Genomic DNA, 72,089 nt, shown 5'->3' with positions numbered 1-72,089 from the left:
GACCTAGGTCTTTGTGATATGAACTTTCTTGTCTCTAGTGGATCTCCTTGAATGTGGACTAAGACCTAGGTCTTTGTGATATGAACTTTCTTGTCTCTAGTGGATCTCCTTGACTGTGGGGCTAAGACCTAGCTCTTTGTGATATGAACTTTCTTGTCTCTAGTGGATCTCCTTGACTGTGGACTAAGACCTAGGTCTTTGTGATATGAACTTTCTTGTCTCTAGTGGATCTCCTTGACTGTGGGACTAAGACCTATGTCTTTGTGATATGAACTTTCTTGTCTCTAGTGGATCTCCTTGACTGTGGGACTAAGACCTATGTCTTTGTGATATGAACTTTCTTGTCTCTAGTGGATCTCCTTGACTGTGGGACTAAGACCTATGTCTTTGTGATATGAACTTTCTTGTCTCTAGTGGATCTCCTTGACTGTGGACTAAGACCTAGGTCTTTGTGATATGAACTTTCTTGTCTCTAGTGGATCTCCTTGACTGTGGGACTAAGACCTAGGTCTTTGTGATATGAACTTTCTGCCCTCTTGTGTTGTTGGTTTGTGTACCTGATCAAATGTATCAAGGTCGCAGAACTTACACAAAATGTTTTACTGCACATTTGATTCTAGGCGCGTCGTGTCTTTTTTAAAAAAAAAAGACTAAATATATTGCTATTAGGGAAGGTAATTAAAAGAGTATAATAAATTTGACCTTAAGCTATAATTTTCCATCACTAGCTAGTTTCCACTCTAGCGTCAGTGTCAAGTATAAGGATGACAAGCATATTTTAGGGCGGCCCATGATCTATAATCAGGGCGGCTCAGTACATAAAATCAGGGCGGCCCATGACCTATAATTAGGGCGTCCATGACCTATAATCAGGGCAGTTCATTACATGTTAAATATATTCATGATGAAACAGATGATAATATCTATGCAGTAAATTTCAATATTCAATTATGGAACGTATTCATTCAGACACAGAAAGATAGGAATGCATACATTATAATACATGAATATATTATATATTATAATCATGACAAACATGTAAAACAAAATCCACCTTGTTTAGATCTTACCTACACTGTACAACGGACGTCAGTTGATAAAGTAGCATCAGAGTCAACAGTGATACTATACTGAGGGACCGTCTGTCAAAACTCATTTTCTCTCTAATATATGTATGTGTCATGCTAAATGTACCCAAGTCCTGGACAATACCATAATGACACATACAACGACAAAATAAGATTCAGAATGCCACTTTACCGACATAGAACATGTTTAATTACATTATTTGCACTATAATACAGAAAAATAGTTAGAGTCTACACTTAGACTATATATATCCAAAAAAGTCCAACTGTCCTGGACTATGAACAAAAAAACACACTCCCTTTATCATGGGTTACATTATGTTCAACAAAACATCTCAGCAAATAAAAACAACCCAAAACAATAACAGTTTTGAAATCAACAACCTGAATTGCCCCCCTTCTCCTCTACAGTAAACAGGAGACCCAGGCTGACCAGAACTCAGTCCTGACACCGTCGGCATGGCAACCAAAAGAAAGATGAGACGAAGTCCAACAACTCATACAAGTTATACTTAAGTAATACACTCATAGAGCAGGTCAATGTCTCTCGAAAAAAAGCTTAATAGATCCATACATAACATTGATATATACTACTTTAAATAAAATAATGTACCAGTAATAGATAGATCATTACTCGTCTAGCTGACGAACATCTCGTACTTTAGATTCTGTGCTTGGTGTCTCGTCTATGCAGCCGGGTATTTAAAGGTTGGTTGGATAAACTTCTCATTAATTAATGTAAGTAGGCCCTACTAGAGTCACAAGTTTCTAGTAAAAAAAATGATGCATTGTCTATTTCCTTTGTTGTTTTACCTTTCCGTTGATGTGGCCCGCAACACGAAGGTCGGAAATTAAAATGGCCCGCCGACCGTTTCTCTGTTGTTTTACTGCCTCTTCAGCTTTGACTCCTACCCCTTGTCTTTATTCTCTTCACTCCTTGTTCATTTTCAGGACGCAACCGCTGCCTCTCTCTATTTTCACAGCCACTTCACTTGTGTACTTAATGTGTAGTAGGCCTATATCAGCTTGTGTTGTGACTCAAGTACCCTCTAAGGGAGAGGTCAGTAACGGACATGGGCTCTAGTGGTCACTTGCTTTAAACCTTGCTGGGCACATCAGACAGAATTATCAGTTGTCTGAAGCTAAACATAGCGGCTGGGGAGGGAGGGAGGGAGGGACATAATGTCAGACATTTCCTCCCCCTCCCTTTTTTTTAAAATAAATGCTTAAAAAACAAAACGACAACGGTAAAATGTCACCCAGATCTCCAAATTCTTTCTCTCTACCCCCCCACCCATTTTTCAACCTGTGTAGATAAATGATTGGATCACAGCGTATTGAGAAAGCTAAAAGCATGAAATAATGCATAACAAAAACAATGGGTAAAAATATTTCGAATCGCAGAATTATTGCTGTTGGTCTACATCTATAACAAATTTAATTACACGACTGATCCAAACTAATTGATACAGCTACACTTCGTATTAGCTTTGTTTTTTTTTAAGTATTTATATGTTTTTTAGAGACCCTCGAAGTTTTATTTGTGTGTGGTCTGTCTGTCCGTCCGTCCGTCCCGTTAAGATCTGGTAAACTAGAAAAGATATTGAAAATCTGACATCATGATTTTTTAGACCATTCAAAGTTCTGCTGCAACGGCTACTTTTTTCTTTTCTGAAAGCAAAAAAATATAATTTTTAACATTAACTATGCAAGCAGTTTTTTTTATAAAAATACACCATTTTTACAACTATTCACTATCAATAGTAACAAACACGGGAGGCTATTTAGTAAAAAAGGTGACCATTTAGGCCTACCATATTTTAAACATATTTATTCAAAAGATTTTAGATTTTTTGTCAATATTTTTTTTTACACTTTCATTGCGAAGTTATATAACTTCTGTCATACTAACTACTACTATTACCAAAAAAAAAATATTTTTATTTTTAAAGAGAAAAAATCTATTTAGTATACATGTAAGTGGAACATAATTTGAAACAACAATTAATAAGTAGTTTTTCATACTATCATTTGAAATGCACTCGTGGGATTCAAGGGCAGTACACTGAACTAAAGAAAAGGGAAATTTTTTTGCTTTTTTTTTTACGAAAATGTGTTGTTGTTTTTCTAAATAAGATATTGACCCTTACAGAAAAATTAAATCAATTAAATAATTATTGTATGACATCAGTTAGGCCAGGTTCACATCGAACTTCTCCTTCACTTTATCCTATCTTTTGGTCTGCTGGACCGTTGGAGCACAACACAAAATATGTCTACCTTCTTTCTCCATTCTTCTCTGTCATTTGCATACGATATAATTTCATTCTGATATTCCTTCTGAAAATATTGAAGCCTGCCTTTTTACCTGCCTGGGTGGACCACTTCGGGGGGCCGATTTTGAGTTTGTGTTTCCACACAAAATATCTTTGTAAACTTGTTCTTGTTTTTAATTGATTCATGTGTTGTTAGGTAAAAAGTTTCAACCTGATCCGAGAATGCGAAGTGGGATAAATAATGTGTACAAAATTTGTACCAGAAAGACAGACTGACAGACGGAAATAGTTGATATAAGCTTTGCTAAATAAGAAACGAAGATTTGAGGTAATCAACTCTTTAGAACATAAAAATTTGGACATTGGTCTTATGTTACATTTAGTCCACAGACGAAACATTTCGGATTTCCTACAAACACATTTTAGTTTCAGCAAATGAGACTATGTATACAAATAAACTAGTTGAGTTACTCTTTTAACTCTTTCTCTCCTAACTGACGATACCAACGTTGATTTGACCCCATTAAATGAAATTAATTTTTGGTTTTATAAACTTTAATTTTTGTTTTATAAAAAGAGCATGCATTCTTCTATAATTATATAATTAATATAACATTTTCTGATTACATACAAAAAAAGTTATTGAAGTTTAATCATAACACAAATGAGCAAAATGAATCATTCCATTGGAACGTGCCAAATAATTACGGAGAGAAAGAGTTAAACTATAACCGCCTCGGGCTCTAACTGCTTGTAGATAAACATCATGCTAGCTCAAGGCGCCTCGTGGCAAGTGGTGAATTTATTACACTTGATTCGCAGAAACTGGGTAGAAACTTACATCAGAAACTCCTATCAAAACACGCAGTCATATATTTTGCTTTAAAAACAACTTTACTTAAACGCACACTCGGAATAAAAACATAATATTATCTCTTTTATACAGCCCTAACTTATATCTACAGGGATGTGTATAGTACCTCAAGTATATTATATTATCTTTTTTACGGTCCATAACTTATATCTACAGGGATGTGTGTAGTACCTTAACTATATAATACTTCTCAGAGGCTCTGAACTAAACCCAAACAAACAACGTCCTTGACATAGCTATCATAAAAACTTTCGAGATATCAGCACTAAGCTATTGAGTACTAGAGAGTTTTATCAAACAGTTGCAGTATTTACAATTAGACTAAAGGAGAAAGAGGGTTCTGGGTTCTTCTGTACCCGGAAAATGTTTGCACGAAGAGAAACTTGATTCTGTCGAGCATTGATTGAAGCCTTTGACGACAATTAAAAATAATGCAGGTAGTCCTCGTCTAACGACTGGTCCTGCCTAACGGCTGGTTCCGCCTAACGACTGGTCCTGCCTAACGGCAACTGGAAGTTATGACTGACCACTATTTTGGTTGTACTACGCGCTTGCGTGGCCGACTGACCAATATTTTCGACGCACGCGGAGATGAGCAGTGGCAGTGGCATCACATTTGTAATTTGTCTGCATATTAAGTTTGTCTGACACAACTGGCAGCACAGCCTCCACCATTAGAGTTGAGACCAGGTCTCTTGAAGCTGTAGACTAATGGAAGCTCCACAGACCTGAAATAAAAGCAGTCTTTCGGTGAGAAAATGATCCAGTCTCATAAAAATGTGTTTACATAACATCGATCTAAGACACCAGACGCGAGGCTGAAGGCCGAGCACCACTGGTAGACCCTCTCATTTTCGTTCTCTTTATCACATCAGTTAAGCTGATGTCCATCATGGAAAGGCCCCCTTGAGGAACGGTGTGTGGATTGTAATAATGATTTTTCCATCCTCGCACGAGCAATGAACTTGGTTCCATTTTGGCACCCCAATTGGGGTTCTATTTAAATTTCCTATTTGCCTATTCATCTTCCCTAACACACGTTTCCACCCGCTTCGCCAGGTCAAAGCATTTACCAAATCACTTCTTGACATCGAGCTCAATCTTTTGTGTTGAGTTCATAGTTACAGAAGTTCTTCTTTTTCTTTTTTGCTCTAGCCTTCAGCTCATACATTTATTTTTCAACACTGATCTCACTCATTTTCTAATTGAATAGTTATATTTATTTATTTTTTGCTGTTTGTTTAGTAAATAGAATCTTAACCTATTATCAATAATGATACTTCTGGATAATTTGACAAGACAGAATAGAAGACAGAATAGACTCTGATCCATTTGAAAAAGGTTTTATATGCCGGTACCTTGCAAGCTTGGAAGTAGAAATGTACACAGCATGAAGGCATAAAAGTCATTTTGTAAACAAACATTTTTCCGAAAATTAAGTTTTTTCGGTCAAGTTTCAACATTTTATATTCATAACTTGAACAAAAATTGTTCTCTAGCTTTAAATTGTCCATATTCATTCCGTATCAGTGGAGGCTCTTAGCACATTTATAGCAATATCTGAAAATATACATTTTTTAAATTTATGTTAAAGTATATTATCACGAAGAGAATATCTATTGTTTTGTGCATTAGCTAACTTTGTGAAAACGTATAACACATTGGTTATTATTATAGTCTTTAAAACTCTTCTAAGGGACTTAAAGTTTTCCATTTGAATCTTTTACTGAAATTTAACATTCAATTAGAAACTGTGTAATTAGTGTTCATAAATGTAGTCTGCTTTCAATATTGAGGTGGCCGAATGGAGCCCTAATTTTCACATTTTGATGCAAAAGCTTATTTCAAGTTCCCTTTGGCGCATTTATACAGTACTAAATAATGTATTCAATAAATATTAGGGTCCCAGTGGTGTTTACTACACTACGAACAAGGAAGGAAGGGTGACGAAGATTTCTGTGGGCTGCAATGTTGTAACTATCAGGCAGCGTAAGAGTAGTAGTAGTAATTGCATACCTAATACTTCAGTACGTGCATTATAGGCTGCGATAAATAGGAAGTCATATATCAAGACTCAACGACGGAATTGTTCTAAGGGGTGGAGGGGGGCAACTGTGAAAAATGTCAACTACGTGACAAGGGCAATCAGATTGTTAGAGTAGTCTCCCTATATAACTAACTGAGTTTGTTTTAGTAACAATATTTTGAAAGGATTTTTAGTGGCCCCCAAAGGAGGAAAAGATGATATTAGTTTTGTGTGGAATGTCTGTCCGTCCGTCCCGTTTAGATCTCGTAAACTAGAAAAGATAGTGAAAATGTGACACCATAATATTTTAGACCATTCAAAGTTCTGATGCAACGGCTACTTTTTTCTTTTCCTTTCTGCGGAACTTAGTTTGGAAATCACTGATGTAATGTACATTGGCGTCTACGTATTGGATTTAGGCCTACTCCAACATGACTGTGTGTGCAATGGGCAGTAAGATATTTGTAGTAACTCATGAATAAAGAACAATAATCTGAACAGAGATACCCGGATAAAAATGAAATAAAACCAATCGATAGATTGTCAGAATGAGAAAGGTTTACATTCAGGACTTACAGAAGCAGGACGACTAATGACTAATTTGTTATTCATCAAAGTGAGGTCAAGTCATGACTTGCGGTCAAGACATACAATGACTAATATTTTGCACGGATGTGAGTACTGTCCTTATGAGTGTTAAGTCCGTCTCATTGACCCAGTGACACTGGCCAGTTATAAATAGACCATGTAAACACATAGTTATTACATCTTCACTCTGGCCACTTAGAACTAGAGTGTGAGATTGGTGCAGGCTATTTTAAACTGAAACAATGGAAAGAGAGCGTGGAACCCTTGATGACATAATTTATTCGCAGGGATCAACAGGATCAAATTTAAAGAGTCGATGACAAATTAAAATAACAAAATATTAATAACTTAAGTGCTAAGACACTCATCAATTAGTCAACCGTAGTAGAAAAAAGAACAAATCAATGTCCTTTATTTTAGTTTAGATCACGCTACCACTGTCGTGCAGAATTATTATATACATAGACTCTTCTAAGTCATTCGTTTTTTATGAATCATTCAGGTAACCTATTTAATCGTGTGATGGCACCAGAGAAGAAGGAGCACTTGTATGAATTTGTCCTAGCATATGGAATAAGAAATGCGCCTTTAACCATGGTCTAGATATCCATATAGTTTTGATTTGTTATGATTAGTTCTATTTCGTAGTGACTCATCGAGGAGATCTAGTGCGTTGTGTCATGGCTAAAGTGTGTATATATCAGAAGGTGAAAAAGGGGAAACCACAAACTACTAGACGAACTGGGCGTCAATCCTGTGACTTTTGCGTGCCACAATGACACCAGATGCTCATTTCACATGGACTGCAGTGTGACTTACTCCCCCTAGTGTGTCAAGCCGTCTGTTGTCATCCGCTGGGGCAAAGGTGTGTGTGTCTTACATCCGGGAGTATCTCCTTAAAGTTACACCTGAGATTTGGTTGACCTGTAAGTCGTTGAAAACAAACCTGAGAGACGTCATTTTGGAAAACAAAAAAATCAAAATATGTGTGGCCGGGGGGGGGGGGGGGGGATACTTCTAAGCATTAAAATGTTCGTCGTAAACAATCAACGGACAACACTAATTGGAGCTGATATAAATAACACAAAAACACACACACACAAATTACTATGATACTTTGTTATAGTTTATTAACTAACCCCAGCAATGAGCATAAGATTTTTTAAAGATGTAAATGACAAATGTGCTGAGTATGTACTTGACATCTAAATGACATATCTAAATGACAGATCTAAATGACAATATAATATTACAATATTATTCAATTTAAAATATCTTGTCTTTTCATATTCGATGTTTGTAACAAACAAGCCCATACAAATGTCATTTGTATGGTAGGCATATAGCCATGGGAAGAGGGCAAACAGGCCCCCTTTACGCTTTTTTTTGTATGTATCTTTTATAGGTATTGACGCTTTTTTATATGCATCTTTTATAGGTATTGACGCTTTTTTATATGCATCTTTTATAGGTATTGACGCTTTTTTATATGCATCTTGTATAGGTATTGACGTTTGACATAGTTGTGTGAGGGGGGAGGTAGAAGACACACGCTTATCCAGTTGTCCGAAGCCAAATATTTTGGTATTGCAAGCATATACGATTATTTTCTGGCCAAAAAAAAAAAAAAAAAGCATAGGGTTCTCATAAGCTCATAAAGGAAACTTTAACAAAAGGCATCTGAGATCTTAAAGATTCTCTTCTAAAATTATAATTATCAGAATTTAAAGTATTTAGATCAGACATCCCGTGGCAACCATTAACCTCAATCAAGTTACACAACTCTTTATTTTCATTAACTAAGAAATTTTATTTCCATGATATAATCTGAAAGGCCAAACTTGCTCAACACCGTTTCATACAGTTAGTAATTACTTAACAATGTGTCCAGGTAAAGTGTAAGAGAAATGTACACCTTCAGAGTCTAACGAATCCTACGCAGGAGGACAGGTGATGCTGCCAATTTAGTCATTTTCTAGAGGACTTAAAACGCAGTGAAATGTTTCCTGACATTAGATTTTTCAATTCATTTGGGCGGTGTCATAGTTATAGTGGGGGATTGGGGTAGAATTTGAATATACTCCCCGGTCCCCACTTGAGAGGAGCCCCCAAATGAATGTTCGAATTTTTTTTTTTACATAAAATATTAAATATCAACCATTATCTCATGTCGTGATGTCAAATGTGAAAATGCAGGGGCCCCTCAAGAGGTAAAGTTTCCGGACCCCAAATGATGACAAAACAGATGGAACCATATATATATATAAATCAGCTTTGAAAGATCCTTTGGGGAATTGAGTATTGATAGATTTTAAGAGTAAAACGGGAGACTCAAAACAAAACTTGATTTTAACTAAAATAAAACAGAGAAAAAAATACATAACTGAGACCCTACAAGAATATATATAACTAATACATTGTCCGCCAAAAATAGTTTCTAACTTCTTCAGTTTTTTAGAGAACTGTTCAAGTGTTTGCTATTTGGCTCCCCCCCCCTCCCCCTTTTCACTTATTACATCTCACTACAAGTTAGCTGCAGTTTCAAAGCTTGTACTATGATCATTCAGACGTGCTATAAACAGCATGGAATGTGCATGATAGAGGCGTCATTGTCCAGAAGATCTATAGAGAAACCAAACTGTTAGAAATATATTATAATCTCTTACGTAATATATTTAAAAACGTATCGGTAGGAGAAGGAATCAAAAGTAAAAGAATTCAAGGGATGGATTCGAATCTTTACTGGCCCCCTCCCTGCAAGGCAAATCTTTAAGCTGTTATGAGATTTTAGTCTTTTTAGTAATTGTCCTAAGAGTCAAATCTCTCCTCTATCGGCCTGTCTGAACAACGGTTCTGTTTAGGAGGGATGTGCATTTGTTAAATCACTTTTACCGATGGCCAAGACGCTCGTATTAGACTTGAGGCCGAAGTCCGAGTACACCGGGGAAACTCATATTCCTTCTCTGTACCACTCTTCCATCCCTGCGAGTGCAACGGACTCGGTCCTTAGGCACATCAAAAGGAATTCAGTTTTGTTTCTCTGATAGCCTAATTATTCCCTCATCCATCTATTTAGAATACCCGGTCACAGGACTCACTAGGGTTGGTGTGACCCGGTCACAGGACTCACTAGGGTTGGTGTGACCCGGTCACAGGACTCACCAGGGTTGGTGTGACCCGGTGCTATGGTGTCTCTTCCCTCCCTCTGTTTGTCTTTCCAAAATAATCTTTGGAAATAGAATCTTTCATTTATTGCTTTTCCCGAAGCATAATGCAATATCTACTAGAGTCTTTAATTAGTACACATTAGCAAAATGTGCTTCTGTTTCCTTTTATTTAGTTTCTTCAAACATTTTATCAGTGGTGCCCCCTTCCCTGATGAGGGCTGCCCGGAGCGATCGGCAACCCTAGCACCCATCTAGCGACGACAGGGGGATTCTGGGATTTAGAAACTCGTGAGTCCACCCAGCCTTATATTAGTTAGTAGGGGGTGGGGGGGGGGAAGCAGTTGGTCGTTGTGCTGGCCTCGTGCTATCCTCGTTGACCACTAAGCCCTAGAAAAAGAAGAGCACGACATTATCTGCCACATAGATCGTACGGGCCTGAATGAAATGTACTAATTATTAGTTAGGGCCCTCTTGTTCCTTACCGGGTTACCATGCAGTGTCTATGTTTTTAAGACGTCACATCTTGAAGTTGGCAAACCTACCTATAGTTTTGTTTAACAATTCCAAATATAGAGACAGAGTGCGGGGTGCGGGGGAAGAAAGGTTGGGGGGAGGTGTAGTAGGAAAGAAAAACATGTGAGGGCGGGTGAGGGATGTCCTGGTTGGTAGAGCAGGATAAAAGTTTTAGTTTTCATTATAATTACAAATGTCGAATTACCGGACTTAGAACTGATCGCTTGTATAAAAAGCTTCTGAAAGAATTTAATGATAGATTTATGTTCGCTAGGAAATTATAGAGAAAATCAGCTTGAGAGTTTCGTGTAGCATGTAAGTAGTAACCTGAAATGTATCTTGCCTTGTCCAGTGTGGATATAGTTCTAAGGGATACTAATGAAAGATAAGTGTAAGAGCAGGGATAGAGTGTTTGGTTAACGAGTGGTTCGAATCCGGATCAAGGGAATTCTTGTTTTAGCCTAAAATTTAAGAGTGTCGTGCGAAACCAGCTGGCTGAAATGTGTTCATGATACTCCTAAAAGAATGTTAGGCCTAATGTTGGTCAGTCCAGGTCAGCCCTCTTGCACCCTCGTTAGCTGATGTCTTTATATATCGTATGTCGCACCCCATATTCCTCGGTCTAGCAGATCTTTAGTAGGAAGTAAACTAGAGATTTAAATTTTCATGACTACTATGCTATATATTATCTAATAATATTTAATACCATTTTTATTATTATTATATGTTTCGATCAGAATATAGATTTTTTAAAAAAATTAAGTTTTTTTTTTATAATTACACTGAAATGAAGTTGTACATAGAAGTTGTACATGGAAGTTGTACAAAGAAGAAATGTAACCATTTATTCTATTTTAGGCATAAAAAATTTATTTAAAGCTTTATTTCTAAGTTACAAATGTAGTCATATTAGAAATTTTTTGAAATATAATGTAGGCTCAAGGTGCTAGATACAACAGTTGTACACCTGAGAGTTAACAATGACAAACAAATAAAAAAAAGTTGTGTTTTTTTTTATATTATTATTTTGGCGCACTTATCATGTGTTGGCTTTTGAGTAAGTGCAAATCACAAATCTGAAAGGATTTGAAATATCCAGAAATTATTGAAATGATCCGAAATGACCAAAACAAAACTAATTAAATATTAAATTATAAAAATACATTTTTAAAGCAAATTTACAACTATGTCTCAATAATGTAGAATTTATTTCCCTTTTTCGATATGAAAAAAAATGAATACACTAATTGGTTGACTTTTAAATTGATTCATATTTGTTTCCATATAATAAATAGTTGTGTACAAGTTTCAACTTGATCCGAAAATGGGTGTGGGAGAAATAACGTGTTCAAAATTTGTACCAGACAGACAAAGTGAGTTGATATAAGCTTTGTAAAAAAAAAAGATCTGAAATGACCAGCTGTCAACAACATATTTCAAATGTCCTGTTTATCAAAACGTTATCTTACCCTACGGACCACTATGTCAGATGCCTGAAGGTTATCTCGTGGTCACTGCGATCGCTGTACAAGCCTCGCGGAATAAATTGATTTTCGTTTTGGTTTGAATCCTAGTTAGCCTGTTACTAACAGATAGACTAGCTAGATAGACTTATTATAGAGGTTCACTCGAGGCAATTAGCCAGCTACTAGTAGCTAGATAGATAGACTTATTAGAGAGGTTCACTCGAGGCAATCAGCCAGCTACTTATAGCTAGCTAGATAGACTTATTATAGAGGTTCACTCGAGGCAATTAGCCAGCTACTAGTAGCTAGATAGATAGACTTATTAGAGAGGTTCAATCGAGGCAATTAGCCAGCTACTTATATCTAGCTAGATTGACTTATTAGAGAGGTTCACTCGAGGCAATTAGCCAGCTACTTATAGCTAGATAGATAGACTTATTATATTGATCACTAGAGACTAGAGGTCTGTGTCTTGTCATGAAGTATTTTTTTAACCGCATCTTTTGATGTAAAGTTGTACTTTTTTTTGTTCAGATTGGTCTTATGAAGAGAAGCGATGTTTGTTAGTTGTTAAATCTAAATGATGTCAAGTTTCTTTTTATTCAGTTTTTTCCTTGAGTTCTTTATTTCTCTTCCTCTCATTCTGTTTTTCGCTCGCTTTTTCTGTCTGTCAGTGAGTGTCGATTTAAGTACACTGGCTTCCTGGTCGAGTGGTCAGCGCTGTGGATTGTGCCGATAGTCCCGGGTTCGAACCCTCCCAGTCGTTATCTCCCGCAGTCCTGCGGAAGGTTTTTGCTAGATGTAATAAACTTAAATTGTTAAATAGTATGATACATGTAAATCAAACAAAAGAGCTTTACCCTGTGTACACTGTGACGTATTCTGAATTTAAGTTTAAATTTATATACACAAAATAATGCAAAATGCCGGGTAAATAACTATATGAATAATTTACAGTATCTGTGAACATGACCAAACCAGCCAAGGCGTCTGTTGCTGATAACAGCGCGTATGTCCTAGCACCCTGCTCTTGACAGCAATTCCTCATTGGTTATTTTACTTTGCCACCTTTTTTTAAAATCCGCCTTAAGCATCTGGGGTTAAAAATATTCAGCTTTTTTTTCCCTGCCAAGAGTAGGTTGACCATCTTTCACTACAATATAAAGTAGAGTGCTATCACAAAGGTGTCCGCAGTATTGGTATTGTCTCGCACTCTTTTATGCAGACGTGACATCGTGCCCTTTGCCTTGGCTATCTTGTTGTTGATTTCTTAATCCAGGAGCACATCCTTGAAAATGTCGTTGGAATTTTCCATGCAAATCACGTAGAAATATAGGCTTTATAATTTAATAATAATATAATACAAATAAGCTTAGAATGTATTACCTAACTTAAATATCTACAATCATTTTTTGGGGCGTCCGGGGGCGTCGTGTCCCCTTGCCTTTCTTCACTACGCCACCGCCCTGGTCGCTCACTTTGAAGGTATACTGATGTATGCTCTCGCGACATGAAGCTCTTCAAAATCGACATCAAAAGTTAGGGAAAAAAAGGCACCGGATAGATCCACATGGAGTGCAAACATAAAGGAAGGTTCCTGGATTGCCGCAGAGTTACTGTTACTGATTACAATAAAGTTAGAAACTTTTACAGAAAAACGTACTAACTTGTTTGCTGGGTGAGATCGTTCCAACCATAGCTAATGCCCATGGATTCATCTCGCCTCCGTGAAATTCATTGCCGTATCGCGATTTGAGGAGGCCATTATATTATTATACTGTTAATACAACGACTAGTTTATTGCAAGCAAAACATTTTGTATTGAAATCAATAGATCGATAAAAGTGTTCCTCACTTAGTGATGGGTGGGTTTAAATGCCACGATTGCTTTAATGTCATAATGCTAGTTATGTCAACATTATTGACTAGCTGCTTGACCATGTTGTAGCTCCTTGATCTGACATCCAAATTGTCAATCGTTATTGACTTAAGGAAATTTAAATTATTGCTTTGATGAAATTTTTTTTTTAAAATGTCTGAAAAATATAAAAGAAAAATGAAAACAACACAGAAATGTGTGTGTCACAGTCTATGTGTGTGTGTGTTTATATTCATTAAAATATTTTTTAATTCTCTGTTCTGTGGAACTTTAATCCGCGTTACGTTGGCCTACAACAACATTTATAAGGATCCATAATATTTTTTTTTCAACATAATTCGAAAGGACAATTATTTTGTGTGATCAAAGGTTCAGCAACTTTTTTTTTTAGCTAGATACGAAATCAATCTGGATTAAGACCTACAACTTGTCTGATGTTATAGACGCTGATTTCAGTGTATTTTTATAACTGCGTCCTTGACTTTTGTGGACAGCCATGTCGGTGAAGATGACATCATATAACCTCTGGCCTGACGGTCATGTAGCAGGCTTTCCGAGCACTGCTAAGAACGGGGTAAGTCGTACTCAGTTAATGCTGGTGCTTAATTAAAGATAGATGAGTTTGAAATATAGAAATGAGAATATTTGACTTCAAATGAACATAGCTAGGTGACTGTTAGGTCATGTTGTGAACACTTTATATTGAGAACAAAATAAAAGCAGGAGGGACTGTTCTGTCGTAATGAAAACACACACTTAATAATGGGAACACAATAAGACGGCATTTCTTAAATCTACCACAGCAACTTTGTAAGTAAAGTTCCCCTTTCAGACCTTGCGATCTATGGGGCAGATGTTTCTGTGGCCAACGGTTAACGAGGCCAGCACAATGACCAACCGCCTTTATTTTTTTTCCTAACTAATGTCAGGTACCCATTAGAGCTGGGTGGACTCAGAGGTACCCAAAGATCCCGTACTTAAAAAATCCCAGTCTTCACCAGGATTCAAACACGGGACCCCCGGTTTGGAAGTCAAGCGCTTTACCTCTCAGCCACCGCGCCTCTAACTTTATAAGAGTGGTGAATAATGGTGCAGTCAACACATTGGTAAAAGTATTACTTTGTAGAGATTTGTATTCAAAGCATTCTAGCTATTTCTTCACTCTTGGGATTGACTGGGTACAGAAAAGTCACTCATGTAATATAACTATAGATATACAATTCTATTCAACTATTTCATGATGAATGCCATAATGTGTATACTAAAAAGTAACCTGTTAAACACCATCACAAAGTTTCGATTTTTTCATTACATTTCATTATCTTATGTGTTATTAATAAATATATTCAAACCAAATTTTGAAAAAAGGAGTATGAATGTTCTAATGTGTTATTATCCTTGCATTAACGAAATGCATTTTAAAAAAGAGGGTAGAAATCTCCACAAAGATCCTGCCCAGGGACTCTCCCTGCTTAAATCCGACCCCGCTGTGAAAAACTGCATAAGTCCTACATGTCTATGGTCGAATTGTTTGAAGAATAAACATTTAAGAATGCATAAACTTATTTAATGTGTTTTATCCTTGTTGAAAGTAATGGTGAAAAAATCTAGGGGTCTAGAAAATCCTTTCCTAGCTGGAGTATTGTATCATAGTATCATAAAGGGGGGGGGGGGAAGAGTAGAACAGCCTCTGACAAATGACCTTCTGGACAGTGAATAGATGTGACAGACACAGCTGTCATCAATCACGTGGTATATAGGGCCAGGACGAGAGATGGATCTAGGAATGTTAGTGACACCATTTATTATCAATGTGACTTAAGTCATACTCTTATTTCAGAGACGTGTTGAGATGCAGGGGATAGTGGGGGTAATATGAGAGAGTGGGCAATATGGGCATTTGTGGCATTTTTTTTCATAGGTCGGTATTATATAAAATTTGGCGAAACGGAAACGAGGCTTAGGCTAAGAAACAACATTCGCAATTTTAATTCACATTGTGGATTGTAATATTAGTCAAATAAAATGTGGTTATCTTTACATTACATCACATTTTTTTTAAGGTTGTCTAAATGCTTAAAAATGGCCGAGTTATGTGCGTGTTTAAGAATTGAGTTTGTAGCTTGTCAACCCTATCTCTTCTTCCCACTTATTATAAATATTACGCCATAACACGGCCATTTTCATCACGTTGATAGGGCCCTTCTACCTTTTCTCATAGTTTTTTTTTTTAAATTTGCAAGTAGGAAGATAATATATATATATATATATATATATATATATATATATATATATATATATGTGTGTGTGTGTGTCAAAAAAGCGTGTTTTATATATATATATATATATATATATATATATAAAGTTAAATATGTATATTTTTAAAAGCTTCTATGATGAGATGTCGCTGATTCCATACATAATATTTTATAATTTCGGATACTATACCGCGGAAAACATCGCCAATATTTTTATACTTAAAAAAAAAGTAAACAAGTTAAAGATGGCAATTAACTTTAAAAAATGCTTGCTCAAATTGAGAACAAAACCAGCAAAAAAAAAAAGCTTATATCAAATAGTTTGGATCAGTCATGTAATTTAAATTGTAATAAGCCTCAGACGACATTCTATAAAGTGTATTAATTCAGCTTGTACCACAACTTCAGTCAAGTAATATTTATTTCCCTTGGAAAGGCTATTAATTCAGTTTATACCACCACTTCAGTCAAATACTATTTATTTCCATTGTTTGAGATACCAAACAAAGTAATGTATTAATTGATTATTTTTTAAAAATAGTATCTTGTAATGTCAGGTAAAAGAAATAATGTTTCTCTAACACCCAATCTCGGTTCAAGCTGAAATGTGCACAATTATTTCTTTTACCTTGTACTACATCATTATGTCCCCTTTTCTAACCTCATACTTTTCACTGTGTCTTCTAACGGTCACCTCCCCTGGGTAGGATTGAATAAAACCGCCATGGAGATAGACTAGTAGGTTGGGACTCGATGGCTTATGCACATGTTGTGTTTTGTCTTTGTCCTGTGTATCCTGTTGAATGTTTATCTCTGTACAAAACAGGCTAACCTACATTTAAAACTGACAGAATCTCACTATAAACATAAGGACAGTATCCTAAATATATTCAATGATTTACTAGGCCAGACTTCTCTGAGACTGCGTCATTTCTTTAAGCATATCACATCTGTCTATTCGAGTAGGGTCTTGCTACACAACAAAACCGTTCAGTCACTCCTATATGTCTCAGACAAAATATGTTTTTTTTCCTCTCACTGTCCATGTCAATATCCGGGTATCTCGGAAAATTACCCAGGTCCAAAGTAGGTCAGCGATTTGTCATTAAAAAAATTTCACGTCCAATATAGCGAAGGTGAAACTTGAGTTTAAACATATTTGTTCTATGGTCTTAAATCCCTTGACGAATACACACTCTTTGATAGCTGCGTTCTATCATAACAATATACTTTTTATATAGAGTGTAATATGTATAGTTAGACCTTATTAATCATATATATATATATATACAGACAGATACAGACAGACAGACAGACAGACAGATAGATAGATAGATAGATAGATAGATAGATAGATAGATAGATAGATAGATAGATAGATAGATAGATAGATAGATAGATGAATAAATAGATTGTTCTTCTTCTAGACAGCATTTTGCTCCTGAGCTGTGAACTCTTTTGCAGTCAGATATAATGAGAATATAATGAGATATATTGAATTTTTTAAATGAGTATATAATGAGTAGGCCTATATAATGAGTATATACCATTTATGTCAATTTATCTCTTTGCCCATCTTTATTTCTTCGTCTATTACATGTCTATCTTATTCATAGCCATTATCAACTCATTTTAAAACTTTATATACGCTTTTTTGCTTTTTTTTTTAATCCGTAAAAAAACAACACTTTATGTTTTGATTACATACACTTAACCAGACTTGAATACAAACGATACCAACCATGACAAACAATTGAAGCCAAGAGACAGATAAAATTACCCAATAAAAAAGCACTCACTGCGAGCTATAAAGTAAAAGTGCCCTAATCCTGCATACCGTAATCTGTCATTAAAGAGTCCTTCAAGACTGAACAAAAAGGATCCTTGTTGAACATCTCTGTCTGTGTACTGGAAGATATACTCAAGGAACATCTTGAACCTAAACTTGTAAAAGGCGTCATTTTTGTTGTGTTTATAGCGTCACTATGGGGGACTTTTTTTTTACTGACTTTATATTTATAGTCTGTCTTTAGATTATTTATAGACTGCGCAGTCTGACAGGCGCCTGTCAATCTAACAACTTTATTAATCACGTGACGTAAACATAGATTAATCATAAAGATGAACTGCGCAGTGATTTCCAGATCAGGCACCTCTCCATACAGTTTGTCTTCAAATGGGTGTTTTGGAATTCGTGTACTGTTATTGCCAGAATTTGATATAGACAGATGAGAATCTGAATCGTTGTGAATAGAAAATGAGCTGCCTATAAACTAGATTCCATGTTGAGTTGTTATTTAGATCCTAAATTTAGATACTAAATGTCTTGCCCAGTGAGTGATTTTGGATTTTATGTTGCTTATAGTGAACTATATATATATATATATATATATATATATATATATATATACACTAGACATATATTACCCGAGGCCCGCGGGTCTTAATTTGAGTATCACTGTCGATATTGTCACTGATACTGAGAGTGTTTTGTGAACAATTAAACGAAATAATAATGTTATAAGTAAAGCGAATGCGTGAGTGTAAAAATAGTATGAATGGAGCTATCAAAATAGCTAATCGACCTGAATCCATTTTTTCAAATAAAAACATTTGCTTGTAGGCCTACGTATATTTGATTAAAATATGAAATGAATAGACTTTATTATGTATGTTCATGTGTTAAAGTATAAAGTAGATCTATCATCTTTGAATTAGATCTCGAGTTAGAGATAGATTTAGATATATAGTAGAGTCACTATTGCGGAGCAGGCATGTTTTCGGAACAGCTCGTCAAAATTAGACATTAGACAATTAACATTTGAATGTTAATTTGATTAAAAATGAAATGAATGGACTATAAATAGTATGTTCATGGGTTAAAGTATAAAACTATCTTTGCGAAGTGAAGTTCTATCATCTTAGAGTTGAATTAGAGTTTTAGACATAGGAATAGAGAGATGTGTAACCTTTTGGGTAATTTCTAATGAAAGAATGTACGTCAAGAATTCTAAATTTAATCAGAGAAGAAAAAAAGAAGATAATTAAGTCTTGCGCATGTCCATACTCTTATCTAGCCAATATTCAAAGCCTTAATCTAAATATGTGGGGTATCTTCAATTCGTTTTATTTGCAACGCAGTAAGGACCTATAAATTCATATTAGAATATTTTTTAAAGTAAAACATTATTGAAAAGGTCGTTTTTTAATAGGATGAATAATGAATTGTAGATGTCAGGAAAAAGCGTTTCTGCAGTGAAGAATGTAAAAAAAAAAAAAAAAAAAAAAATTTGGCGTCGGGGCGAAGAATAATGAGCATTGAAGAAAGCAAAAAAAAAAACGCTTCACCCTGAGCCCCACTGATGAATAATGAGTTGTAGATGTCAGGAGAATTTGTTTCTGCAGTGAAGAATGCAAGAAAACACTTTTGGCGTCAGGGCTTCGCCCTGAACCCCACTGAGGTAGCTTACAGCGCATCCCCAAACCCCCAAGCTTTAAAGAGAAAGGCCTCAACATGACTGTTTTTTTTTTTTTTTTTTGCCGAAAGTTGAGAAACACTGCTTTTTTTTTCTCACAAACACACACACACACATATATATAGTGTTGGGGCTTGGAAAAAAATCGCCCCTCCCACTCCAAAATTCTGGATCCACTAGTGCTTTGAATCAGTTGTTATCTTAGATACAAATTTAAACACTCAGAAGCATTGACCCTTGGTTAGACCAATATTACAATGTGCTTCCTTTATTTGAGACTTTCTAAACTCATGAAAACATACAGCGAGGTAAACAGACGAGAAATAAGAGCCGTGAGAAATATTACAAATATTCACCTTCGATTAGAGCGACACCAGTCATAAAAATGACATTCATAAAGACAACCCAGGAAAGAAAACTAAAAAGTAATGTAGCAGAAATACATAATCTTATACAGTTATAATCTTTTTTTTTTAATCAGAGAAGAAAAAAAGAAGATAATTAAGTCTTGCGCATGTCCATACTCTTATCTAGCCAATATACAATTAAACATTGAACCATAACATGCTAATACAAAAACACCATCTTATAAAATACTCAGAAAGGGGCAAAGATAAAGGCACATTGCTTATTTTATGTGATAGGACATATTCTTGTATAAGCTATTTCTTTACTTCCAATGTATAATGGAGCAGGTTGCCTGAATCAGACAAGTAAAACAATGATTTAGTTGACTTTAAGTTTCTAATTAACATGCGGAACTTAGAAAAACACAAGGATACTTAAACAACTTATTGTATTTTTTTTTTTGGAGAAAGAAGTGTAACTAATAAGATAAGAAAGATAAGATTTCCTTTCTGGAGACGGGTGTGGTTTGATACACTCCGGATTTTAGCTTTAAGCCACGTGACCAGTCAACCTTCTTGTAAAATGTTCTGTTATTAAGTTCTCAGTATCTATGAAAGGCATTTTAAAAAAAGATGAAGGTTACAAAAGCACTCTACAAAGGAAACAAAAGTTGGCAAGCGTTGTCTTGTATTAACATAATAAACTTCAAACAAACACACACACACAAACTCTTGATGTAGATGTAGGTCTCAATATTAGTGATCATAAAATCTTGACTTGGGATTAAATCACTTTCTTTTGTGTACACAACTTAGCTATAATAAAATAATTATGTCACAACATAAAAGAGAATACATACATTGACATACATTGACACACATTGACAGATTTACGATATGTCGAGATTCTCTCAGAATTCCAGTGTATCACAAACGCAATTAACACAGGACCGGATCTTTTGCACACACACAAACACACACACTATTTTATGCTTTAAGTTTCTTTATCATTTCTTTGTGTCAATAATGTCTCACTTTATGGGAATGTCAGGCACTGGCCTATTCCCTTGGGGTTGTTACTTCGGGGTTAAAACATCCCTTTGATTTTACAATAACTTAACGCCTGGACGCTCGGCAAGACATGGTGTTAAGTGTAAGAACCTAACATTTGAACTTTCACCAAGACATCATGTTCCATGCAAGGACCTAACGGCTGAGCTAGCACAACGACATGATAATACATGAACTAACGCCCAAACATTCAACAGGACATGTTACATGTAGGTACCTAAGACCTAAAGCCCACACTTTCCTAAGGACCTAACCACGTAACTTAACGCAATCCTAACCGTGGTAGACTTCTGTATGTTTTCATGTTGTCGAAAAAACAGATTCCAGAAGCAAGTTGGATGTTAGTTGCCCAACTAAAACTTTTTTGAAACCAACAACATCCGGAAACAAGTTTTCCTGACGTATGTAGCCAAGGGATCAACATAGCCACCTGACACACAGACTTTTCAACATTTTGGTTAAATACAAGTTCGCCTACTTTTTGATACAGTAGGCCTACAGTTTTAATGTTATAATGCTTTGAAAAGTTGTCACGATGACCTGCTGAGTTAGCACTGCCAACAAACAAAAGCAAACTAAAACTTTATCACAATACTACAATATAACTATTACTGACATACACACACAAAAACAGACATGTAGCTAAATATGCCACCACACAGAGCGCCACACTGAGAAGATTCCCATAATTTTACGATTGTGACTAATTGATGAACTGTGACCGAGAGACGAGTCACTCTATTAGACACGCCCTGGGCCCAGGATGTGTAAGACAAGATATTATCTGTAACAGATAATTAATTGTGGCTTTGGTCTTGATGTCCATCGTATCGTGTGGTCTGACTAATGGTCAGTATATCTTGTTGGTCACATCGGAAGTACTTGTAGAAATTAGACTCGGACATGATTAGCAGTAAATTTGCCAACTCCAGAATTGTTAAATGTTGCTAACTCCAGAATTGTTAAATGTTGCCAACTCTAGAATTGTGTTTGCGTATTACACGTTGAAATATTTGTTGCTTGAGTTACGTTTCACAAGTTGTAACTTATAGTTAATCTACTCCTTGGACTAAAATCCTAAATAAAATCTTTTTTTTTTAATTTTAATTTAATTTATTAAATGATATTTTTGAATCAAAGTGCTTTCATACTATTTGGATGTAGTTAAGGGTGGCCGTGTTGTAATACGCTCGGCTTCCAAACTGAGTGTTCCAATCCCGCTCAAGACTGATACTTGAACACGGGATTTTAGGGACGCCACTGAGTCCACCCAACTCATTAGTACATTAGAGTTCCTGAAAAACGTTTGGGAAAGTAAAGGTGGATGGTTGTTATACTGGTTACATAACAACCACGTTAACCTTCAATCTTCTGCCTCCACAGGTCTGAAAGAGTTAACTTATTTTTCCTTGATTGAATATTTAAAATGCTTTCCTTTAATCAACTTTAATGGAATGAAGTTTCGAGTTGCCAGTTAAAAATTGTACTAATCTTGCTGATATTTTCTAAAATATTAAAAGTTTATAGATAAATATACCAACTGCCATGTATGTGCATGTTTAAGTCGCAAAATGTTGAAATATTACAGACCACTATTGAAACTTGCATCCTCCTTTACCTTTACCTATTGGACCGTTGGGGTGCTAAGCAAGACTCGTCGACTGTCTTTCTCCATTCCTCTCTGTCTTTTGCCTTAGTTAGAACCTCTTTCCATTTCATTATGTTGACCTCCCATCTCTTTCGGTCTGCCTCTTCTACTTTTTCCTGGTACTGTTCCCTGAAGGTAGGTCTTTGCGAGTCCCGAATATCTTGTAATATGGCCATAGATTTTAAGCTTGCGTTTTTTTACGATAGTTAGCATGTCATCATGGGGTCCAGTCGCTGCAGTAACCCTGTCTCTAATCTCTTGGTTTGTGATGCGGTCTTTCAGACATAATTCAAAGACATTCAAAGACCGCATCCTCCCACAATATACAAAATCATAGTGTAACCTTTTAGCTATTAGATTTTACATTCCTAAATTAACCATCAATTTAACAAAATTCACTTCTCTTTCCCCAACCTTTTGACTATCTCTATGTCTCAGTTCAACGCCTGTCACTTGTAGGCTAAACTTGTAGAGGGTTAAAACAGCATTATATTTCGATCGTTTCATACGACACCGGAAGTCAGGTAAGCAGACGCACTCAGCGAACATACACATAGGATTGTGGGAACGGATATATGATCCCCTTTTCACAACGTTTCATTCAGGGGCTCACCGAGACGACGGCAATACTCTTTTGTGTATGATGAAAAACATAAGCAGGAAATAAACGGATATTTGAAGATAGATCTTAACAATGGTAACATCTTGAGAAGAGACCAGATCACTTGCGTACTAGTATTGCTCTGGGTCTACCACTAGTACGGGGCTGTTAGTTAGTCAACACAAAAATCTCGGGGAGAAAAAAATTGTAAGAAATAACAAGAGAAAGGAAGAACAAGAAGGAAACAAAGAAAGAAAGGAAGAACAAGAAGGAAACAAAGAAAGAAAGGAAGAACAAGAAAGAAACAAAGAAAGAAAGGAAGAACAAGAAGGAAACAAAGAAAGAAAGGAAGAACAAGAAAGAAACAAAGAAAGAAAGGAAGAACAAGAAGGAAACAAAGAAAGAAAGGAAGAACAAGAAGGAAACAAAGAAAGAAAGGAAGAACAAGCTATTGAGAAGGTGTGATTGATAGAGAAAATTAGAGAGATGTGGGAGAGAGAGAGAGAGAGAGAGAGAGAGAGAGAGAGAGAGAATTATATGGGTGTAAAAGAAAGTGAAAGAAAAAGAACAGAAGTAGAAATACAGATTTAGGTCTTACCAGAGAAGATTGATACAGTAGGGGGCGGTGAAGGAGTGGATAGGAGACCTGCAAAACAAAACTTTATGTAAAGAAATTACAAGAAAAATACACCTTTTTTTTCCATAAGTTTTCACATTTGTGACACAAAGACAGTCGTCATGTTTTTTATTCAAATGCAAAGTCAACATGCAAAATTTCGTATTATTTATTAGGTAGTAGGCCTATACTTCAGTCACCAGACCTGTCAGAGATTTTAAAATACAGTGGAAGCCAGTGTTAGCATTGAAAAACTGTTTTATTACTTGTATTATTAGTAAGCTAACACATATTAACACAGATGAAAATGTATGCAAGAACGTTATCTGTGTACTGACTTAAAAGAGGTGTGCTCAGCACTTGTCTAAAACAATATGTAATGTAATTAAGTCTCTAAACTACTTCTATATTCTACGAAAATCGTTAGAGCTGTTTTCAGAATCTGGGTAGTTTCCACCCAGTTTTTTCCGGTTTCCATGTTAAAGAGTGGCCAAGCTACTAGAGGGAACAGTTTAACTAAAGCTCTTTGTTCCCATATTTCTTAGCAGAAAATTGTATTACACAATTCATTGACGAAGATCTATATCTTTATAAGTTCTCATCAAACAAAGCGCTAGTGAAGGTGAGTTGTCTGCAAACTTTGCTATGGAACAAAGTCGCATAGGGCGCAATTTTTTACCTTTACCCTTTACCTATCCCTTAGTCTGTTGGACCGTTGGGGCACCATGCAAGATTCGTCGACCGCCTTTCTCCATTCCTCTCTGTCTTTCGCCTTAGTTAGAACCTCTTTCAATGGCAGGCCCGTCCATTCTTTTATGTTGTCCTTCCATCGCTTTCTCTGTCTGCCTCTTCTTCTTTTTCCTGGTACTGTTCCCTGAAGGAAGGTCTTTGCAAGCCCCGTAGATCTTGTAATATGGCCATAGATTTTTAACTTGCGTTTTTTTTACGATAGTTTTAGCAGGTCATCAGGGGGTCCAATCGCTACAGTAACTTTAGAGAAAACAGTTTGGATTGTCCACTGCGGCGGTGGCGTGAAGGGTTGGAACATAAATTAAGGCCTCCTCAATAAGCCAAGAAACAACCATACCAATTGTCATCACGATTGGTCAGACGGTGTTTCTGTAGGGCACATACCTACGACTAACATTGTGTTTTATTTAGTAGAAGTGTATTGCCTGGTTACTGTTCCACACAGATAACATGCAATTCGCTTAACCCTGAGTGTCAGGACTTTGTTGAATTGATTACTGAATTAATAAATTGTCTAGGTATTAAAAGTAATATTAATTGCAATGTGTGTGTGTGTTTAATAATTAGTTTATAATTTATTATTACTTTTAGTCCCAAGGTTCTGCCCAACAGACACACCATACACACCCAGTTGTACATAAACTAATAAACGATGTGTATGATGATTTAAATTAAGCTAAAAATTTAATACAATGATATTTATACAATGAAATGACATATGACTAATGTTAATGATAAATGAATACAGTACATACAGTATGATATGAGAAATTACTAAATCATAGTCATAGTACACAAAAAAAGAAAATATCAAAATGACGTCATCGCCTATTGATGAAAACGGCGCTATTAGATTAAGAACATTTTTACTATACAACTACATAGATTGTTGTGACAATGAGCTCAGTACGATTGAGATTTATTTGTGTGGATTTAAAGCTTATTAGAAAAAAATCATCTAATAACTATTTTGCTAAACCAAGATGTTTGTAGATAGAGTTATATAATGTGAACAATTGAGTTATAATCACCACATCACATTTCGGATGAAAATTTGTGCCAATATTTAGCTTTCTATTTCTGTCATGGTTTTGTATTTAAAATAAAGTTGTTCAAAATGTTGATTATTAATATCCAGATTTTTCAAATACTAATTAGCCTCTCTCTCTCTCTCTGTTGGTCTCTCTTTTTCTTTCTGTCTTATTTGTGTGAATGTAGCAAACATTATAAGAACAATCCAGGATAAGACTGTCTTAACTTGAATGCTTTACATTCTTGTCCACCATAAAAAAAAAGTTGTAGTGGTAATCATGTGTGGGAGGGGCTGGTAGAAAATTCGTTGAATTCTTTAATAGATCTATGAGTATACAAAAAAACACACATCAACTCTCTTAGAAACCTAGAATGAAAAACTAGAACTTTTCTTGTTTATTGTACACAAACTTCTCTAATAAAACAATTTTATCCCAATATAAACTGAACACGTTTAGTGTTTTAAGTGACACAATGTTTTGTCAACCTGGCGTCAGTCTCAGCCACGTGATACAAAGAGCAATGAAATACTTTATTTACTTGACTTTAGGACGAGGTCACGAGGTCATTGAGTTAAGTTTGAGATTTGAACATTCGCGTGTCAGTAGCTTCCCTTTTAGCTGCATACAATTCCTAACGTCCTGAAAGACAAGAGGATAGGACATAAATTCCTAACGTCCTGAAAGACGAGAGGATAGGACATAAATTCCTAACGTCCTGAAAGACGAGAGGATAGGACATACGATCCCTAACGTCGTGCAAGTCGACAGGATAGGACATACACTTCCTAACGTCCTGAAAGACGAGAGGATAGGACATACAATCCCTAACGTCCTGAAAGACGAGAGGATAGGACATACAATCCCTAACGTCCTGCAAGTCGAGAGGATAGGACATACAATCCCTAACGTCCTGCAAGTCGAGAGGATAGGACATACAATCCCTAACGTCCTGAAAGACGAGAGGATAGGACATACAATCCCTAACGTTATGAAGGTTGAGAGTATATAGCATACAATCCCAAACATCTTGAAAGACGAGAGGATATAACATTAAATCCCTAACGTCCTGTAAGTTGAGAAGGTATAAACATACAATCCCTAACGTCCTGTAAGTTGAGAAGGTATAACATACAATCCCTAACGTCCTGTAAGCTGAGAAGATATAATATACAATCTTTAACGTCCTGTAAGTTGAGAGGATATAATATACAATCCCTAACGTCCTGTAAGCTGAGAAGATATAATATACACTCTTTAACGACCTGTTAGTTGAGAGGATATAATATACAATCTCTAACGTCCTGTAAGTTGAGAGGATATAATATACAATCCCTAACGTCCTGTAAGTTGAGAGGCTATAATATACAATCCCTAACGTCATGTAAGCTGAGAAGATATAACATACAATTCCTAACGTCCTGTAAGCTGAGAAGATATAACATACAATCCCTAATGTCCTGTAAGCTGAGAAGATATAACATACAATCCCTAACGTCCTGTAAGTTAGGAGGATATAACATTAAATCCCTAACGTCCTGTAAGTTGAGAAGATATAATATACAATCCCTAACGTCCTGTAAGCTGAGAAGATATAATATACAATCACTAACGTCCTGTAAGCTGAAAAGATATAATATACAATCCCTAACGTCCTGTAAGCTGAGAGGATATAATATACAATCCCTAACGTCCTGTAAGCTGAGAAGATATAATATACAATCCCTAACGTCCTGTAAGCTGAAAAGATATAATATACAATCCCTAACGTCCTGTAAGCTGAGAAGATATAATATACAATTCCTAACGTCTTGCAAGATATGTCTAGGTACTTTTTATTTGTATATTCTTATAAAGCCGATTATGCCTACATTCTTTGTCTTTCTTTTTACAAAGTTTATATCAACTTACTCTAGCTGCCTGTCTGGCTAAAAGCTTGTACACCTTATTTCTCCCATACCTATTCAAGCTGAAATTTCGCACAATTATTTCTTCGAACTGACAACACAACAGTCAATAAAAAAATTACCAATTAGTTAATTGGTATCTCAACAATGGAAATAAATAGTACTTGACTGAAGTGGTGGTGGTATAAGCTGAATTAGTTCTCTTTAAAGATAATCGTTTGATGCTTATTACAAATTTAATTATAAGACTGATCCAAACTAATTGCTACTAATTGATAAGCTTTGTTTTTTTTTTATTTTGCTTTTTTTTTTTCAAAACCAATGTCCACTTCTTGATCTTCAGTATTCCAAAGACGCCTCCAATGGCAGTGTCAGCCTCAGCAACATCAGCTACGCGGACTCTGAGTCTCAACTTCAGCAAGACACAGCTAATGATGAGGATGACAGGGGCCAGTGGGGCAACAAGGCCGAATTCGTTTTGTCGTGCATTGGGCTTTCTGTTGGGCTAGGCAATGTTTGGAGATTCCCCTATCTTGCTTACGAGCACGGTGGAGGTAAGCTCCCCTTATCAGTTCACTAAGTTCAGTAACAAAACAACAACAGAACGTATTAAGTACTATAAAGATATTAGATTTAGAGGCTCGAAATACCGTGTCTATTTTAAAATGTCGAATTCCATGGAGGAATTTTAACATCTTTCATTGTATTTAAGCTTCTATCATCAGGTGGTTGAATTGAAAGGTTGTTGTTTTTTTTGACCCTACATTATATAATTGAAGTTACATAGCAGTTGGTTAAAAAAAAAAGCAAATAATGATGCATTGATTGTTTCGAATGGAATGTCAATAATTTTAAATTATCTTCTTTTTTTTTAAGTAACTTTTGTTCTATATAAATGTAAGACCAAAAGAAAAAAAAATATGATATACTCCCTACCAAAAAGTATTTATTATACTTTATACGTATAACTACTAGAGTAATTACTAGAGTATTTATTTTACTTTATAAGTATAATTACTAGAGTAATAAATAGAGTATTTATTATACTTTATGCGTATAATTACTAGAGCAATAAATAGAGTATTTATTATACTTTATACGTATAATTACTAGAGTAATAAATAGAGTATTTATTATACTTTATATGTATAATTACTAGAGTAATTACTAGATTATTTATTAAACTTTATACGTATAATTACTAGAAATATAAATGCAATATATACTTTTTGGTTTTATTTTGTACTAAGTACTATATACTATTAAGATGTAGTATGCACTAAATGTATTGTGTACTCTATACTTATATTACATGTAGGCCCTTTTAATATCCATGAAGTATGCCTACATTGTATACATGCATTTATTCATCTACCAGCGGCTTTCCTGATCGCATACATCATACTTCAGCTCTTGATTGGTAAACCAATGTATTTCATGGAACTGGTCATGGGTCAGTACTCTGGGAGTGGACCAACTAAAGTCTGGAGAATGAATCCTGCCGCTAAAGGTGAGTGTCTTTTCCAGCTTCACTCTTTGTACCACATCTCTTTGAAATAAATGATGTCCACCTTCATAATCTCTTTTTAAACCTTGGAGATGTGGACGTGTGGAGATAAGAGGCCCGAGTAACCGGGTTGGAGTTTGTGAGATGTTGAGTGAAACATTCACTAATACACACAAGAGTTTCTGTGCTCAGTTTTGTACAAAGCTTTTACCAACTCACTCTCTTCCTACATTGAATTTCGTGCACGTTTTTTCTCCCCCCCCCCCACCCCCCATTATCTGATCAGATTGAAAGTTTGCACAAACAATCTTTTCCCCTAACAAAACATTAATTAATCGAAAAATGTATAAATATTTTTTTTCTAATCAATTATTCATATTAATTAATTTCGTTTCATATAGAGAGGCAGTGGTCGTTGTGCTGGGTACGTGACACCCTCGTTAACCGCTAAAAAAAGATGACTTTTACATCATCTGCCCTATAGATGACAATTTAAGGTCTGAAAGGGGAACTTTATATAGACACAGTACTAGCTAAAGGGGGATAAGCCTTGTGTAGAAAATTAGATAGTCACTAAAAAATGAGTTAAATGGATAAATTATTCACATGATTGATTCAAAATAATTGATACAATTACTCTTAACATAAGCTTTGTTTTTCAAAAGTATGTTTTATATTTGGCAAGTTTCTACTTTTGTATTGATCTTTGTACACCAAAAGTAAGCCTCGGATTGCCTGGAGCCTAAATAAGGAAAACAAATGTGAGATATATTGTGAATAACTTGTACCAATGCACATTACCGTAACTTCCTTTGTGTTGGCAGGTGTTGGCATATCTATGTGCATCATCTCCGTGATAGTGGCCATCTATTACAACATCATCATGGCCTACACTCTACTTTTCTTTTTCTCTTCCATGCAAGCGACGTTACCCTGGACACAGTGTGCCGAGGTCAGTAGTGATAAGAATTTGTGCGTTCTTAGCTCCCCTACAGATCTTTTCATTTTATAAATGTGTATACGTTGACCCTGTCAAACAATGCCTCCCCCTTCAGCCGCACTGGCGGATCCAGAACTTTGTTGTGGGGGGGGGGCGATTTTTTTCAAAACCCTAACCCTGACGCCCAGTAGGACCCTAACCCAATGCATAAACGAAGTACAGCAAATATATAAACATGAGGATAAAAAAAACAGTCATGTCGAGAGTCTTTTCTTCTGTCAGTTAGGGGTTCTGGGGGAGCGCTGTAAGCTCCCACAGTGGAGTTCGGGGCGAAACCCCGGCGCCAAAAGCGTTTTCTTGCATTCTTCACTGCAGAAACGCATTCTCCTGACATCTACAACTTATTATTCATCCTATTAAAAATGGACCTTTTTGAATAATGTTTTACTTGAAAAATATTCTAATATGAATTTTTAGGCCCTGCCTACATTGCAAATACAACCGATTTGTTCTTTGAAAAGATAAGATTACCCCACATATTTAGATTAAGGCTTTGAGGATCGCCGCCGAAAAAAAAAATATTCGAAAATAATATTTAAAAAAAAGGGTCATTTGTAAGTGATAGATTTTGTAAAATAGGCATGTTTGTAACTTTGTTTGGTTACAGAACTAGAATTCAAAGCTCTAAATCAAAAATTTCGAAAGTGGGAGAAGAAATTAGGTTCTACTCCAATTGTTTTGCATTTTTATGATTGAAGCATATATCGTGAGTTGTAGTCCCAAATTTATTTAACTAGAAAAATATTAGATTGAGTAAAGGTTGGGAAAAGGCGACTAGGAAAAGAATATTTGGGTTCAGAACTCATCTCAATGGTTACTCTTATACTGAAAAATTTCATATGAATTCTAAACTTTCCAAAACAAAGTCTGTCTTAAAATAATGATGATAAATTGATAAATTGATGTGCAATTGATGCCACCGCCTCCCTCCCCACCGATAGACCTACTTTGTGACACTGTGCTGTAATTTAATGTCACTGAGATCATGTCAAGACAAGCGAGCTGAACTGACTAAAGACTGGCTTCTCACAGTCGGGTTCTACTTTCACATGCAAAAAACAAACTGCTACAAATTCGGTCTACAAAGTAAGACTTGATGGCAACAGCAAAAATGTCCACTAGAAGAGCCATAGTCCAGTTAAATTACACTGTAGGCGAATTACTTTACACGTTTGAATAGTCCATTTAGATGACATCATAGTCCTGTTAGGCCTAAATGACACTGCATTCAAGTTAATTGAAACTCAGTTCAAGTTAAATAAATTTTAAATTCTAGTTAAATGTCTTATAAGTCCAATCATACGACTCAAAAGTTCAGTTATAAAACAGTAGAATGAAACTAGATTACACGATCGATGGAGACATAAGGTACTTACAACAGAATCTTCTTTGTAGCTGCCCATAGAAAATATATTTTTGTTTCTCTTCCAGGAATGGGTGACTGCGTACAACTGTGTGACCACTAGAAGTATGAGCCTCTCCAAGTGTACTGACAACATCACGACCAACTTCATGATGGGCAGCTGCTCGTGTACAGGCAACTCAACAATTGACAACTCTTCCATGCCCCTAAACATGACCTGCTCTCCGGAGATAAAAACCAGAACGGCGGCAGAACTGTTCTTCTAGTAAGTCTAGCATCTCAATGTTCTGAATGAGTGTGTCATTACGTTGTGTATCTAACATCTCAATGTTCTCAATTAGTGTGTCGTTATGTGTGTATCTAGCATCTCAATGTTCTGAATGAGTGTGTCGTTACGTGTCGTATATATAAATCTCCAAAAATGAATCAATTTCTGTTACAGCAAAGAAGTAATTCAGAAATCCGATGGTATTGAGCCTGATCAAATGGGCGCTCCTCTCTACAAACTGGCGTTGTGTCTCCTTTTGTCTTGGATTGTCGTTGTCATATGTTTAATTAAAGGAATCAAAAGTTCAGGCAAGGTGAGACACTTTCTGTAATGTACTTTTATAGTTCCAAAAATTTTTTTATACATTTTTTCTTTCTTCATTTTTTTTTTGCCTGTTTCATTTTTAATTTTAGTTTATTTTTTTAAAAAGACAAAGCATATGGACCATAGATCTATATTAGTATATAAGATAAAGACATACCTTAGTATCATGATTTACACCTCTAGATATTCTTCTTTATACTATTGCTTTATCCCCAGGTTGTTTATTTCACAGCCACTTTTCCTTATGTCATCTTGCTAATATTGCTTGTACGCGGCTCTCTGTTGGACGGTGCCCTGGATGGCGTCAAGTTCTTTATTATACCAGACTGGGATAAGCTAGCAGACATCAAGGTAGTTACAAATGGAATGAAATCTCATTTATAATTATTGTAATTAGTTCTATTAATGAATGAAGTTACACTTAGGCACTTATATACACTTATATAATATACATGCAAACTTAAAAGTAAGCCTAGGCTGAGAATGACTTAGATGGGAAGCATTGTTTAATCAATAAACTATGATGATGACTCTCTCATGCATACACAAGTCTTCAATGATTTTCTTGATATTCACATGTTAGTTCATATACATGGGACCCCTCAACTCAAGAAAACATTAAGAAACTGTAACAGACACAAAATAGAGCAGTGAGATTCATAACAAACGAATATTCACATTTGACTAGAGTAACACCTTTAGTAAAATCACTAAATTTAGAAAGCCTTCAGGAGAGAAGACTCAAAACTAAAGTAGCAATCATACATAAAACACTGAATCATAATCTTCAAATACAAAAACAAAATTTAATAAAATACTCAAGACACAAAGATAAAGGCACATTCCTCGTCACATATGCTAGGACAAATTTGTACAAATACTCCTTCTTCCCTAGTGCTATTAGAGCATGGAATGGGTTGCCTGAGTTAGCCAGGAAAACCAGTGACTTGGCAGAATTTAAGTCATTGGTTAATATGAATGACTAAATGCATGACGCGTAGGACGTAATCATCTTCTTTTTTGAAGTAACGTCTGTATTATATAAGATAAGATATTTAGATCTCTAATCTTTTTTTTTTAAGTCATGGATCTTAAATACTTACTAACATAAAATTTCTTTATAATGAAGGATTTAGTTCAGTGTCATAAAATTATGAAATAAAGAAAAAAGTAGAAGATATATGATATTTTTTTCTTTTTAAAGTATCTCACAAGATTATTTATGTAATTTAATTCTCTATTACCAAACAGAATTTAAAACTTGATCTAAATAGAAATCTTAAGTATGAATATTTAAATATATATACAAGTTTATGCTAAAGAGATCTAGAACATGTGATGGCATTAATGTTTCCAAAATATTTTACTTTAAATCAAGAATGGAAAAAAATTATTCTGTTTCAGGTATGGACGGCAGCTGCAGGTCAGATGTTCTTCTCTCTCAGTGTCTCGTTTGGTGGTATCATCATGTTTGGCAGTTATAACAAGTTTACTAACAAGGTGTATTAGTAAGTTGGTGAATATATTATCTGCAGTATCACAGACAAAAAAATAAGTTAAGCATGCTACAGGGCTCACAACTTTCTGCTTCAAGGTTGTGACTATCATTATGTTCTTTTTGGAGTCATGTAAAGTACATATCAAATTACTGTATTACACCTTTTGGCAAAACAATAAAACTCATTATTACTTATGGTCATTGTGAATCTTAGCTGTCCATACCCTTGGATGTTACTATCACTCTGACACAAGTCTGATGATTATAGAAATGAGTCTATTCTCAAAATGCTCCCTCTTTTATTAAACTCTATTCAGGCAGAGATTATTGTTGGCTATTCCCATGAGTAAATCATGTAGAATAATTTAACTAATAAGGAATCTGATACATTGTTTGACATGACTATTTAGCAATAATGTTATGTAAGATTTGAAAGTGTTAACAATGACTTAAAAATCTCTCCTCAGTGATTCCTTACTTATAAGTGTAATGGATCTGATTACAAGTGTTATAGCAGGCTTTGTGGTTTTCACCACATTTGGTGGCATGGCCAGATCAGTTGGCAAGTCTGTGAAGGATGTAGCTGAAGGAGGTGAGCTGAGAGGGCAAATGTAGAATAAACTATTTGTTTGTGTTTGAGTCAGAAGATGTTGAGAAAAGAAATAAGCTTGAATATTGCATTTATGGAATTATTTTCAATTTCATTAGCCTACCTGTGGTATCACATCTGTCCCTTGACTTTCCTGACAGTTCACATAACCAAATCCAGTCCTGTTCTTAGTAGGATATAAAGAGAGAGGCCAGTCCTTTCTTTCACAATGTCCAGCCAGATTTTCTTAGAAAAACCCTTTTTGTAGGCTCTCTACACTGTAATTTGAGGGATGACAATGACAGTGAGTCATGTTCTTTAATATGACCAGATCAGCTTAGCTTTTGTCTCTTTGTAGTATTGAGAAGTTCCTCCTTTTGTTGCCAGAGTGTTGACTTGAAACAGTAGCAACTCATTTGTCTTCTTTTCCTGCTATCTGATACACAACATTTTCTGTAGCATTTACTCTCAAAGGTTTGAATTTTTCTTTCAGCCTCAGAGTTCAGTGTCCAACTTTCACAACCATATAAAAGTACACTAGTCAAGAATCAGCTTTAATTTTACTTTGAAGCTGATTTGAAATACTGTTTATGTATTTTTAAGTATCGTTTTGGCCTACTTCATTTTATTTTTCATTTTTCTTTATTTCTTTCTGCCATCTGTCTCTTTTATGATCCCACCTTTATGTATAGGCTTATATGATAGAATACTAAGTCTTATGGTATTACATTTAGTTCTGTTAAACTAGCAATTATGAATATTATGTAAACATAGAGGTTCTTGGTGCATGCAATGTTCACATGCTTCTGTAGCTCAGTGTATGTTCCCAACAGTTGCATTGTGTGGGTGCTGTTTCTTAATTTATTATTTTTCCAACCTTTTCATTTTTTTTCTCAAAATATGTTGCCTACAGTTTAAATAGGCTTTGTGGCACATACAATGATACAGAGCTCACAAACTAGTACCCTTGACAGATAAACTGATTTTAGAATTCCAAAGCAGAAAAAAAAATTCAACATAAAAAAGATTAATATATCTTTTTTTTTTCCTTAGGTTATGGTCTAGCTTTTGTTGTGTACCCAGAAGCTTTGTCCAATCTTCCGCCATCCCAGCTGTGGTCAGTGTTGTTTTTCTTTATGTTGTTTACACTGGGACTTGACTCAGAGGTAAGTTCATTGTGTGTAATTCTGAATCTCTGTCTACTTAATGTTATTTATCAACTTCTTATTTACCATTTGACATAACTTTTAAAATTAAAGAATTCTAATAAATACAAATTATATTAATACAAAAATATATTTTAACTCCTTTTAGTTTTATTAATATAGATGCTAAATAAGTAAAAAACTAAAATAAACACAAACAATCTGTGAAGATGTTGATAATTAGAAAAATAATTATATTAATCAAAAGAAAAGATTAGATAAGATTAGAGAAGAAAAGATTATTTGTTAATTCTAAAACACTTTAATGGACATAAAACAAATTGCTCAATTAATTTAGGAATAGAGAAACTTTATATTCTTTTTGGTTAACTTTCAAGGCCAGGAACATACTATATACTAACTACTGTGTTTTTCTTTCAGTTTGGCCTGATGGAGACTGTATTAACTTGTATACAAGATGAGTTCCCTAAGACTAGAAAATATAAAAGCTACATCTGTGTTGGTCTCAGCATTGCTTGTTTCTTTTTGGCATTGCCTTGTACATGTCCTGTAAGTAGTTTGTGTAGTCTGTGAAAAGTTACATAAATAAGTATGGGCTTAGGCCAACTTAAAGCATTTTTTATAGTAATTCCTTAAATGTCCTAGTAAGTGCTGATAAGTCATGGTTTGTGCAGTACTGACAGGTCTATCTAGCACTATGTTTAAGTATCAATTTCTGTGTTTTTGCATCTATTTATCTTAGCAGATTATGTCCAGCTTGCTTACTTAAGATTTAAAAAACAACAACACTTCTTCAAGTAAATAAAAAGTACAAATACACTGATATAACTTAATTCGCGTAATAATTTTTTACTTTATTTCACTATCTTTGTTAAAGGGAGGTGATTATGTAGTCACCATCATGGACCATTATGGTGCAGATTTCTCTGTTCTTATATTGTCATGTATAGAAGTGATCTCAGTCATGTGGGTTTATGGTAAGTAAATATTCATTTTTTGTGATGGTCATATTTAACATTTCACAATTTCATAGAGTTTTAAAAAAAAAGCTAAGTCAGACCATTTTCTGTATCTAAAGGGGCGATGTTATTTTGGACTTTGTAATATCTTAAAAAGAAGAAGAAAAAAAATAAATATTGAACTTTCTGCTGTGTGGAATAAATTAAGTCCTCATAAACTTTTACTTCTGATAATTTAAAAAATGCATATTGTGTTAGTCTTGGTCAATCAAGGGCTGAGTGGTTAAACACTGGATTTCCAAACCCTGTGTCCTGGGTTTAAATCTTGCTGAAGACTGGGATTTTGGATTTTTAGGGCACTAGATGTTATCAGATAGGCCTATTGAGTTTCAAAAAAATCTAAATCTGCAAATTAAAAAAACATTAATTGATAGTAATTAAATATAAAGAAAAAAAAAGAGAATGTGTCAACCAGGGGACAAACCAGTGACCACTTATACAGCCATTCCCCCTAGCAGTAACACAGTGAGCTAACCTCTAGACCTGAAAAACATCTTTTTGTTCCAAGATATCTAGCATGAATGATGCAAACATAATTAATAAGCAATGAATGTCTTGGTTTAACTGATTATGTGTGAAGCCAGTAACCATTGTGTATCTTTTTAGACCTTGCAATCTAAACATGTACATGTATATTAACTAGTAAATAGCTTTTTTTTCCCACCTTGTTTCATTGCTAGGTGTCATGAGGTTTTTGAAAGATATAGAATATATGCTTGGCTCCAGGCCCCATGGCTGGCCCTACTGGGTCTTCTGTTGGACCATCACCTCACCCCTTCTCATTGGGGTAAGTTGTACTCTGCTAGAATGTAAATAACAGTTTTAACTCTTTCTCTCCTAATTGAGGATACCATCGTTGATTTCAACTCATTAAATTAATGTTTGATTTTATGAACGTAACTTTGTCTTATATAAAAAGAGCATGCATTCCCCTTTAATTCTTTACCAAATAAAACATTTTCTGATAACAAAAGAAAACGTTATTAAAGCTTAGTCAAAAAAGGGTAGTGAAATACTACTTAGCAAAATGAAGAATTCTGTCAGAACATGGAAAATAATTACGGAGAGACTAAGAGTTAAAAATGTCTCTGTCACACTTATAGATTGAATTCAAATATCATCATGCAATATTTGACACTTTACCGCCTTGTAAACTGAACATTAACAATGGTCTGCACTGCAGAGAGCAATCTATAGTTGTTCAACTCAGAACAGGAACTTCTTTAAATTTTCACTTAAAATGAATATACCACTCTCAAACCCACTCCTCTGAAGACATTGTGCCATTCTCTACAAAACTATCACTCATCCCCTCTTAGTAAGCTCCAATTGAATTCCACCCAGACAGAAACTATGACCACAACAACCTATTACTCTGTATATGGTAGTGCTGAACAGCTGAGAAGAACAGCACGCTACTTTCCCTTAACACAGACTGCAGATCAGCAGTGAAAAAGTGTGATAGGAGAAAAAGAAAAAAAAACTTCACCACTATACATTATCCTTTTTTTTTTAACCCCTTGTAAAAAAAAAAAAGTTTGTTCCTAAAATGTTTTTCATGTTTTGGATGTTGAAGATAATTTACTTCCTAGTCCAAACCTCTCTCAGGACGAAGGGAAATGGGAGCGGGCAGGGTTTGAACCTGGGACCATTGATAAGTCCAAACGAAAGTCCAGCATGCAAACCGCATGACCCGGCAGCCATCCTTTATATCTGCATATAATGCTTTATTTGATTGCCATTTAGGATCTAATTAAACTAAACTAATTAAACTTTATTCTCTGCCCATAATTCTATCTCTTGGTCTAAAACTTTGTTTGGAGACATTAACTTTCTGTTCTCTTCCACAGCTTTTGTTCCTGTACAGAATGATTGAGTACTCCCCACCTACTTACGCTGGTGGAGCCCCTTACCCCCAGTTTGCGCAGGCCATTGGTTGGGCCTTGCTTTCCTTTGCCCTCTGTCCTGTGCCTTTAGTCTTTTTCTGGCGACTCTTCAAGTCCTTCCAAGCACAAGAAGTGAACACCTTCACAGATGTAAGTACAGACCAACAGAAGAGAATTGGTCACTTACAGCAAGTTCTTTTCTTTACTACTGTACAACATTGGTTTTTAAAAATAGATTTTCACTAACTAATAATACCACTTTTCATATTTTTCTTTTATTTGTTAGTATTTTTGTCATTTTCTATTTTCTTTTACTGTTACTGAACTATTTAATCGTGTCTTACAGTTTATTCTCCATTTCCTCGAATCCATTTTATTTTTTATCACTCACCAATCCAGTTAATCTATACTATAAGGTAGAAAGTAAGGCGTATGTATGTATGTCCCGCATAGAAATCAAAATCGTTTGACCAATCTTAATAAAACTTGGCACAAATGTTACTTAGATCATAGCAGAGACCATAGTTTATGTTTAATATCTCTCCCACAACCGCCGCCCCCCCCCCCCCCCCCAAAAGAAAAGGGGTAAATTTATCTCTATTAAAGAACAAAACTTTTTTTTTAATTGTTAAACCCATTTTCACAGTATTTTATATTAAATATGAATATGTTGGTTGAACAGGTAAACCCATTTTCACATTCTACTTTTATTTTTGTGGCAAAAGAAAAAAAACGTGAACACTTGCCATGTTTCACTTAGCTCTAAATCCAATCAACTGGATTAGAAATACCAAAACTAAGGCCCGCAGGCCGCAGGTTATATCCGGCTAGTTTATTATAAGTTCTAATGTGTAAATGTTATATCTGTTTAATACCTACATAGTTCTTCCAAAGTAAAATCTAATTTATGGCATATATGATTATTTTGAATGTCATATGATTATTTTGAATCTTGACATTCTCTTCAATTCTATTGCCCTGTGCCAATGATTTTAATCTTTCACAGCCACAAAGCTTTGGGAAGAGTAAAAATGTTATTTAACACATTTATGTAAGCCTACAATCTGCTCTTATCCTTCCTTCTAGAAATAGTTCTCTTCCATTAAATACATGTTTAGTTTCTCATCTTAACCTAATGATTAGCTCCCCTTCCTTTTTTTTTTTTCAGGATAAATATTTCTTAAAATAAGATTTGGTTTAAATCTCCCTCTTCAACTTAAACATCTAATACACTCTTCCTCAGAGACTCAAGTTTATGTTTTCCCCAACACCTGAGTGGGGGCCTAATGATGGTAAAAGGAAACGAACTCTTCAAGATAATCAAACCAAAGCTACTGGTTATGACAATCTGGCTTTTCGCTCTGAAAATCAAGCAATACCTGTTGATGACAAAAGTTCCAGGTTTTAATGTTACAGTGTCACACATGAAGCTTCTATATGTTGCTTTGGGTATCATAGGGCCCACATTTTGTACTTTAAGGCACTATTTCTGCTTCTATTCAGTAAACTCATCAATAAAAAAAAATTTCACTTACGAAAACATGCTTTTGATGAGCTAATATGATTATTTACAAATAAGTCAGGTAACAATACCTTGTATTTACAAATCAATCAACTTGATAGATAGAACTTACTCCTAATTATTAATATTTCAGGTGTAACATATCAATTATTGTGATTATATTAATCAGACACACATTCCATTGGAAAAATCAATGACATTAGTAGGGCCTAAATGTATGTGAATATTTAAATGTATATCATTGGGCGTCACTGTAATAATAAAATGTAGTGTAAAATGCAGCTTGAACGCAGCAGCCCAGATTTTCTAAGACCCATTTAGAAGTAAATCTGAGGACGTAATCAGAAATAGATTTAAATCTCTTGCTATGGGCCCATTTAGCAAAATCTGTTCATGATGCTAAGGATCTGTTAAGGATAACATTTTAAACATTTTCACGGTCTCTTTATGTTGAAAAGAGAAATTCATTTTCTAGTCTATTTTAATAGATAAAATAATGTATAATTCTATAATTATATACTTAAGAATTTCATCTCTTCTGTTGTTTGTTTTTTGTGTATTTATCTTTATAGATCACTATTTTGTTTTTGTTGTTATGGGCCTACTATTTAATTAGTGAACCCTTTTTTTTTTAAATTTATATTTTAGACTGAAAGATGAAAGAAACAAAGTATATATTTCAAATGTTTCTTAGTTTTTTGGATGAAAAATAAACAACATATCATATTTGTGTTGTGTATATAAGCTTGTATACTTTTATATTTTTTACCTTCAATATTAATTGTTTATTTTTAAAAGTAGGTCTTTTGATGCCTTTTTATTAGGGCCTGCATGTGTGCCTACGGTGGTATAAATTTAATCAGGATCTGATTTTGGTCCTTTCTTTAATAATTAATTATTAATAATTTAATAAGTTTTATTTTTTATTTTATCATTTGTCCCTGAGCCCTTCCTTTCACTCCTGACTCTGTGTCAGTGGAATTAAGGTTTCACATTTCAATTAGCAATCTGAAGGTCCTACAAAAAATATTTGATGTACAGTTCATTAGGTAGAAAGATTCATTAAATTTTATTTATTTTTATTGGGTTTTAAATTTACATGACAGAAACTATGGACCAGAAACAAAGTATATATTTAAATTGATTTTTTTAAATTAAAAAATAAAGTATTTTTAGTGACCTCTAAAACTGGAAAGGCTGTTATGAGTTGTGTGTAGCATGTCTATTACCTTTTGCATTTAGAACTCTAAAACAAACATTAATTCTGACCTTTCCTATAGCATACTTAAAGTATTTAAACAGGTTCTTATGATTTTCTTATATAAAACACTTCCATTTTTATAATAAAAAATGCATACTGTTTTTTCATACAAATTGACCATTTAAAAAAAAAAAGACATACTAAATATAGTCATCAGAAGGTTGTAACTAAGATGACCTCAGGATTTATAATTGAAACCAAAAGCTATCTAAAAGTATTATCTGTGTTTATACCATAAGTTATGTCAAAGTATTGTCTTTGTTTTTAGATGCACTTAAGCTTTAATGTGTATTTTTGTTGAAAATGACTTATATATTGATCCTTTTTAAAGCAAGATTGCATAGGCAATAATTATGTCCTAGTAATTGCCAATATCATATTTTGTATCTGTGTCTACATGTCAAATCTTGCTGCCCATATTCAGACAGGCAACATGCAATCATTTTTTCATTCTTCTTGCATTGAATGGTATGCAGTCATGTTTAAAATTACATTTCTTGGAAAAATTATTGTAGTTGGTAGAGTATAGTTTCTGTTATTTACAAATGAATGTTTTTGTGATTTTTTGTTAGCCCCCTAGTTCTATGTTTTGAAAATTTCTACTAAAATGTCACTAGTTCATTGTGCACAAAAAGGTCAAAACCTGCTGTCAGATTTGCATACTTACAACCTACAATTTGTCTTGTTATTTTTTTTCCTTAAAACATCGGTTTATGAAGATCAACATGTATTAAAACATTCCACAGATGTACTGTGTATATATATATATATATATCATTACTTAAGTACATTCCATTTTTGAATATTTATATTTCAGTTTAATTTGTTAAAAAACAATAAAACATGTTACAAATAGTTTCCTTTGGTTTACATTCTTGTAAATAAGGTTTCAATTTAGGATTGAAAGTTTGATTAAAATTAATCTGTAAGTTTGATATTTAAAATTAATCTGTAAGTTTATGTGGAGAGTGGAGTAGTTGAGAAAAAGGTTTCAAGTTTTAAACTTAAAGTGTTTTGCAAAATCAAACAGAATACTACAAATAAATTTAATTTAAAAAAAGCTGAGTATTATCTAGTCATAATCACTTTAAATATTTTTTATGTTAATAAAATACACTAATCCATCTTTTAAGCATAGGATTGAACACCTTTTTTTTTTAAAGCCAGATTGATTGGAACAAATAATTGTTAAGAGAAATTTTAAGCACATTATTTTTTTTTTACAAAAAATGAGAAACCATTAGTATTGCATTTCAAACTGCCTTTCACACATGTAGTCACTACAACAGCTGTATTATTATGTCATTGCAACAGCTATTAAATTTGGGTGTTAAGAAACAGCTCATGTGGAGGAAACCGCTCGTGTTGAAATTATAATACAGTCAACATCAAGATTGTAAAATAGATAATGACAGACAAGTATTTTAAACTACTACGCCACTAAGATTTGTCTTTGAGTCCAAAGATGAATGAGGAATGCAGTATTTCTGTGGCTACTCAACTCCAGCTGGGACCAACATGTTTTGCCACATCCAGTGCAAGTATAACCATTGTCTGCCGGTGGTCAATTTAGAGTTTCTTTTCGCCGTCTACACCTGTCCTCGGCAGGGAATTTTCTTTTGGTCTCAAAAGTCATCCAGCAGCTTTTGTAAGTGACCTCCAGCTGTCTCAATCTGAAGCCCCATGCAACCAGGAGCGTTCTTCTATGTCAGTTAAAGCAAGCAGGTGCCTAAACTGTTAGGTTAACTTGAACTTACAATGGTGATGAATTATTTGGTACCTCTTTGCACTGACTCCCCTTCTTTCTCATTAGCATAATGTCAAATGTTTAACATGTTTTGAATGTTCTTTGAGAGTTGAAAATAATCCACTTCCTAGTCCAAACCTCCCGCAGGACGATGGGAGATGGCATTGGGCAAAGTATGTTCAAGTGAAACTGTTCTTTTGTTTTCGTAACGTTCTAAACCTATCACTACACATGGGAGTTTTGTGGTTTACATTGGCTTACATCAAGCAAGTTAAATTCCTAAATTTTTCATGTGACATAATTAAACTTTGCAAAGGAAAAGATGGTTTAGCAAGTAGGTTACTGGACAAAAAAGTTGTTTTAATCCCTTTATTTTATCAAGTACTGAGAAGAGATACACACAAATACGGCTTCGCTCCCTGCCTCTGTTTTATCAAAACAAACACACAAACCAATATAAAAAAAAGTGATCAAGACAAGTTTCATCATGACAACATATAATTTCTTCATGGTCTGCAGCATGTAATCATGTGACTAAAGACTGGACACTGGATCCAGGCAATAATTTAGGTAAAGATACAAACAAATGAACAAACGAATACAAATTAAAGTTATAATCATAGAATATGAGGAAAACATGGATTTCTTTGGTTTTGTTTTCTTGGTTTCAGACAATCACCATAGCAACACGTCTACAACAAGATAGGATTCAAGAGTTAATGCTTTATACAAACTACAAGTTCAATAACTGGGCAAGTTGCTGATGCAGTGAACAACTCCAGTAATATATCCCAACAATTTACAGGTTGATACTTTTTTTTTTTACAATTGGAAATTAAACATGTTTATTTTATTAATAAATGAACTTCATTAATGACTTTCACAGAATAGGAATTGTTAAAATTGTCATTAACCTCTATTATTTAACTAAAAAAAAAAAAAAATGAGTAAATCCATAAAACAATTCAATTGGTTTCAAAAGTAAAAAAAATGTACAAAATAGCAAAAAACTTTCAGTAATTAACCAATGTTCAGGCTTCAGAGATAACAAAGATAGCTTTTAGTATTTAGCTACATTTTTATATTAAACCAAATAAAATGTTTCAAAACCCAAGGTTTTACTCTTTCAATATCACACAAATTTGTTGCCACTTTTAGTGTAAAAATAAATCATTCAAATTGTATTGGGATACAGTAAGAGAGTGGCTCACTGTTACATAACAAGATGTTGGATTCAATAGCAAAATATTCAAGCAAATACAAGTACTCTCCACTAATTCCAATGGTGTTACACAGTTATACATGGTTGGTGTACCAAGAATTGCAAGTACATCTTGGTACAGCAGATCTAAGAGGTTGCCACACTGCCAATTTAGTTTCTTATGGTCATACATAACAGTAGAACACTTCAGTGCTACACTCAATCAGCTGTAAGCTAACCTCATTCTCTGAACGAGGCCAAGGGTGCATAAATAAAACAGTACAATACAAGCTAGATCTAGTCACACAATACACATTTTCCATGCATATCTGAAAAGAGTACTTAAATGTTTCAGGTGGATTTTTTTTTGTTGCTGCACTAATGGTGGATGCAATTAGGGTGAGATTCCTTTTTTTTATGCTCTTTCTAAAAATTTCATTTCATTCCATCCCACATCTCTGGAGTGTTGTTTTTTTTTTCATCTTTGTCATTAGTAAATAGAAATCAACTTTCAGAACTATTTGAGGAAGTCTATTTTGTGCTTTGTCATGCCAGTGAAAGGTGCTCTTTTGTTGTTTAGAGCTAATGATTACACTGAAATAGATTTTGTGATTGCTGTGAAATCAATGAGATTCTATTCAAGGCTATAACCCATGATAAGTTTTTTTTGCTTTCAAAATAGACATGATCATTCTACCAGCATGACACACACACACGTGTGCATTTTTTCATCTGCACTTCAACATAGAAAATAAATATTTTGATTGAAATGTGAAAATTGTATAAAATAACTATGAAGCTAAATAATGCTTAAGTTTGAGAAATTTTCTTAGCTTTGTTACTTTTAATCCAATTCAATCTAGGGTATATATTACTGCCTCATAAAAAAAAAAAAACAATCCTAGCCCTAATTTATTTCTGTTGCTTCCTCTCCTATAAATTAAGTCCAAGATTTACTTATGATAAAAGTCAGAGACAATGCTATCAATTAAAAATATTATATGACTTCTTTCCTCTTCAAACAAATAAAAATTGTATTAAGTGTAGGCTTGTAAGACAGGTCTGTACCAACAATGGCACCCCAATACAAACACTCCAGAACTACAAGTGTCTACATCACAAATCTTAAGTGACTCAACTACTCAACTCCAGCACTGGTCTACTACAACTAGCAACACAAACACAAGGTCAAAACAATAATTTGATTGTTTGAGTGAATACATTTCATCTTGGACAAACAAAAGAACAGCTTTGAAGTGAACATATTCTTCGCAATTAGCTGTCCATTATAATGACACAGTCTCATACATCTAGAGAGAACAATAAAAGAGACAAAAAGCTCATGCAACAATAAAGAGTTCATAATGGAAGCAGGGATACAAAACTAAAACTTGTCATAAATGCAAGCAGTTGAACTGATTTGGTTTCACTGATCTGACTGATAACTTAGAATAATAATAACAATATATAGTTTTAAAAGCCTTCACTCTAAATGTTATTAAACAAGTCAGCCATTTAGTTCAAGTTTAAAAAACAAAACGCAACAACCTTCAAAACAAACTAGTAAACAAATTACAAAAAAAATGAAAGCCAAAGTTTACCAATAACAGCTAGATAAGTCATTCCACGCAATTCAAACAATGAGACTACAAGTCAGATATGAGGACATTAACATTTGTGGATTGTCTGGTAAGAAGAAACATTACTATCTAAGAAGAAACATTACTATATCTCTAGCTCAAGTATAAGTATCAATACATATATAAGTGACTGAATGAGATGGGTAAAGCTGTGCACTGCATACACTCTAGACATTTCAGCCCATTTCTTAAATGATCAATGAATAAATTCTGTCAATGTTTGAGTTTGAATGGTTCCTACCAAACGAGGCTAGCCGCCTTGCCACAGCACAGACTTTCACATCTAACACTTCTTGCTAAAGATCCAACATAAGAATAGAGCAAGTAATTAGTTCCCTTGTTTTTCGCATGTGTAAGTCCTACAACTGAACAAAGTCTGGGCCTAGAAATTCATCTGACTAAAGAGTACATAGAGCAGTAGGACAAGTTCAAGGTTATCAACTGAGGTGACATTAAAACTCTTCCTAAGGTTTAAAAAAATAACAACAAAAAACTATTCATCTAAAGAAAGCAAAAACTACTTAGGACATGCTTAAATGTGAACAAAAATTCATGAAATATCCAAAGTTGTTTTTGATTGGTTAGAAACACCAGTAATAGTATAAAAAAAAGATATGCAGTCAAAACAATTGAATCTTTCTGGAAGTTATTTAGATTTAGCTATTAGATTTGGTTTCAGATAAAAATATTAGAGTAAAAGCTGAGTGAAATCTGAACAGAGTTTTTGAGATAAATTTGAAAAAAGTACATCAGTTTTCTTTTTTGCTATGTTTGGGATAAAACATCTTGATTTCTGTACAGTTCTATAGGATATTTTGATTTCATTATTGCTATATATATATATTTATTTTATTTTTTCAAACAGAAAGCTAAATGAAGAACTTGTAAGGCAGCTAGCGCTCCTCTATGTGTCTCAGGCGAGAGCTTCTCAGTGAAATCTCTAAAATTACTGTAGAACATTTTTAAGGAAAGCAAAGTATGGCTAGAAATAAAAAAAAACATTTATATTCTTTGGTTTAAAATAAATTATAACTTTTAAAAACCTCTTGCTGATAAAAGAAACACGCACAAAGTACATCATTAACTGAACCCAAGGCTCAATGAAACAAAACAAAAAAATCTCAAGGTTCATGAGAAGAAATACCAACAGCCAATAAGGGACAACACTGACCCTTAAAAAAAAAACATGAATGAGGGAAGAAAAGTTAAATCAAAACAAACTACACAAGCTGTGTTGTTCGTGATATAAATGCACAATGATGGATAAATACCAAGCAACCAACACCAAAGCTACACTAGAACATGTAATGGCAATAAAAATTTAAAAAGTCATTTCATTTTTGAAAAACCTATTCAGCTACAAGAGGAACTCTCCTATGTTTGATCTAAACGTCTGTGAAGGGATCCTCCTTCTTCATAGACTACCCTAAAACCCATTTCAATATTTCTTACCTAGACTCAAATATCTCTAGAGCTAAACAAAATAGAAGTCTACATTATGAAATAAATGATCTGCATCATGAAATCAAAGATAACAAAGAATAGCAAGCAGTCGTTCAAATTCAGAAGACTTTGCACTAATTCAACAAACAAGGAATATTTATAATAATAATAATAGAACAAGGGTAGGAGAGATAATATAATTAAAGAAAACAACAAAAATCACCACTAAATCACAAGCATGATAATATACAGCCACAAAATATCCTTTGAAACAAATAAAAGGCTATATATATATATATATGTATATTTAAATGTATAGATCATTAAATACTGTTGTCACTAGAATTTGTTGTAAGTTTGATGGTAAGGGAGGTAACGAGACAATGCCATCCACTCAAGATGTACATTAAATAATGTGAAGAGAACAAACAAATCTTTGGTAGAAGTTGTGCCATGGCTGGAACAGGGAACATTCAGTAGTTCAATGCACTAGTACAGGACCAATAACTGATTAACAAAACATTTGATCTTCTTTTTGGAAAACAGAAGAAATATCGCTATAATAAACCAGATCATGTCCAGGGGGAGGAAAGAAAGAAAATGGGGGGGGGGGAGAAATTTATTTAGGATAAAGGAAGAAAACATTTCTCCAGATTCATAGTCCCTTCGGCAGTTTTTAATAATGTTAACCAAGAACATAAAATAAAATCATTTATTTCTTGCTTTAACTTTATTGCAATGGTGGCTTTTGAGCCCAAATGAAAATGTTCTCTGCACAGCTATTTTGATTTGGATACAACTTTTAGAAGAAAGCAATAGTAAATGCACATTGTTATTTAAGGATTAATTTTTTTTTTTGGTTACAAAGTTGAGAAATCTCAAGTAAAAAGTAAATTGCTATTTGTACAAATGGTCTGACTTGAAAAAAAAAACAGTTCTTCTCAAAGAAGATATACATAGAACTCTTGATAAGTTGTTAAACAATGAAAACACACACAAAAAATGCAAGTTTAAAGCTGGATTGCAACAAGTCCAATGTAAAAAAAAAAAAAACATGATAAAAGAAATAGATCACACAATTGAAATTGAATAATAAAAAAGTTAATTCTTTGGTTCAAGGTGGAATTGCTTTCCAAACAAATGTTACAAATAACTTCGTCTACTTAATGCTTAGAGTGGACACGTTCCAGTCACAGTTCAATCATAATGATGTCATCTAGCAATAATTTAAAAAAGAAAAAAAAATAGTTGACTGGGAAAGCAAAATGAAAAAAAAAAAAAAGGAGAAAAACTTGTAAACAGACTGCACACCAGTGCTCTTCATGTCCAGTGAGGACCAAACTCTTCATGTCCAGGGAAGATCAAAGGTTCATCCCTCCCAGTCTTTTTTTTTCTAATGTCCCAGTAGATTGAATTTCTATTGCAACCTTATTGACCCTCTGTCTATTAATATACTAACTTTGCTTTCTATTTACAATTGGCAAGAAGTCTAAAGAGTTTCAGTAAAACCAAAACTTTGATTGACTAAAAAAAAAGAAAGATAAAATAATTAAGACCCAGTATAATTAAATTAAGAGAAAAAGTCTTGATTTTTTTTTTAATTAAAGGGGGAGGGGAGGAGTGGAAAAGATGTAATGGCAAAGGCTCAACACCTCAAGATTCCTGACCCAGACCACTACCTACAACTGACTGATATGACCACTGGCTGCAAGTCAATACAATAACATATTTATTTATAAATATATACACAAGAACATCTGTTTAAATACTGATAATGGCATCTCGTTCAATTTGTTTCTTTGCAAATTTTTAAATCATTATAAAGACACAAAATTTTGAAGTTTATCTATGGAGAATATAAATAATACAGAATATGTCAAGTGTTAATTGGATGTGTTAACTAGTGAAGCTAGAATTTAATCTTACAAAACAAAAAAGGAGGCTTACTTCAATGAGTTGAATAGACCTTACAAAAGAAAAACTGGAGACGTTTTTAATTTAAACAAATATTTATGTGTTGTTTGCCTAAAACATTATGTATAAAATGGATTTGACACACCAGCTCACAAGGAAATTTGAGCTAAAAAAATAAGCTGTTTATTACAGTTCCGCAGGCTTCCCCAAACTTTGCCTTTATAATTGGATTGATTATTATAAGCTGATATAATGTTTTAACAACACATTTTTTTTTAAAAAGGAGGAAATCTTGGATTATCTTAAATATTTTACAATACCATAAAATCATTTGCCAATTCTGTATTTTTTTAATATTCTGCAGAAAATGCTAACAAGTTTTCTTCTGATGATTGATAGTTCTTCATTGAATTCACTCAGCCTCTTTTACTTACTTTCACTTTGCATAAAACTGCAATTTAAGACTAACTGTTCAACACTGCAAGAAACATCAGGAGGTAATGGATCATATATACAAACAACAAACTTGACTTATAAGACAAAATTTACATTTCTTTGGAAATATTCTTTTTTTTTTTTAGAGGGGGTGGGGGGAGGATAAATGCATGTTAAAAATAATACATTTCAGATTTTCTTGTTAAATTGAGACTAAAGCAGAAAACAAAAAATTAAAGGTATAAATACTAGGCAATAAATACAATCACAAGAATACAATTCACCAGAGCTTTTTGGGCACAGGTAGATGCTGGAGAGTTTTACAATGGTCCCCAAGTAATCCATTTATCCAAGCTCATAATTCTAAACTTAGTTTTGAAAGAATAAAAATTCTAGCCTTTCATTGTCAGACTGTAATTGACCTTAGGCTACAAGAGAGACCATCATTTAGAGAAACACTACTTTATAGCAATCATTTGTCTTAAATAAAAGTCTTTTAAGACTATTTCTTTGGTATTTAATCAAACACTGTCAAATGATTTTACCCTCAAGAACTGTTGCTGTACAAATGTAAATTACAATCCTTTAAAAATCTGATGATCAAGTTATCATTGGTAGTAAAAGAAAAATAAAATCTCATAACTGGAATAAAAAATAAATATGTTTTCAATTTAAAAATAACTTCTGATTTGTACTGCCAATTTAAAAGATTGTAATATATCCAGTTGTGTTCAGTATAAAAATATATTTCTTTAAATAAAGATTTACGTAAATATATCTAAATAGTTTCCTTAAACAGAATACAACTCAAATAGAAGAAATCTTTGGACTAGCTGATTGAATAAAAAAAAAATACAACAAATAAACAAATAGATAGTCATCAAATAAACAACAACCAACAGCCAAAACAACATCAACAAGAATGCACACCTGGTCGTCTAGACAACCCAATACTGTGCTTATCACTATACAAGAAAACCATGCACACTGGCTGTATTGACTGCTTTTGGAGGAGGGAGGGGGGGATTCTGTGGATGCTGGCAAGTTTGATGAAGTCATAATGCTTGGCAGAGAATAAATAGATATATAGGTATATATTATATATATATATATATAAATACACTGTAATGGTCACCAATGATACAGACTCTACAGTAATACACAGGTTCATTCTACAAGGAGTTACATCATAATGCTATCTGGCAGTTGTGTTTATTTCAAGTGTACATTTTGATTTTTGACATTAACAACCAGAAAAATGAAGGTGTTATACAAAAAAAAAAAAAAAAAGCCAATTAATGCTTTTATTAAACATGTCACTTAGTATTTGTATTAGAAACAAAGTAACTGCATTAAAAAAAGATTTAAAGTGATTTTTTTTTCTTAAAAGGCACCTTTTTTTCTGCCATATCAATTTTTTTTTGTATTTCTGTAAAAATGTGAAGTAACTAAAAAAAACACAAAAAGTCCCACATAAAAACCCAACATTTAATTATTTGGTTTTTAAATAATACAGACATGTATCAATGATTTAAAAAAAACCCTGGTCAGCACAAAGTTATTGATAAACTGCATCTACCTATATACACCAATAAATGTATGGCTTAAATACAGCACAAACAATACTTGCTAGACAAAACAGTGACTTATATCACCACAATATTTAGGTAACTTGAGTCAATATAGATACATTTATATAGCGAAGATATATTTGATGAACCTAAAAAAATATGGGCTTTTTCAATGTAAACATTTGTTAATGAAAAATAAATTGATACATTTGTTTGTGTGTGTTTCTGTGTCAAGATAGAGCTCTTGAACAAAGTCACAGGATTTCATTAGACTAGCATTTCCACACATAGGGAGACAACATGGCAGCCAACAATAGTACACATGAAGATGAGAATACAAAAAACTTTTTTTTTCTCAGAAATACATTTTGGTATATACTTGAAACCATTTCAATTAAGGTTATATGCTTACAACTTCAATACAAGTTCAATATATATATATAATCTAGGAGAGACAAACACCATCCAAATGGTGATAGCATTAATAAGAAATGCACTTCTGAGATTAATTTGAACAGTAGCAATACAAATATTCTAGTTACAGTTGTTAAGTTTAGAATCATGTTGAAAGTATTACAATACTAGAGAACAATTAAAATGTAAACACACTTCTATATCAGTGTGCAGATTTCAGCATACTTGAAAGTAGAGAATACTCTTTGGAGAATGCCTCGTCCTCTAGAGACAGTGATGCAGCTGTGCCGGCCTTTACATCATGGCAGACAGAGGCACACTTAGTGTGGGCGAGCTTGTTCTCACCAACTGCAACTAATCCATCCTTGGCCAGGTAAGTATCCGAGCTAGAACAGCCCATGGTCACAGGCGAAGCTGCCAGGCCAGCTGGCTTGTCTGCCTCCTCAGATAACATAGCTTCATGTTTCTGTTTAGAGAAGGCAGGGCCTGGTGGAGATCGCTGACCAGGGCAAGAAATCTTGACAATACTGGAGGACTTTTCAGCTAATGAAGAGGGCAGCAGTGTAGATGAAGATGGCAAATGATTCAAAGAGCTGGAGTCAGTGACATAGGAATCTATTAGAAAGTTGGGCAAGCTGACAGCAGTGCCAAGCTCCTGTTTATCACTGTCTGCCTTGCCATTGGTTAGTTGAGGTTTCCCAAGATCTTTGGGACTGTAAGCATGGCAAGCTTTGTCCAATCGTGGACATTTACTGGGTGATGGACTCAAATCAGAGTCTGGCTGCTCTGTATTTCTGCAGGTGCTCTTCCTTGGGGACAATGACCTGTCCTTACTTGACACCAAAGAAGGCCCTTCTTCTTGTTCTCCATCCTCTCTTTTGACGGAACTGGAAACTGGACAATCCGAGCGATCTTTGAAACTTTTTCTAGTCTTATCCTCTCCATAGGCAAGGTTTTCAGTAGAAGAGTTGGCTTCCAGAACAATTGTGGCAGAATCGCACACAGGGCTAGACTTCTTTAGGTTGGCCTGGGCTATTCTCAAAAGATCTGCTTCATTCCTAACCACCCATCTGAGCTTTCCAACACACATTATCTCAATTTCCTGGTCACCAAACAGTAAGAGATTCTTCTCATATTTAGCCTTTGATATGTTAACTTCTTGACTTCGATATTCTGTCAGTTTTTCTTTTAGGCTAAGGTCTTCATCATCTTTAATATCCTCTGTTTCTTTATCCACAGCTTTCACTACAGTTTTATCACTCAAAGATTTAGTTATTCCTTTGTTACTTTTACTATGGGTTCCTTTAGAGAGTTTCTTGGATTCCTTCCCTTGCGTAGAGTGGGTTGATAAGGATGAGGCTGAATGTTGACTGCTGGATGGAGATTTTCTGCAAGGCTCTTTACTAGCCACTAATTTATCCGATGTTTTGTCTGTAGATTCTGGTTTCAATTTCTCTTTGTTTGGGGAGGACAGATCTAGTGGGGTAGGTAGACTCATATTGGCTGCAGCAATGGCCACTGTTCCTGTACCGCCCCACATTGGCTGCAAGGGAAAGTAACTCATCATGAAAGGCGAAGTGGCTGGCATGTGTGGAGGTGCAAAACGAGGATTGGCAGCCATAATGGAAGCAGTGGCCGCTGACAGGCCACGATCTGGGAGATTATAGTCATATACAGGAGAGAGAATGGGGTTGTAAGGGAGGGAGAAAATGGAGGCAGCTACTTGGGGAGCTTGGCGGGTGCTTGGGTATGGACTGGAAGGAGTAGGGGTTGAACTCTTACTTCCAGTTGCATTTCTGTTTGCATTGGACACATCTGATGATGAGGATGACGGTGATGGGCTCCAAGCTTCTATGTTGCCACTCGCTGGCTTCCTGCCTCTTCGACGAGGCGTATGATGAACAGTGGCATTGACAGGATTGGCAGAAAGATTGGTGGCAACAAGCTGCTGGTCAGGGGACTGCTCAGCTACCACAGCTGGCGATGAGTGGCAAGAAGTGGACAAGGGTGTGGTGGTGTTTCCACTACCACTGGACTCGTCAGTCGGCATGGCAAACCAGCTGGGTTTCTGAATGGTCAGACTGCTAGTCTGAATAGCTAAGTTGCTTTTAGTCTCTGCTGTCCTAGCTTCTAGCTGCTGTAAGGCTGCTTCATTTGACGATGATTTGGACAGCTTGCTCCAAAGCAAGGAAGATGCTGACATAGACACAGATGATGATGAGGGAGATGATTCACTTAATAAAGCAGCACCATGAGACAAATTGGATATGACATCATTAAGACTTGGCCTGGAGTTCTCAGATTTAGATTTCTTTACAGTTGTTTCAGCACTGCTGATGGAAAGACCAGACTTTTTAGAAGCTCCTTTATCCCCATCACAGCCAACGGCCGGTCGGGTCTCTAAATGCTCTTTCTTTCCTAGACTTAGAACTATCACTTCCTTCTCCTCCTCGCCATGACCAGTGGCAACATTGGCAATGTTTTCATCCATTTCCTTTTTAACCACTGAAGACGACTCCCTGTCCCCACCAGAGGACCGACTGTCACAACCTACTACAGGGAAGCTCGGAGAAGAACTAGATAATACTGGACCATTCTCCTCCTTGACTAGAACACTTACAATCTGACTGGCATCAACTTTTACACTCACATCCGACAGGGACGGGCTGCTCACTGCAGCTGCTTTCCCAGTCTTTATAGAGTCCTCGGATGGTAATTTACCCTGTGTTTTGTCCAAGACTGGCCTGGAGTTGTCATTTGATGGCTGGTCAGGCCTGGGACTGTGTGTGGAGTTAGAAGGTGAAGTTGATAAATCAACTGTCATGTGAGGCATGGTGGCTATGTAGCTCTGCATGGCTTCCGCATCTAAACCTAATTCATCATTCTGAGGACATAAATTAGAAAATTTTAAGAATTGGTAAAGCATACAACACCTGAATATGTTCAAATATGCCTACACTTCATTTCTATAGGTCTAAGCCGATAAGAGACTCATCTAGTCCTCATTAAAATGTGATGTAGCTTTGAGAAAAAGGAAATGCTGGAATTGGTTGGTAACAAAAAAAATTTCAACAATGAATAATAGGATCAGGCTCTAAATTATTTCTCCAAATACCATGAGTGAACCTAGTGAATTGATTGAAAGATCCTATCTCTTCCAGAAGTTAAGACAGATTAGAACTCTCTAGACTGGTCTTTTTTTGAGGAAATTCTTAGCATGTGCTGTCTAATCTGTTTTGTAAACGATTCTATGTCTATAGGCATTTGACTAAATCTTCTTTTTATTGACCCTTTAATTTTTTTACGAGCTATTTACAAAAAAAAATTTTTATTCTTATTTCATGCTATAGCATGCACTGTGAGCTATGGTCCAAACTCTTATGTGGACTTGGGTAACCTGGAAAAGGTTCAGTGCTGCTTTTAGTTGTTCAGCAAACACAGCTCAAGTTGGGATTCGAACTAATCCCCTTGATAGAGAGCTAAGCAGTTTAAGCCACTCAGCCAGACATACCACAACTTATGTCTTATATTTCAGTCCTCATTTGACTGCATTTGATTTCTTTGGGCCATAGGCAGCACTGCATTGTATAATTAAAAAGATTCAAGATTTGAGAAAAAAGATTTTTAAAAAGCACACAAAAAAAAATCCTGTAATAAGCATTACGATAACACAGCAGAGAAACATTATATGAGGTTTTATAAAGTTATAAATACATTAAAATAGATACACACTACATGAATGTTGAGAACATGATATTACATGAACATAAACAAGTATCAATGATTTCAACACATATTGAGGACACATTGAAAGACTGCATCACAAACAAAGAGATTAGAGACAGGTTTACTAGTGCGATTGGACCCCACAATGACCAGCTTACGATTGTAAAAAAAACTGAAACTTTAACTCTATGGCCATATTACAAGGTCTTCAGGGCTTGTACCAGGAAAAAGAAAAAGAGGCAGACAGAGAAAACAAAGGGAAGACAACAAAAAAGAATGATGGGTCTGCCATTAAAAGAGGTTAAAATCTTGGGTGGTGCCCCAACGGTCCAACAGATTAAGAGATAGGTGAAGGTGGTGATCGAGGACAAGGACTCATTTTTAAGTGTGGAAATTCCACAGGGAATGTAGATGTTTGTGGAACAGTTGAAAATTCCAACCATAAAAAACAACATTTAAATTTGATACCAAACCCATACTCCTTGATCAGTCAGCTGCCTTAATGTACTCTGAAGCAATCCTAGCATGAGTGTGATTAGTTCTGATTGTTTACCAAGGTCTTAAGGAAAAACATAGGAAATAATACCATAAGTAATATTTATAAGAACAACCATATTTTTACCTCATCTCCATCTCCGCCAAGGTCAAAACCTCTACGGTTTGTAAGTGTTTTGTCCCGAATGATACGATTGATGGAAGATATACTAGGAATATTTTTCTCAGAACAAACATTGTCCTGTAAGAGCCTGTAGAAATAAACATATTTTTTTTTAGCAGCTAACAAAAATTAAATGTTTTAAAATGAAGTGTTTCTCTTTTAGAGTAATGGTTCCTAACCAAATCTCAGCTCCACCAGAAGTGGTGAAGAGTTCTATGGTATGTTTTCAAATCTGTTAGTTTTTCTTAATATTAAGATTCTTAATCTTTCTTACTCACTGAGTTAATGAAATACTGACGTTACTTCAAAAAAGAAGATGATTATGTCCTACACTTGTTTCTAGGCCTATCAAGTCATGCAAGCCAAGTCATGTCAATACTAAAAAGGGGTCATGATACAACTAAGGTTAAGAACCACTGCTTTAAAATATATGAAAATAAAACATTTAATATAATGTACTAATTTTTCTTATGTCTAAATAGAATTTTTATACATTTTCTAGTTTTAAAGGCAATGTTTTGAATGTATTGACTAACTTTTGCCTTATTTCCCAAGCAAACATCTGGGGATTGTCCATTTTGTACTGCTTGACCATACTGACCACATCTGGGGTGGTCACTTTTGGTTTACTGCCACCAATTTGACCTGGGTTAATGCTTCCAGTTTTGCGATACCTATTAAAAGAATAAAGAAACCAAATAAAAAAAACACTTAAAGCTGTACCTAGGACATCAATCAAACATGATAGGGACACTTTCTTTCAAATTCAATTCAATTGTTAAGTTTTGAGCCGTTATGGTAAAAAAAAAGGGGAAAAAAAAAAGAAGGAACTAACTTAATGAATAAGATTGTGATTGATTCATTCATAAAGATGTGTAAGGAATGATTACTTTGCTTATATTGGGGTTGAAATATATGATGAGTTTTTGCACATCACCAAGTTATTTAAAGATTCTTGAGTTGACAGCTATATAGAACTTTCTAAACACTTTGCTAAATTATTTTGTTTATTGATGAAATGACACAATGTAGGCATGGAAACAAAGCAGGGCTAGAATTAGTGTTATTTAGTGTAGGCATAGAACCATAGCAGGCCTACAATAAGCGTTATTCAAAGTGACTATTTTCAGAAAAAAATTTTCTTTAAATTCCATGGGTTATTGTAATGTTATTCTAACAAGATAGTATCTCTTTATAATACCTTGATAGATCAATAGATTCTGTAAAAAAACAATAAATAAACTCTAAGGTTCTGATTAGATCCAATTCAATGTTCTGATAACAGCTGGTTGGTTCTATCATGACGTAAGTGTGCCCCAGCAGAGAGAACCAACAAACTCCAAAGATCTTTACCTTTTGGTATTTTAAATATTAAACAGTGACATAGTTATGGGCTGTGACTCCTAATTCTCTTTGTTAAGAACTAAGTATAATTATGAGACTGAATAAAGGATCACCTAAAACTTCTTTGTTACCTGTTAAGTATCTTGCTGACACAGCCATGAGACACCTGCAATTGACGACTGATCTCACAGGGACGTATACCTTGTAGAGCCAATTGCAGAATTTGAACTCTCAGATGATCAGGCAAGGGTCGACCATTGGTAAACTCTCTACCATACTGATTGATGTTACGGCCACCTGCTCAGAACAACAAATTTTAATGTTGAAAAAAAAAAACAACTAAACCTTTAAATAAACAAGCAAATACATAACGCATAACTTTAACTAATAAGTGACATTACAACTTTAAATGATAAGTAACATTACAAATTTTATGAGTGATATTACTATTCTAATTAAAGTGACATAGCAGTCTTATGAGTGAGATTAAAACTAGAAGAAATGTGTATTGTTCATAAAAAAAATAATTGTAAAACAATGACTTCTAATTTCTAAACATTGGTTGATAACAAAATGAGACGATTAGAATTACTTGATTTACTCAATAGTAGAAAAAGTGGAAAGCCAAAGCCATCATGAGAAAATGAGGGATGCATAATGAACTATTTTGTATCTTCACTACTACAGTTCAGATAAAATGATATTGCAATTTTTAAATTCACCATTTTTACTGCCAATTGTCATATTTAAAGGCTCTATTCTTCTTTCAGAATTACATTTGGACTTGCCAGAAACTTTGTTATTTTTAGGAGACTTTGGTTGGTTTTGTTTTTGTGGTTCAATTGTAATGATAAAGTTGAAAAAAAAAAAACATCAATAACTAATAAATTCCAGTCAGTAAACTTTTCTTAATGTTACTTTTGGATGCTTCCTTAGCCTACTTTTGCCTGTAAATTATTGTTTGTTATGTTTAATCGGAACAGCTAACTTTGTAATGCCTACACCCCCGCACGCACCAACTTTTCTCAACACTCTCCCTCTAATGGTTATGTTTATGTTAATTTGGCACATGGTGTGGTATGCACTCTGGACTGTCGTCTCGATGGTCCCAGGTTCCAAACCTGTGACTGTTATGCCCAACCGTCTTTAGGGAGGTTTGCTCTAGGTTGAAAATCTTCAACATCCAACAATTTTAGACCACGCGCAAGCCCATTAATCCTTAAAAAAAAAAAATGGTAAGCTAGATAGGTGAAAATAAAAAACTGCTCCCTCCCAACCCCCCAAAAAATCATAAATACAATCTCGAGACTATTCTTCAGCTAAATTTGGAATGTTAAACAAAATTTAAATAGGTCCACCCTACCCCCCACCTATTATATACACACACACACACACACAATTATTTTATAGATCTAGATTAACATATTCACTGTAAGAATTAATGGGATTTCATATCCAGAATACATGTGGATCTTAATCTTAATTATTCTAAAATATTGCATCAGGTGCTTAAGACTTCAAACAGACATAATCTTGAAATTAAAAAAAAACAAAAGAAAGAAAATATCAACTTGATCCAATTAGCTGCTTTTTGTTTATTTTGACTGTGTCTAGATCTACATGGTAAAAAAATGAAAAGGAAATGCATAGATTTAAAAATTGGAGTGAAACGAAAGAAGAATTTTTCTTAGATTAAAAAAAGTAGTACAAATTTTGTTCTATTGAAATTGTGAATAAAAAAAAGAATTAGTGATTTAGTGAAGAGTCAGTCAGCTAGGGCTTTGGTTTTTATATTGAGAGATGAAAGAACTTATCTATAATTTCTACCTTTCAACTATGTAACAATTAAACATTTCAACAATATTTGCTTGTGGGCTAAAAAAAATATGATCCTTACTACCGGAGTGCCGGATTCGTCCTTTTCCTTCCCTTTTTGTGGAATCAGAGCCATCGTCATCTGCGTAATTGTTATCATCCAGATCAAAGCTGTCATCACTGCCATCTTCACCACCCCCATTCCCAGCAGCACTGTTAGGAGTTGTCACGTTATGGGTTGGATTATTTTCTCCCTCTTTAATTTCTGTTGGCTGCACAATGAATATAATAAAAAAAAATATTACAAAAACATATAAACAACAACAAATGCAAAATAAATACCTAAAATTAAAAATACAATTAAATTATAGCTTTTATATAGTGCTACTTTCATGCTTATAGCATGCTCAGAGCACTATAGTCCAATCTGATTTGTGGACCACTGGGGGAAAATGGTATCTGGGAGAGGGTTTTCTGCGCTGCCTTTATGCGCTCAGTTAACACAACTCTGCTCGAGTCGGGTGTCGAATCTCGAGTAGGTAGCCAAGCCAAGCCAAGTTCTAGCATACTTAGCCTCTCAACCACGCTACCACAAGATTACAGTAAGAAAGGGGGAGGGAGAGAAAGAGAGAGAAATGCATTACAAAAATTAAGGTGTGCCTAGAATAAGACCAGCAAGCTAGCATTACAAATATTAAAGTGTGCCTAGAATAAGACCAGCAAGCTATCTGATTTCCTAGTGACTATTGCAACTACAATTAGACTTAAGTTCTTACCTGCTGAACACCCATTGAAATAACAGATGCCAGCTCCTGTTGCTGCTGTTGTTGGAGAAGCTGTTGTTGCAGCTGGAGATAATGAAGGAAGGGCTGAGGGATGACCAGCTGTGAACCAATGCTGGCTGGTACACCATTGACCTCTGCTGTCTGACTCTGGGTGGCTGTGGCCCCATCCGAATAGGGCTTTTTGCTCTCCTTAGATTGGGCTTCAGGCTTGGAAAGTGTTGCAGAGGTAATGCTGGCGATGGATGTGGGTGTTGTAGGCTGTGTTGCTGCCACTGCTGCTGCATCTCCTGATGTCACCTGGAGCATAGGTGTTGACATCTGTTATGCTGACTGAGTCCCCCAGCAATGAACCGAATGCTGGGCTAAGTCTGGCATTCAATATGTACAGGTGACCAAGAGAACTAAACAAAACTGAAATGAAACACATTGTCAGCACTGGATTATCTCCTAAAGTATATGTACAACTAATCTTAATACCTGAAACACATTATCCCTGCCTTGAAACATTTTTCAGTACAGATATGAGCAATTGACAAACTAATATTTTTCTAAATGTTGGCTATAATTGAATATATGTTTTATTTCAGGCTTACAGTTTTATTCCCCCCCCCCTTTAAGTTTGAGAACCACTTTGAACTTTAAAAAAAAAAGGGGATTTTTTTTCAAGATTTATTTCCCTTCATCAGTATCAAAGAAAATTAATTACCATTAGCTAATTAATTAATTTTTTGATTCTTTCATGTTTTGTTAGGAAAAAATGAATAATTGTGTAAAGTTTCCACTTGATCTGAGGATGGAAAGTGGGAGAAATAAAGTGTACAAAAAGTGTACCAGACAGACAGAGTGAGTTGATATAAGCAAGTAAAAGAACAATGATAACAAAAAGTAGAGTGGTATTCACCAAGTCTAGCAAAACCAACAATTCTTGAATCTACCCCAACTTTGAAGTGTTTCCTAATGCCAGGTATTTTTTTTTAATTACTAGAGTCTTTTTTTTTTTAATAAGATAGATCTAAAATTGACTTACAATAATGCTCCTGCATATATTCAAAGAAAATATATGACTTAATTAGATTTCTTCAAAAAAACTAAGATGACCAGCCAAAACAAAAACACATCTGACCAATCCATTTCATTTTTGTTTTTCAGATAGTACTGCCTCTGAGCAAACCATGAAAATAAAATCTGCTCTGGAGTTGAAAATGGAACAACATTTTGTTAGGCAGAAAACAAGGAGGTTTTGCCTATTAATATATCCTTGAGGTCACTGACATAAATTAAAGTGAATATTACACTGTTCAAAATGTAATGTGGATATGACTATACTTGAGCTCATAATAAAATTCATGGATTCTAAAATGTTTCAACGATAAGGACTTATGTTGGCATCTGAGGAATGCAGGCTTTGAAATGGCTATGAACTTGCTGTGAATACATTTTGGGTAAAAGATTCTCTCATTTTCAGATAAACATCTGTCAAGGAAAATAAAAGCTACAAATACCTTTGACACTTGTAAGACTTAGCACACCCAAACCCACTATGTATTTGTACACAAAATTATGTCTAACATTATTCCCAATGTGTATACTTACAATGAAGTAAAAATACTGTTAATAGATAGCTTCATTTTCACTAGTTCACTTGATTTGTATTCTAGTTCACTTGATTTGTGTATACTAGAGATCTGAAAGTAGAAAGTGAAATAAGGATATAAGGACATAGTAATGTACAAATTCAAATCCTCTAGCTAATTTGGTAACCTAAAAAAAAAGGCGATGACATTAAGTACTGTAAGTGTAATCCAAAATGTACTGGCACAGTTTTACTAATTTAATTAAAAGTACATTTCTTCAAATCCAAATGTATCCTATTTCCCCTAATCCAAATGTTGAGACCAGTTCCCTAGGTCCAAATCAAAGTCCATTTCTCAAAATCCAAATGTTGAGACCAGTTCCCTAGGTCCAAATCGAAGTCCATTTCTCAAAATCCAAATGTTGAGACCAGTTCCCTAGGTCCAAATCGAAGTCCATTTCTCAAAATCCAAATGTTGAGACCAGTTCCCTAGGTCCAAATCGAAGTCCATTTCTCAAAATCCAAATGTTGAGACCAGTTCCCTAGGTCCAAATCGAAGTCCATTTCTCGAAATCCAAATGTTGAGACCAGTTCCCTAGGTCCAAATCGAAGTCCATCTCAAAATCCAAATGTTGAGACCAGTTCCCTACGTCCAAATCGAAGTCCATTTCTCAAAATCCAAATGTTGAGACCAGTTCCCTAGGTCCAAATCGAAGTCCATTTCTCAAAATCCAAATGTAAGCCCTTGCTTTCAAAATCCAAATAGAAGCCCATTTCTAAAAATCCGAAGCCCTTTCTCAAAATCCAAATGTAAGCACCTATCTCAGGATCCAAATGTAAGCACCTATCTCAGGATCCAAATGTCCGCCCATTTCTCAAAATCCAAATGAAGCCCTTTCTCAAAATCCAAATGTAAGCATCTATCTCAGGATCCAAATGTCCGCCCATTTCGCAAAATCCAAATTGAAGCCCAGCTCTCCCAGTCTAAATATAGGAGATAAATAAGGTGGTTTAGAACCAAAAAAAAAATGTGGCTAAGAAAAAAAAAAGCTACTATTAAATCCTCCAGTAAATAATCAACAAGGAATATGGTGATTAAGTTAAAATGTACAAACACCCCTTTCAACAACCATTCAATATCAATTTTTTGTGTTAGTGTGTAAATGAAAGCAGCACTTGTGACCTGCTGGCTAATGACATGCACCAAGGCCATGAACAACATGCTGTCAGTCGAGGAGCTGACAATCAATGCAGGATAAATAAGACTGGAGAGAGGACAGGGGGGAGGAGAGAGGACATGGGGGGGGGGGGAGAGCCCCGAAAAAAAAAAACAACGAACACCTAACTAACACATACACACACAGCACAGACTCACATTAACAGAGACACTCACTCACACACTTCAGGAGTGATTTGTTTGAATCAATTTTATTAACTAGACACCAGGATTTTAAATTTATAGGTCAGTACACGCTATCGCACTCAACTAGGGCCAAGTATCCATAGAACAAAACATTCTTGTACATAGACTACACTCTACACTAAAGTATCACAGAATTTATTATTTTCAATATACTCAATACGGGTCATGTATTGACCTTACAAAAGATTATCTAAAACAGAATAAGGAAAATTGTTAACAAATAAAATATTCTTTAAAATTGATTAGCACAAAATAGCAATATATTAAAACTTAATAGATTCGAACTTTTAACTATCGATAGAACAATACAATGAAACAAAATAAAGCCAAATTATTAGCTACTTCTATTTTTTAAAAAAATGAGTCTTAAAATAACCCAACAGATTTCACCCTACGCAATGAGTCTAAACATGGATGAATATGTAGATGTATTCCAAGTTCCAAAGATCTAAATCTATTAAGCAACCTGCGAAAAACTTTGAATGAACCATACATAAAATAAATTGGACATCACAGTACTTTAATTACAAGCCTACAACCAGATCGACTCATTCCATACATCACGGTATTTTAAAAAAATAGAACGAACTGGTTTTAGCTCTAAAGAATTATGTTTAAATGTCTAAATATTTCTATTAAATATGACAAACCAGAGATGTTTTTTTTAGCTTAGCCACCCAGTTCGTAAATACGTGAACATGAAATGAGCCTCTTACACATCATTACACATTTAGACCGTTGAATGCAATGGATTAATATTCTTAAAACATTTTTCTTGCCAAGTTAACTAAAACATAAGAATTGCGAAGAAAATAATAACCAGACAAATGTTTAGTAGAATATGAACTTGTAGCATCAGGAAAAGCAATCACCAAACAACAACTAAATGATCACGCGCTAAACAACAGCTCAACGATCACGCGCTAAACAACAGCTACAACGATCACGCGCTAAACAACAGCTACAATGATCACGCGCTAAACAACAGCTCAACGATCACGCGCTAAACAACGGCTACAATGATCACGGGCTAAACAACAGCTACAATGATCACGCGCTAAACAACAGCTCAACGATTACGCGCTAAACAACAGCTCAACGATCACGCGCTAAACAACAGCTAAAATGATCACGCGCTAAACAAAATCTAAAAGATCATGAGCTAAACAAAATCCAAATGATCACGCGCTAAACAACACCTCAATGACCACGCACTAAACAAAATCTAAAGGATCACTCGCTAAGCAACTTTTAAACGCTCACGCGCTAAACAACAGCTAAATGACCAAGCGCTGAACAACTCAGGTGCTAACAATGAAGTTATAAACAAGAGATCTGTTCTATTCTAAATCATATGTCTATGTAACAGAAGGAATGTCCATGGGTGATCCAAAATGTGCATGTCTTTCTTCTAACGACTTCAGTTTCTGAATTATCTAATTACCATTTGATCACCCATGAAAAACGAGAGACGTCAGAGAAACGTTGGTTACTTTGTTTTTTATTGTATTTCGTTCATCTACCAACACTTGGGATAGTCTTCAGTACAACCTTTGGTCAAAGACTAAAACCTTGGGATAGTCTTCAGTACAACCTTTGGTCAAAGACTAAAACCTCTTGATTTATTATCACTTCCTAAATTAAACAGGAGGGCGAGGGGACTGAGGGGGTCAAGCGCTTGGCTTCCTCGCTGAAGACTCAGATTGTTAATTTCGGGATTTTTAGGACGCTCCTGGCAATAGTTGGAGAAATTAAAGGCGGTGGATCGTTGTGCTGGCCACATGACACCCTCGTCAATAATCGGACACAGAAACAGATGATCTTTCCATCATCTGTCCAATAGATCACAAGGTCTGACTTTACTTTTGTTGGTCCAACAATCAACACATGCACTAATTGCCTGCATGGAAATAAAAAGTGGATCCAAAAAACCTTGAAAAGAACGATGGTATAAAAACTTGAGAGCAGTTCAGCGAAATCTTAATGTAGGAAAATCCAGTTCACAAATGACATGTCAATTAGTCAGTGCGGAGTAAAATGTGTGTCAACAGTGTAGGACGATGACACTGTCATAACACGGCATAGTCCCGGGTGACATTAGTCAGTTAAATAATCTAGATAGCCTCCAAGACTAAACTCAAATACTGCTACCCTTCTTGCTATCGTCTTCAATAGTATTACCCTTTTTTAGCGGCCCCGAAAGGGGAATAGTCACTATTAGTTTTGTGTGGTTTGTCTGTCCATCCATCCGTCCCGTTTAGATCTCAGAAACTAGGAAAGAAATTGAAAATCAGACACCATGATATTTTAGATCATTCAAGGTTCAGAAGCAACTGCTACTTTTTTTCTTTTCCGAAAATGAACCATTTAATTTTTCAAATTAACTATGCAAGATTTTTCATAAAAATACATCACTTTTAAATGAAAAATCTCAAGGGAGCTAAGTTTTCTAAAAAGGTCACAGACTTGTTCATTAATAACTCAAGCTTACTTCATGTATTCGCGCATTGCTACAAACAATTTGCATCTAAAATCACAATGGAAAAAGTATCAACGGCTCATTATACAATTTATTTTCCATTTATTAACTCAATGAAATATTGATTCAAATCTTTTTAAAAAAGAATTTTGATACGAAATTCGCTTTAGTTATAAGTTAAAAAAATAAACAACTACTTTCATAGCGCGCAGTTTTGACATATCCTCATGATACACTTGGCAACAATCTAAACTAAATAGAGGACAGGTGTACATCTAGATTTACATATAGATGTATTAAAATAGTGTAAACTATTATCCGGTACCAGTATGCCTACTAATTGGATAATCCTGATCATAATATTGGTCTAGATCTAGTAATTTTAAGATAACAGAGTCTTTCGAATTCTAATCTAGATCTAGATGTAGTCTAGAATCTAGTTCTATATCTACTCTATATCTAGATTTAGTCTAGAAATCTAGATTCTAGATATATTCTATATCTAGTCTAAATCTATACAATAGATCTAGGTTTCTAGATCTAAGTCTAAACCCTGTCAGCAAAGCTACCAGTCCATGTCTGGGCTGAGTTAGGGACTCGCATGGAGAGCCGGTCAGTTGTACGCACTCAGTTTTTAATTTCCTAGCCCGTTTACTCCAATATATTAAGCGAAATTGTTTGTGAGAGTTACGTATCTTGAGTGTTTCCGTGCTGTGATCAGTTCACCAAACTCTATGGAGCTCTAATTCAAATCCTTATTCCAGTGAAAAATAATGCCAAATGATTTTTTTTAAATTATATTACTTTAAACGGTCAAAACATGAATATGGCTTGTATGTTCCTGATCCATTGGTGAATTCGATTGGGGGCCGCCTCTGAGTTTGTGCTATAACACAAACTCTCTTTGTAAGTAACCTTGTTTAAATTACAAACACTAAAAACAAATTGTATTTAGTAAAAAAAAAAACAATAACAAAAAAAAAAAAAACTACATGGCAGAAATGCTGGTATAAAACGATTTAAAAAATAAAAATGTCTGTGTCTGTGGTAGGGAAGTCAATGTTACAGAATAGTGCAAGATTCAAAAGTCTGTGTGTGTGTGTGTGGTAGGGAAGTCAATGTTACAGAATAGTGCAAGATTCAAAAGTCTGTGTGTGTGTGTGTGGTAGGGAAGTCAATGTTACAGAATAGTGCAAGATTCAAAAGTCTGTGTGTGTGTGTGTGGTAGGGAAGTTAATGTTACAGAATAGTGCAAGATTCAAAAGTCTGTGTGTGTGTGTGTGGTAGGGAAGTCAATGTTACAGAATAGTGCAAGATTCAAAAGTCTGTGTGTGTGTGTGTGGTAGGGAAGTCAATGTTACAGAATAGTGCAAGATTCAAAAGTCTGTGTGTGTGTGTGTGGTAGGGAAGTTAATGTTACAGAATAGTGCAAGATTCAAAAGTCTGTGTGTGTGTGTGTGGTAGGGAAGCCAATGTTACAGAATAGTGCAAGATTCAAAAGTCTGTGTGTGTGTGTGTGGTAGGGAAGTCAATGTTACAGAATAGTGCAAGATTCAAAAGTCTGTGTGTGTGTGTGTGGTAGGGAAGTCAATGTTACAGAATAGTGCAAGATTCAAAAGTCTGTGTGTGTGTGTGTGGTAGGGAAGTCAATGTTACAGAATAGTGCAAGATTCAAAAGTCTGTGTGTGTGTGTGTGGTAGGGAAGTCAATGTTACAGAATAGTGCAAGATTCAAAAGTCTGTGTGTGTGTGTGTGGTAGGGAAGCCAATGTTACAGAATAGTGCAAGATTCAAAAGTCTGTGTGTGTGTGTGTGGTAGGGAAGTTAATGTTACAGAATAGTGCAAGATTCAAAAGTCTGTGTGTGTGTGTGGTAGGGAAGTCAATGTTACAGAATAGTGCAAGATTCAAAAGTCTGTGTGTGTGTGTGTGGTAGGGAAGTCAATGTTACAGAATAGTGCAAGATTCAAAAGTCTGTTTGTGTGTGTGTGGTAGGGAAGTCAATGTTACAAAATAGTGTAAGATTCAAAAGTCTGTTTGTGTGTGTGTGTGTGGTAGGGAAGTCAATGTTACAGAATAGTGTAAGATTCAAAAGTCTGTTTGTGTGTGTGTGTGGTAGGGAAGTCAATGTTACAGAATAGTGTAAGATTCAAAAGTCTGTTTGTGTGTGTGTGTGTGTGGTAGGGAAGTCAATGTTACAGAATAGTGTAAGATTCAAAAGTCTGTTTGTGTGTGTGTGTGTGTGTAGGGAAGTTAATGTTACAGAATAGTGCAAGATTCAAAAGTCTGTTTGTTTGTGTGTGTGTGTGTGTGTGTGGTAGGGAAGTCAATGTTACAGAATAGTGTAAGATTCAAGTCTGTTTGTGTGTGTGTGTGTGTGGTAGGGAAGTTAATGTTACAGAATAGTGTAAGATTCAAAAGTCTGTTTGTGTGTGTGTGTGTGTGTAGGGAAGTTAATGTTACAGAATAGTGTAAGATTCAAAGGTCTGTTTGTTTGTGTGTGTGTGTGTGTGGTAGGGAAGTTAATGTTACAGAATAGTGTAAGATTCAAAAGTCTTTGTATGTGTGTGTGTGTGGTAGAGAAGTCAATGTTACAGAATAGTGTAAGATTCAAAAGTCTGTTTGTGTGTGTGTGTGTGGTAGGGAAGTCAATGTTACAGAATAGTGTAAGTTTCAAAAGTCTTTTTTTTTTTATTTTTTTTTCACGTGTAACATACACATAACTATGTCCTAGCCCCATTTCTTATCCATCTCCGGAACACGAGAATTATAAAATATCAAGAAAAAGTCCAGCCTCCAACATTACAAAGAAGACACACACACACACACTGCGTCCCTAACGGTCTTACTTGGACGACCAGGTCTTAGGTCATGTATTATCTCATCTAGTATGTGTTTGAGTCGCATCAATTCACTCCTATTCAAAGCCTGCCGGGCTTCAGAAATCCTTTTGTTGGGACCCACTGGTTTTCAGAATAGCCATCTCTTTCTATTATGCGATACATTGCTAGATGGGTTGGGGGGGGGGGGGGGGTAGTGTGTGTGCGTCCTGGGAGCATAGTGAGGGGGGGGGGGCTAACAAACAAGAGCACGGACGGCTGATAAGATAAAACCAAACAGTCGGCAGCCGTGGCGGTCACACACGATAAAACCTAGACCACGGGAAAGTTGAACACAATTTTTATTGATACAGCAAAAGAGAGAAAGAGAGAGAAAGGAAGAGAGAGAGCCTAGAAGTGGAAACACCCTTCAATAGCAAAAAGTCTGGATTCCAGTTACCATTAATAAAAATTTAATGAATTTGAAAAACAAAAAAGCAGTTTATCATGTTAATCATGGATTAACCCTAACCCTAAGTCCAAGTCTAAAGCTCATCATTGAGAATTGAACAAATGAATTGTCAGAGGAACAGGCGTACAAATATTTCATTAGAAGAGAGCGGTCGTAGGTATCAATTTTAAAATGTTTACATGGGTAGAAGTAATACAAAGCACCCCCATAGCCTGATATATATATAGTGAACATCATTGAACCCTAACCTCATAGCCTGATATATATATAGTGAACATCATTGAACCCTAACCTCATAGCCTGATATATATATAGTGAACATCATTGAACCCTAACCTCATAGCCTGATATATATATATATATATATATATATATAGTGAACATCATTGAACCCTAACCTCATAGCCTGATATATATATATAGTGAACATCATTGAACCCTAACCTCATAGCCTGATATATATATATATAGTGAACATCATTGAACCCTAACCTCATAGCCTGATATATATATAGTGAACATCATTGAACCCTAACCTCATAGCCTGCTTTATATACAGTGAACATCACTGAACCCTAACCTCATAGCCTGATATATATACAGTGAACATCATTGAACCCTAACCTCATAGCCTGATATATATATATAGTGAACATCATTGAACCCTAACCTCATAGCCTGATATATATATATATATAGTGAACATCATTGAACCCTAACCTCATAGTCTGCTTTATATACAGTGAACATCATTGAACTTTAACCTCCTAGCCTGCTTTATATACATTGAACATCATTGAACCCTAACCTCATAGCCTGCTATATATACAGTGAACATCATTGAACCCTAACAACATAGCCTGCTTTATATACAGTGAATATTCATTGAACCCTAACCTCATAGCCTGCTATATATACAGTGAACATCATTGAACCCTAACCTCATAGCCTGCTTTATATACAGTGAACATTATTGAACCCTAACCTCATAGCCTGCTTTATATACAGTGAACACCATTGAACCCTAACCTCATAGCCTGCTATATATGAACACCATTGAGCGATTCTTTCATCAAAGTGACAACACTTAATTTGGAATGTCGTCATCCTATTGGATTTTCTGGCCAGTGACCTCTCTGTTCCACATGCTTGGCAACCTGTTCATTTGGAAAAATATGGTCGACGTCTACAATAAACTATCACGCTGGACAGTTTGATCAGTGGACACTTTTGTTTTATCTACTCGAGTGACCTCCTGACCTCAAGTTATGGCCAGCCTCCACTAAAGCTACAAGACTGACTGTTTGGACCCAATGACGTCTCCATAAAATCTATACACTAAGCACTTCAACTTCCACACACGGCCCCGCCCTGTCCTCCATCGCTCAAGAGGGGGGGGGGGGCAATGACGGACGTCGAGATAAGCGCATTAGGATAGAACGGGGAAACAAACTTGAAGAGCCCATATTAAGCCCCCCGCCCATTGTCCCCACAAAGCCCCCGTTACGGTTTGGGCCTAAAATGAAAGAAGCAAGACGAGAGAGGGAGAGAGAGAGAGGGGGGGGGGGGGGGGCTTGCAAAATCCCTTCAGAATGAAGTGATAAGGGAAAGAGCCCTCAAATACAGGACAATATTACTGACGACCGTTGGAAGCGCTTTTATCATCCCCACCCCCACTCCATTTTTCCCCTCTCTTTAGTCAGCCAGGCAAGGTGACAGATCTACTCCAGTCAGCGAGTGTATCAACTCCAGACTTTCTTTAAAGTCAATACAGGCAACGCTAGTAAAACGAGTTTCGAAGAATCTAGGTGGTTGTGTCGCCGCCGTCATATGGACGGAAGCACGTGGACAGGCGATTGCTGCCACTTTCCCTGCTACAACAGCTCCTAACTCAAAACTATCAGATTTGCCCCCTTCCTACTTATCTTATATGATACAGACGTTACTTCAAAAAAGATGATTACGTCCTACGCGTCATGCATTTAATCATGCATATTAACCAATGACCTAATTCTGCCAAGTCACTGGTTTTCCTGGCTAGCTCAGGCAACCCATTCCATGCTCTAATAGCGCTAGGGAAGAAAGAGCATTTGTACAAATTTGTCCTAGCATATGGAACGAGGAATGTGCCTTTATCTTTGTGTCTTTCAGAGTATTTTTTAAATTTTGTTTTTGTATTTGAAGATTATGGTTCAGTGTTTTATGTATAATTGCTACTTAACTTTTAAATCTTCTACCCTGAAGGCTTTCTAAATTTAGTGATTTTACTAAAGGTGTTACTCTAGTCAAATGTGAATATTCGTTTGTTATGAATCTCACTGCTCTATTTTGTGTCTGTTCCAGTTTCTTAATGTTTTCTTGAGTTGAGGGGTCCCAAACGGAGGATGCATATTCTATTACTGACCTAACCAAAGTTAAATAACATTTTAGTTTTATGTTCTTATTTGGTTTATAGAAATTTCTTTAAATAAACCCCAATGCTTTGTTTGATTTTTTTTTTGACGGTTTCATCAATATTGGGATTCCATGACAGTTTTTCATTTATTATTACATAAGTGTTCAATGTGACAATAATCAGATAATACTGTCAATTGAACCAAACCTTATGAAAGTACGGAGGGGGTGTATCACTGCAGACCCAGCAAACTAAAAAGTAACCACCTGTTGGTCAAATGCACACACTATATTTATCACACTATGATTATTAAGATGTACTTTGTCAAAGGAGCTCATGACTTAAGTTTCTGGTGAAGCAAACAACGTGCAGCTCTTTGCACCGACAAAGGCATTCTGAGTTATGACATACATTACTGGTCTAGTCCGGAGGACAATGATACAGGCAGTGGAACAAACTATTTCATAACTACACAGGTATCAGGAACTCCATTCACTGATGTAGACGCAATGACGCTCGCAAGAGACTAATCCTAGAATAGGCTACATCATTCTGCGATATTCAGATGCAGCACTCAATACAGTGATACTACAGACGGACATGGAAATAGTATTGGCTAGTGGTGATAGAATCATTAAATCCCTAAGAACGATCAACGTGGCACTGTTATGTCCAGCACTTTGTTTTAGATCCAGAAGTGAACAAGATTTCACTGGCCAAATCCTAGAAAGAAAATGTTTCTAATGGCTGCCCTTAAAGCCTGAATGAGTTGAAAACGTGTAAGTGAGAATGGCTGGCTACAACGTTCACAACATATGTTCTAGTTATCTGTTGAGTTCAAGCACCATAGCAAGGTGATAATAGTTCGTTTAACAAATAGCACTTACTGATACAAAGACATACCCCCAATTTTTTTTTCACTGATAAGTTGTTTTAGAAAAAAAAAATCCCCATTTTATTCACACGAGTTAAGTTATGATAGTGTTTGCTGTTGTTGGACTCGGAGAAAACAGAAAAGCAGTCACGGTTGCTAAAGCTGGTTCCTACTGATAAGAGACGATAGCGTCCAGATTTAGCTGGTTCTGTGTCACGCTGGTCATGTTTTTGTGGTGACGATAACAACAACAAAACACACACACAGAGAGAGAGAAACGAGGAGGAAGGTTGATATAATTTATAACAGCCCACAGAGTTCCTGGGTTCCGGGCTGAAGTGGAAGTTAAGCTTGGCCGACCGCGTGACGAATCAAGTG

At 35.1% G+C, this 72,089-nt stretch overlaps 2 protein-coding genes across 3 annotated transcripts; one reads left to right on the top strand and one right to left on the bottom strand.

Moving 5' to 3' along the window:
• Positions 1 to 14,184: 14,184 nt before the first annotated feature.
• On the top strand, positions 14,185 to 38,767 carry LOC106067933 (sodium- and chloride-dependent neutral and basic amino acid transporter B(0+)-like). The gene is made up of 14 exons (XM_056008558.1): positions 14,185 to 14,451; positions 27,926 to 28,136; positions 28,961 to 29,092; positions 29,914 to 30,041; positions 31,521 to 31,717; positions 31,895 to 32,033; positions 32,261 to 32,395; positions 33,449 to 33,552; positions 34,010 to 34,134; positions 35,185 to 35,297; positions 35,718 to 35,846; positions 36,175 to 36,274; positions 36,997 to 37,103; positions 38,167 to 38,767. The coding sequence occupies exons 1-14, from the start codon at positions 14,374 to 14,376 to the stop codon at positions 38,446 to 38,448; spliced, it is 1,980 nt and encodes a 659-aa protein (XP_055864533.1). The 5' UTR covers positions 14,185 to 14,373; the 3' UTR covers positions 38,449 to 38,767.
• A 4,445-nt stretch (positions 38,768 to 43,212) lies between these two features.
• On the bottom strand, positions 43,213 to 61,329 carry LOC106067932 (mucin-2-like). Of its 2 annotated transcripts, none has more exons than XM_056008510.1 (7): positions 61,272 to 61,329; positions 59,670 to 60,089; positions 58,976 to 59,165; positions 57,210 to 57,375; positions 56,271 to 56,408; positions 55,699 to 55,822; positions 43,213 to 54,234 (listed from the first exon to the last, which is right to left on the bottom strand). In XM_056008510.1, the coding sequence occupies exons 2-7, from the start codon at positions 59,994 to 59,996 to the stop codon at positions 51,553 to 51,555; spliced, it is 3,627 nt and encodes a 1,208-aa protein (XP_055864485.1). In that variant the 5' UTR covers positions 59,997 to 60,089; positions 61,272 to 61,329; the 3' UTR covers positions 43,213 to 51,552. The 2 variants fall into 2 exon arrangements, with proteins under 2 accessions (XP_055864485.1, XP_055864486.1); XM_056008511.1 differs by having other exon boundaries at positions 58,979 to 59,165.
• Between the last annotated feature and the right edge of the window lie 10,760 nt (positions 61,330 to 72,089).

This window comes from Biomphalaria glabrata, chromosome 13 (assembly GCF_947242115.1).
Source record: "Biomphalaria glabrata chromosome 13, xgBioGlab47.1, whole genome shotgun sequence".
Taxonomy (NCBI): domain Eukaryota; kingdom Metazoa; phylum Mollusca; class Gastropoda; family Planorbidae; genus Biomphalaria; species Biomphalaria glabrata.
The sequence above is the reverse complement of the archived record's forward strand: the minus strand, read 5'-3'. Positions and strand labels throughout refer to the sequence as shown.

Coding starts and splice junctions, on each gene's coding strand:
- LOC106067933 (XM_056008558.1), top strand. CDS start 14,374: ATGTCGGTGAAGATGACATCATATAACCTCTGGCCTGACGGTCATGTA. Junction 34,135..35,184: donor GAAGGATGTAGCTGAAGGAG/GTGAGCTGAGAG, acceptor TTTTTTCCTTAG/GTTATGGTCTAGCTTTTGTT. Junction 37,104..38,166: donor CCTCACCCCTTCTCATTGGG/GTAAGTTGTACT, acceptor TCTCTTCCACAG/CTTTTGTTCCTGTACAGAAT.
- LOC106067932 (XM_056008510.1), bottom strand. CDS start 59,996: ATGTCAACACCTATGCTCCAGGTGACATCAGGAGATGCAGCAGCAGTG. Junction 57,376..58,975: donor ACGAATCCGGCACTCCGGTA/GTAAGGATCATA, acceptor TGTTCTGAGCAG/GTGGCCGTAACATCAATCAG. Junction 54,235..55,698: donor TTGGCGGAGATGGAGATGAG/GTAAAAATATGG, acceptor TTATGTCCTCAG/AATGATGAATTAGGTTTAGA.